This window comes from Vipera berus (assembly GCF_964194415.1).
Source record: "Vipera berus genome assembly, chromosome: 2".
In the NCBI taxonomy this organism is placed as follows: Eukaryota; Metazoa; Chordata; class Lepidosauria; order Squamata; family Viperidae; genus Vipera; species Vipera berus.
In genome coordinates, this window is record NC_138203.1 from 53,727,723 (window position 1) to 53,799,811 (window position 72,089).

The following is a 72,089-nucleotide window of genomic DNA, read 5'->3' on the forward strand; positions in this document are numbered from 1 at the left end:
CACACTCAAACTAAGGTCAAAGTACATGGCACAGGAAGTACAAAGCCTCAAACAGGAACAGGAAACAACCTCAAGAGCCGCAGAAGGTATAAAAGCCCACCACTCTGCTCCATGTGGTCAGTTTTTCCAAAGCCATCTTTCTGTCTGGCTCTCCTCTTCAATAAACTACAACCTTCTTTCTAAAGCACTCTCCATGTTGTCTATCCCCCAGCTTGGGCTGGACCCTGATGAACACTTTTCTTTCAACAGTATACTAACTTTAAAATTAACAGAGTCAGTTACTATGTAGCCTTTCCTTTATCCAGTAGCAACAGGGATCCCTGCAAAATCTGATGCTTTTGTCAAATGACATAAGCAGTATCATGACAGTGCATTGCAAACTCCATTCCTTTTACACATGTGTGAAAAATCATAATGCACATACAAAGGGTTGTCACTTGTGACATGATTGCTTGGGTAATTTACCCCCTCCCTTTCCCCCTCCCTAGAGATGCCTCGGATGCACAATGTGCATACAAGAAGTGTGGAGTTGATGATCCATGCCTTGTTCTGCATTTGCCTGATCAATTCTGCTCAAACAAGTAGAAGAAGCATGCTTTTCATTGTTAAATCCATGAAACAATTCTTTTAAAGAAGTGGAACATTGAGGGTTTGGCCTTCACGGTGAATGGCCTTATATTGGCAGTTATTTCTGATGTAGAATGAGTGGAGAACTCTTATGAAAAACTTGGAAACACCTTGAAGAAGACTTTTCATGACCTTAGCTTGGCAGCGTTTCACAATTTATATATCCTGGCAATATTGAAATGTATAAATTACTTACAGATTATGATAAAAGATCTTTTGCAATATCCTGCAAAAAGTGGATTGAAACCAAGATTTAAAGAAGTACTAAGGTAATGGTCTTTAAAGCCCTACATGGCATGGGTCCGGCGTACCTTAGGGATCACCTGCTGCCAGGATCAACTTCCCTTCGCCCTGTGCGCTCCCACAGAGAGGGCCTCCTCAGGGTGCCACCGGTCAGAGAATGTCATCTGGTGGTCCCCAGGGGGAGGTCCTTCTCTGTGGGCACGCCGGATTTGTGGAACCGTTTGCCGGTTGAGCTCCGGATGGCGCCCGACCTTCGCTCCTTCCGACGCGATCTGAAGACTTACTTGTTCGAACAAGCCGGCCTGGCCTGATGGGTGATGGGCTTGGATTTTAACATTGTTTTTAGTGTATTTTAACTTATTGTTGTTAGTCTTGGGCACCTTGTTTAATCTTCTTTAATATTTGTATTAATATTTGTATTCTCCCTTCGGGAGAAGGGCGGTATACAAATAAAATTATTATTATTATTATTATTATTATTATTATTATTATTATTATTATTATTATTATTATTATTATTATTATTATTATTATTATTATTATTATTTTCATGGAAATTAGTTCTGAAAATACTGCATCACATTGTCCCTCCCACTGTTTCCCAAACACTCGATACTGATAAGGATTATCTCACTTCTATCCTTTCTAATTGGACATAATATTTTGCTCTGATAATGTATGAATTTATTTAACAAAAGTTATGTTTTGGATTCAGCTCTTTACCACTAGAATAGAAAAGTGAACACCTTCCCTGTTTTGATTAGAAATCAAATTGATAATTAATAACCACAACTTTCTTCCCTCCCTCCCTCCTTCCTTCCCTGGTCTTGTCTTTTGAAAGCTCCTATTATTGCTGTGTACAATAATTTGGTTCGGAGACAAGTCTCTGCTTTCCACTCTGCAAAAAAGTCTCAATCCCCATTTCTGCAAAAAGAACTGTAGGTAGTCTTAGAAATTACATTCTATCCTTCCATTTCATGCACAATGAGACTAAATGACCTCCCGTAGCTCATACAATCATTCAAATAAGCATTTGAAATAGAAAGAAAGGTTTCTTACAGAGGTTGAGACTATCATTGCAATACAAGCTTTAAAAAATTTTTTTTTACTAAGTTGCCAGGGATCCATGCTGAATATCAACAGAAGTAAATAAGTAAATACAATTCCTATATTCATCTAATCTGATAAATATTTTTTGAAGTTGAACAACATATCTTAAAAAATATAGAACTAAAAATTCACCTGCCAAAATTTACAAGGAATAGGTTTTATGTAAAATCCAAATAGTCAATTTAGGGTTGCTAGGATTAAAGTTTTGCTTCCTTTTTAAAACGGTCTTAAATTCATTCCACTTGGTTGAGGAAATTAGTTGTGAATATGTTAATTTGCATTTACAAAATTAAAAACAAAGCAGAACAGTACAAGACAAAACCAGCAGATGTTCTTGCCTAGCATTAGGTGCTAAAGATAAGAAGTCTGTCAGTGAAAAAAAAGAAGTGGCAAACTGGATTATTATTATTTTTTTTAATCCCATTTATATCCCACCCTTCTCCGAAGACTCAGGGCGGCTTACAATCTAAGCACAAATCAATGTGCTTAGCAATAGCCTTCATTCTATGTATATGCCTGCTTATTAGGGCTTTCGCCCCCCCAAGCATAACCATGGTTAAATGCATAGCTTCAAACCCAGACTTTAATGGGCTTAATATGCATGGATGGATGGATCTATCAATATTGATTTTCCTACTTCAAACCCATTTTGAAGTTCAAATTCTTTTCATTTCTTTTATGAATAAATGTGCAATTTAAATAAGTTCTTATGAAATGATTATTTTCATCCACTGTGGAGCTTCTTTGTGTAGATATCTATCCAAGAGAGCAACTGCTTATTTGTCAAAGAAGGCTAAATCGATGTTATGTTGATTTTCTGGTATTAGCTTTTTTATCACTTTTCAAAAGTGCAATATTTTTGCATTTAAGTATTAGACTTTTAATGCCTGTGGAAAGCCACAGAGAGGAACTTGGAGCAAATATAAAGAAAGAGTTAAAAACCCCAAAGCATGTGTTAAGCCCAGGAAGCAGAAAAAGAGTGAGAAAGAATCTGAGACCTGCATAATAATAATAATAATAATAATAATAATAATAATAATAATAATAATAATAATAATAATAAGAAGAAGAAGAAGAAGAAGAAGAAGAAGAAGAAGAAGAAGAAGTGCTAGTCAATTTGAGTGTTCAGTTGACTGAGTTTCATGTTTTATAATAATAATAATATGTTGGAGTTCCTGTATATCTGGTGAAAAATGGGTTACAGGACTCAGGACTGTTGGCTAAGCAACAAGAGCTCCAACTACTGGAAGAAAAGGTGTTTACCTGTCACAAATACACAGTGATTGAAAACAAAGAAATAATGATCTGTTATTACAGATCAAGTCCAACAAGAAAAGGATATTTAAAACAAATGCACCAGTTCTGGAAAGAAAAAAATCCAGAATCAGAAATAACAGAACAGAGACTAGCAGATCAACGTCGATTTCTAATATGAAATAAAGTATTCACAGAAACAGAACTGGATGAACTGTAAAGGTTTACCCAGGGCAAAGAAATCAAAGCCTTGGAAAAATGCAAGAAAAGGAAGACCAACCTGAATGTGGCATGGATTGACTTCAAAAAGGCATTTGACTCTCTGCCACATGACTGGACAATCAAGTGCCTAGAAATAACAGTAGTCAGTAGAAACATGAGAAAATTTATGCAAAGATTGATGGCACAATGGAAGACACAGTTGCAGGTCAATGGTGAAAGACTGGGAGAGGTTAATATCAAGAGAGAAATATTTCAAGGAGATTCATTATCACCACTACTATTTGTTATTGCACTGTTTCCTCTGTCAACAATACTGAATAACTCAGGACATGGCTATCAAACATCGAAAACATCTACCAGACTATCTCACCTCCTTTACATGGATGATCTAAAGCTGTATGGAAAAACTTCATCTGAAATAGAATCGCTGCTGAACACTGTCCGTATATATAGCCAAGTTATTGCAATGGAGTTTGGCTTGGACAAATGTGCCACACTTACTCTCAAACAAGGAAAAATAGTGAAAACTGAAGGAATCAAGATGCCCCATGAAAATAACATTAAAAGTCTGGATAAGGAAAATTGCTACAAATACTTGGGTATCCTTCAACCTGACAACATCAAGCACACTGAAGTCAAGAAAAAGATTAGAGGTGAATACATCAAGAGAGTGAAGAAGATCTTAAAGTCCAAACTCAATGGAGGAAATACCGTGAAGGTAATCAACACCTGGGCAATTCCAGTCATTAGATACACAGCTGGAATAGTGGACTGGACTCAAGCAGAACTAAAACCAATGGATAGGAAGACCAGAAAAATAATGACAATGAATCATGTCCTTCATCCATGCAGTGACATTGACAGACTCTATCTACCAAGGCAAATAGGTGGATGTGGAATGCTGCAAGTACATCAGGTGGTTGAAGAAGAAAAAATGGCTTTGGAAGAATATCTGAAGGACAATGATGAAGATGCACTGAAATTAGTATATCAGGAAGGCTTACTGACTACTGGAGAGACCAAACTGGCCCACAAGAAAGACCAAATGAAGAACAGAATAGACGCATGGGAAGACAAAGCACTACATGGCCAATACATTAAAAAAATAGCTGGGAAAGCAGATAATAACAAGACCTGGCAATGGCTAAGAGCAGGAAAGTTGAAGAAAGAGACCAAGGGACTAATTCTGGCTGCACAAGACCATGCCTTAAGGACAAATGCATACAAAGTCTTCTTGAGAAGACAGCAACAGACAGTAAGTGCCGCCTATGCAAAGAAGCTGAAGAAACATTGGACCACCTGGTAAGCTGCTGCAAGAAGATCACACAGACTGACTACAAGCAGTGGCATGACAAAGTAGCAACAATGGTGCATTGGAAGATCTGCAAGAAATATCATTTGCCTGTAAGCAAGAACTGGTGAGATCATAAAATAGAGAAAGTCATAGAAAATGATAAAGTTAAACTTCTCTGGGACTTCAGAATTCAAACAGACAAGCACCTGCAACATAACACCCTGGACTTAACAATTGTTGATAAGAAAGACAAAAAAGTCTGGATAGTGGACGTGGCAGTGCCTGGAGACAGCAGAATAGACCAGAAAGAACTGGAGAAGGTAACAAAATACAAAGACCTTCAAATAGAAAAAGAAAGACTGTGGCAAAGGCAAGCAAGAGTAGCACCAATAGTAATAGGCGCCTTGGGTGCAATCCCAAAACAACTGGAGCACCACTTGAATACCATTGGCATTGACAAATTTGCCATTAGTCAATTGCAAAAGGCGGCCCTCCTAGGAACTTCTTACATCTTGCGACGTTATCTATAATGCCATCAAACATCCACAACTGCCTATCCCAGGTCCTTGGTAAGGACTCGATAGGTAGACAAAAATACCAAATCCAGTGTGAAGATCTGGCTGACTGTGCGATGAATAATAATAATAATAATAATAATAATAATAATAATAATAATAATAATAATAATAATAATAATAATAATAATAATAATAATAATAATAATAATAATAAGAAGAAGAAGAAGAAGAAGAAGAAGAAGAAGAAGAAGAAGAAGAAGAAGAAGAAGAAGAAGAAGAAGAAGAAGAAGAAGAAGAAGAAGAAGAAGGAGAAGAAGGAAGGGATCTTGGAGGTCATCTAGTCCAACTCCCTGCTCAGGCAGGAAACCCTATACCATTTCATACAAATGGCTGTCCAGTCTCTTCTTAAAAACTTCCAGTGTTGGAACATTCACTGCTTCTGGAGGCAGGTTGTTCCACTTGTTAATTGTTCTAACTGTCAGGAAGTTTCTCCTTAGTTCTAGGTTGCTTCTCTCCTTGATTAATTTCCATCCATTGCTTCCTGTCCTGCCTTCAGGCGCTTTGGAGAATTTATAGTGATATAACAGGCAGAGAAGGGAAAACACAGTCAATCATTTGAGATTCTGTCCTTACAGCATAACCTGTATAAATAAAATATAATTCCTGTTGTGTTTGTTTTCTTCCATGGTCTACCTCAAAGGACAAAATCAATATTGAAAACCTGATTTTTCAGTCCTCAGTCTTTGAATTGACTTTGCATAAACAAGGAGAAAATAATAATTTTATGTGCTCTAGGTTTAATTTGCTGTTAAACATAAAAAACACTAAGGATATATTATTAGTATTATATAACTTTTATTCATTAAACATGAAACTCAGTCAACTGAACACTCAAATTGACTGGCACTAATGGTTGACATAGGTTGCTGCCAGCGTCCTAGGTAGCAACCAGGTATCTCCTTAAAATGTAAGATGTTCTGAGTAGCACAATTTTTTGTAGCTTTGCTGGAGCTATTGCAGGAAGCTGCAATTTCTTGATGTATTTTGCAAAGTTTTTGGACATAGTTCCCAGTGCCCTGATGACAATGGGTATCGCTGTTACATGTTTCATCCATAATCACACAGTTTTGATGGCCAGGTTGTGGTATTTCATAATTTGTTCCAGTTCTTTTTCTTCAACTCTGGCATCACCTGGTACAGCGATATTAATCAACTGTATGCTTCAGTTCTCTATGACTGCGATATCTGGCGTGCTGTGTTCCAAATAGCGATCTGTCTGTATTCAGAAGTCCACAAGATCTTCACCCTCTCATTCTTGGCAACTTTTTCCACCCTGTTCCCACATGTTTTCGGACACAGGCAAGTCGTATTTTTTACACAATGCCTAGTGGATTAGTTTAGCAACTCGGTTGTATCTAGCTTTGTAATCAGTTTGCGCGATTTTGCTGCACTCACATATTAAAGTGAAACAGTTTCAACTTTGTTGTTCCAAAGTTGGCAATTTGGATTGTCAGTAGATTTTTGTATCTTCGCTTTCATGGCATTAGTTTGTAGTGCTTGTTCTTGAGCAGCCAGTATTAAGCCTTCTGTTTCTTTCTTGATGGTTCCCATCTTAAGCCATGCCCATGTCAAGTTGTTATCACATTTTCCTTCAATGTTTTTCAAATGCTGTCCATGCAAAGCTTTGGTTTTCCATCTATTTAATCTGTCATCCAGCTGTTTTTCCTTATATTCTACCTTTGTTTCTGTTATTTTTATAATGCTCTGGTTGACCCGAGATGCATATCGGCATCTCGGGTCAACCAGACTATTCCATCTCTAACGATGGGGGGTGAGGTGTTACCCCCCGTTGATAGGGCTCGCAACTTGGGCGTCCTCCTGGATTCACAACTCAATTTTGAAGACCATATAGGAGCCGTGACCAGGGGGGCTTTTGCCCAGGTTTGCCTGGTACGCCAGTTGCGACCCTATCTGGACCGAGATGCCCTACGCACAGTCACTCATGCGCTCGTGACCTCCTGTTTGGACTACTGCAACGCTCTCTACATGGGGCTGCCCTTGAGGACCACTCGGAGGCTTCAACTGGTGCAGAATGCGGCCGCGCGAGTTGTGATGGGGGTCTCCCGATACTCCCATGTAATACCTCTACTCCGCGAGCTGCATTGGCTTCCGGTTGCCCTCCAGGTGAAATTCAAGGTGCTGGTGATGACCTATAAAGCCCTACATGGCTTGGGTCCGGGATATCTGAGGGAACACCTGCTGCCGGCATCAAGTTCCCTTCGTCCAGTGCGCTCCCACAGGGAGGGTCTTCTCAGGGTGCCACCGGTAAGAGATTGCCGGCGGGTAACACCCAGGGATAGGGCCTTCTCAGTGGGGGCGCCTGCCCTTTGGAACCAGCTGCCAGTGGAGCTGAGGACTGCCCCCGACCTCCGTTCATTCTGCCGTGGCCTGAAGACCTGGCTCTTCGAGCTCTCTGGCCCAGGCTGAGGATTAATTTATTTTAATTGGGGTTTTATTTATACAGGGATAAATTTAATCTTTTTTAAACTTGGTTTTTAACTTTTGTATTTTTGGTTTTTAATTACCCTGTAAACCGCCCTGAGTCCTCCGGGAAAGGGCGGTATATAAATGTAATAAAATAAATAAATAAATAAATAATGCTCTCTGTTTTCACAGCCTGAAACAATTTTTCTGTACTTTGATTTACATAGTCATTCAAACTTCATTTTTCTTCTTCTACAGTTTGGTGGATTTGCAGTAGCCCTCTGCCCCCTATTAGTCTTGGCAGGTACAACCTGTCGACATCACTTCGTGGATGTAGAGCCTGGTCCGTATTCAAAAGTTTACATGTTTTCAGGTCTAGGTGTTCCAATTCAGCCAAAGTCCAGTTGATAATTCCAGCTGGGTAGCGTATCACTGGGACTGCCCAGTGATACGCTTTAATTAATGGCTTTAATTATATTTCCAGCATTCAGCTTTGATTTTAGTATTTTCCGGACTCTCCTGATATATTCCTTTTGTGTTGACTCTTTGACTTTTACATTCAAGATGTTATCTGCTTCCAATATGCCTAGGTATTTGTAACCATCATCCTTTGTTAGTGCTTTCATAATACTTCCATTTCCCAGTTCTATTCCTTCTATTTTTCCCATTTTTCCTCGCTGCATGCATAATATAGCACATTTTCCAAGTCCAAAGTCTATTCTGATGTCGCTGCTGAACAGTTGAACTGCATTGAGTATTGATTCAAGTTCAGTGTGGCTTTTTGCATACAAGTCATCCATGTATAGTAGATGGTTTATCTTACCATGCTGGCTTGAGATGTGGTATCCCAGTTTTGTGTTTCGTAATATTATTGTCAATGGAATTAATGTGATGTTGAATAGTAGTGGTGAATGTGAGTCCCCTTGGAAGATTCCTTGTCTGATGTTGATTTCACCAAAGTTCTCCCCATTTGCTGTTAGAACTGTTTTCCATTTTTGCATATTTGCTTTCAAAAATGTGCAGATGTTTTTGCTGATTCCAAAGTTTTCCAAACATTAATCCAACTGTGGGGTAATGAGTCAAATGCTTTCTTGTAATCAATCCACGCCATATTTAAATTTGTTTTTCGTTGTTTTGCATTTTTAAGTACCTTTTTGTCAATGAGCAACTGATCTTTTGTTTCTCTTGATTTTTTATAATTTCCTTTTTGTTCCACGGGATACAAATTGTTTTCCATCAGATGATTAAATACTAAATTTGACAGTATTCTTGTAAAAAGTTTGAATGTTGTTGGCAGACATGTTGCTTGGTTCTGTGCTCTTTTCAGGGTCTTTCATTATCAAGTATGTTCGACCAGCTGTTAACCATTCTTCACTTGTGGCATTTTGAAGCATTTCATCAAACTGAGTGGCCATGTGGTGATGGAGGCTGGTGAAGTGTTTCAACCAGTATCCATGCAGCTCATCCAGGCCAGGTGCACTCCAGTTCTTGACCTTCTTTACTTGTTTTGCAACCATATCGGTGGTTATTACAATATTCTCCATTTTGTTTTGTGTTGCTTGTTTTTGGATATCTTTGATCCAGGAGGCAGTTTTATTATGTTCCACTGAGTTTTCCCACAGTTCTTTCCAAAAGTTTAAGGTTTTTTCTTTACATGGTAGAACAGTAGTTTGGACTTTATTTTCATCAAGTGACCGATAGAAGAGGTGCTGGTTTCTTCTGAACTGGATGTTTTCACGATATTGTTTTATTCGTCCTTCATATCTTTCAATTTTATTTATCATTGCTATTTCACGCTGTTTTAGGTTTTCCATGATTTTCATTATTGTTTTTTCCTCCAGGTTATATTTTTTGTATAAACTATTTTTCAGCTTTTTGTTCTTTAGTTTTCCTACTTTCAAGTATTTCAGTTTGCTGACATCTCCTTGTAGTTTTTTTGTTTTATTTTCAAGTCAAATTTTCCACGTTGGTGTTCCAGTGGGTTTCTTTTTTGGCATTTTATAACCCAATTCTGCAGTTATAATGGCGACTGTTCTGTACATTAGTTGATTTGTTTCATACAGTGTGCTGGATGGGATGGAAGTTAAAATGTTGTTCACAGCATTTAGTAAATCCTTCACTCATTTGCTATGCACTTCACGGATGGCAGGCAGTCTTTTTCTTTCTGTGGTTGATGTGGTTTTCAATCTTTTCTTTCCGCATTTTCGCTAGATTACTTAGCTCTACACTTTCGAGTTGTTGCACAGGGGAGTCTTCATCCTGTTTGGCGGCTTCTTCTGCTGGTTGGTCAGTTTGTTGGTCAGTTTGTTCAGGTATTAGAACAATTTCTTCAGCCTGTTCATCATTGCTTGTTGTTTTCTTTTTAGCCAATGTTCCTAGATGTTGAATTTCCACATCTGTAAAAACTTTATGATGATGAAATGTCTTCGATCCATTAATCGTTGTTCGGTTACGTCACTTTCTGGGTGCTTTTTCTTCCACAGTTGCATCATTCTTCTTTGAAATCCCCTGGCTGTTGGTTCTGCCTGGTAATAGCATTGGATGATTTCTCAATTTTCTTCAGTTGTCCAGGTTTTGTGCTTTTGTTCCAGTTGCTTTAGAGTTGTACGCTCTGGCTCCCCAGCAGTAACAACTGAGCCCTGTGGCCCATTTTTCAACAGATGTCCAGGAGCCATAGCATCTGACACAGTCCTTGTTGACCCGAGCGACGACCGATCCGGTATGGAATTTTTTTTATTTCTTTGCATCATTGATGATGGGAGGTGCCTGGGTTGGTTCACGGTGGCTAAACCACTACCAATCTGAAGACCGGTAATCCCATAACCATAGGCACTGCACCCAATAGCTGTCCAGGCCCAGCCATGGGTCAATCAGCTGTATTATTATTATTATTATTATTATTATTATTATTATTATTATTATTATTATTATTATTATTATATTATTATTATTATTATTATTATTATTATTATTGCTGTTCTTCTTCTTCTTCTTCTTATTATTATTATTATTATTATTATTATTATTATTATTATTATTATTATTATTATTATTTTGATATCATGGAAAAGTAACCCATTTAAATGTATTGTCCCATACCCTAGCTTCAAGATCCAGAGTGTATGCACAGGTGGTGAATAAACGATATGAGATATGCAAGTGGCTGTGATATAAGCGCTTCCATGAACAGTTGTAGACCATGAATAGTTGTATTTGTTGAATTCTGGGGACTGTGACAAAATAAATATGGGCCATCTAGAAAGTTTAGCCCCATCTCTTGCAGAACGGCAGTGATTTCTGTGATAGACTAAGCTGAAATACATTGTAAGGGCTTATGACAGGAAGCTACAGGTGAAAAGAAAGCAGTGGAAAAATACAGGTTGTCCTCAAATTACGATCACAACTGAGTCCAAAATTTCTGTTGTTAAGTGAGACATTTGTTAAGTGAGTTTTGCTCTGTTTTATGACATTTTTTTCCCTCAACTGTTAAGTGAATCACTGAAGTTGTTAAGTTAGTAATCTGATTGTAAAGTGTATCTGGCTTTCCCGTTGACTTTGCTTGTGAGAAGATCACAAACAGTGATCACATGATCCTGGGACACAGCAATGATCATAAATACGAACCATTTGCTAAGCATCTGAATTTTGATCACATGACCATGGGAATGCTGCAAAGGTTGTAACTGAAAAATGGTCATAAGCCACTTTATTCAGTGCCATTGTAACTTTGAAAGGTCACTAAATGAACTGTTCTAACTTGACGACTACCTGTACTTCCACATATCTGCCATGGAAAACAACTAAAAAAATGTCAGTTGGTGGAAAGATAAGAGCCCAAGATTTTAAAATTATTATTTTGCTACTGAGAAAGAGCACAGATCTTTGGAAAATAAGTTTAAGCAGTCTGACATGACTGGATAAATGCCTTCAGGAATTTTATTTGCTGACTAGCCAAAAATACAAGCTCAGAGCTTGTTGAAAGCATTTAGAGTGAGAACATGAAACATCCACAGTCTGAGCTAAGGAAAACTGGATATTGTTAAAATGGAAATGACCAGGGCTTTTTTTCTCATAGAATGCTCAGAACGGAGTTCCGGCACCTTTTTGGGATGGAACCTTGTAGGCGAGTTGTATGATATGTGTGAATTCCGGCACCTTTTTCTTTTACAAAAAAAAACCACTGGAAATGACACAGCCTTGTACAGAGGTTTTATGAGTGAATGAACTAAAATGGATAGAAATGGGACATTTTCAGTAAAACAAGTTCAAAATTTTCTATTCTGTAAATGAAACTCACAGGAAAAATGCAATAGTAATTATCAACCCAACACACATTGTTGTGTGTGTTGTGGGGTATAACCCAGTCAATTTCCCTCAGGATTCAAGGATAGCCATTTAATTTCATGATTATACCGGTGGATGTACAAACAAAACTGAAGAAGTAATTGATGAATTTGGAAGAACACAGCAAGTACCAGATCAAATACCAAAGAAGCCTATTCTAATAATTATTGATGCCTTTAATGCAAAAGTTAGAGGAAAACCTGTACTGAAAATTGTTGAAAAATTTAGACTAGGACCTTGCAAAAATGCAGGACAATGATAGATTTCTGTATGGAAAATGAGCTGTATGTTGCTAGCACATTATTTCAGTATCAGAAAAGATGTGTCTCCATTTGGATGTCTCCAAATGGATTATATTGCAATGAAATAGATTACATTTTTTTGTAGCCACAGAGGAAAAAGCCCTGTGCTGAATTGTAAAACATTGCTATGTGCTGATTGTGGATCAATCCATCAGTGTTGATTTTGAATGGGTATAAAATAGCACATAAAGCTAGATAATTTCCACTACCTCCCAACACTAAAAAGAATATCTGAGTAAATGAACAACAAAAATCAGAAAAGAAAAAAATGCATTTTAATAGTTAGGGGGGGGGGGAAGCTGGCCTCTTTAGAAAAAATCTTCCTAAGAATACTAGAGACACTAATTCAGGCAGTTGCCAGAAAGCAAAACTGGCTTTAAGATGTGCATGCACATGTGTGCACGCACATGCACACACACAGAGAGAGAGAGAGAGAGAGAGAGAGAGAGAAAGAGAGAGAAAGAGAAAACCAAGGGTGCTTGAGGAGATAGTCATATGGGCTATAAAACAACTGACAAATAGGAAAGCCTTATGAGAGAATGAAATCTGCATAGAACTCTTAAAGGAAGTTACCACAGAATTTATAACAATCATGACAGTCCTCTGCCACAAATATAGGGAAAAGCAATATGATACAAAGACTGGCCAATCCAAAACATGGGAAGTAATGTTCTATATACAAGACAGTACCAATAGGAATAGTGTTTAGGCTTATATAATGCCTCCTAGTGCTTTACACCACTCTCTGGGTGGTTTAGAATGTTCAGTATTATTTGCTTATTGCCCTCAACAATCTAGGTTCTCAGTTTACTGACCTTGGAAAGATGGAAGGCCGATTCAATCTTGAGCTTCATGAGGTTCAAACGCCGGGCCGTGGACAGAGTTTGCATTACTGCACTTAACCACTGCACTGCCAATAGCCCTAATACCACATGCTAAGACAATGTTGAAAATTCCAAAGAACAGGTTCGAGCTCTATATTGACATAGAGATGGCAACTGAACAAGCAAGGTTAAGGAAAAACAAAGGAAAATACTATTTTGTGGGTTGGAAACATCATAAAAGAGCCTTGGTGGAGCAGTGGGCTAATGCCTCCTTAAGTAACACCAGCTGCCTGCAATTAGTGCAGGTTCGAGTCCCACCAGGCTCAAGGTTGACTCAGCCTTCCATCCTTCCGAGGTAGATAAAATGAGGACCCAGATTGTTGGGGGCAATAAGCTGACTTTGTAATAATGCCACTTGGGGCCCCCCAAAAGCCCTAATAAGCAGGCATATACATAGAATGAAGGCTATTGCTAAGCACATTGATTTGTGCTTTAGATTGTAAGCCGCCCTGAGTTTTCGGAGAAGGGCGGGATATAAATGGGATTAAAAAAATGTAAAAAGAGCTCTACTTTTATTTATAAACTACTCCAAAGCTTTTGATTATTTAAGGCTTTGCAAGTCTCTCAAAACTATGAGCATATCCCAGCATCTGATTTATTTGATAAGGCGTCTTATCATAATCAAGAAGCCACAGTAGGAACAGAATATGTTGATGTGAACAGTTTACCATCAGAAAAGGAATCAGGCAGGGCTGCATTCTATTACCATATATGTTCAATCTAGACAATGTATACATCATATGGGCTCTAGATCTGGGAAAATCTAAAGGTTAATGTCATAAAGAATGTCAACAAGCTGAGTCATGCAGGCAAAACTCCCTTAGGTACAGAAAACGGAAGCCTAAAAACAATCATTGTGAAAGGCAAGGCTTTCCTTGACTGTCCAGAAATCTATAATTGGGTCAATTTAAAATAAACAATGAGATGAAAGACAAAGTTGACAGTTAAAATTTTCCAGACTCTTAGAATTGATAAAAATGGTAGTTGTGCAAAAGAGAATCAGAGAAAAGTAACAATGAGTACAAAAGGCACTTAGGGGCCTAGACAGATTCACAAAAGACTGAGGTTGAAGTATTCAATCAAGACAAAAGCTAGAATGTTCAACTCAGTGTAACTGATGCAAAGGACAATCTGTGACAATCAGGAAAAGCTTAATTCCTTTGAGCTAGGGTACTTAAAGGATAGCCAAGAGCACCAATTCTTCAGCAGCAGAGGAAATCAAGCTAGAAGGCCCCCATGGAAGCAAGGATCATGAAGCAGAAACTACAGTACTTTAACACATCACGCGAGCTGAAGCATATTTAGAAAATATTATAATACTGGGCTTAGTGAAAAGAAGGAGAAGAGGTCAATACTGCATATAGCTGGGAGACAGAATACTCAAAGCAACAAAAGTGTACCTGCAAGAATTGAATAATGCAATGAGAGACAGGATATGATGAATAGTTTTATCCACAGAGTCAATAGCAGTTACAACTCAACAAGGCATAACAATCATTGGCATATTTATAATTAATATTAATTTTACTTCTTCCTCCCTTTGTAGATTGTATTGTTAGATTTTTCCCCCAGTAGATAGAATTCTTAAATAGTTTAAAATAAAATTTATAATTTTTGTTCCTAAGTGCTATTATTGAATTAACTCATATACAAGTACACACAAAAAGATTACTAAATAAGATAAAATATTGTCTTGATCCACTGACAATGAAGATCAAACAGGAACACTCCTAATGATACCTACTCCTTACTTAATCAAAGGCACATCACCATGTGATGATCTTCACATTTACTATACATATAAATATTTAGCATTGGGTTTGATCAACAAGGATAAACATGTAAATAAAAAAATGAAGTAAAATAGCTGCAAAATAATATGTAATAAAAGGAGTGCTGTGTTCAGCATGGTGCATTTCTGACCTATTTTTAGATGTGTGTTTTTATTTTTTAAGTGCTTCAGCATGTTCATGACCTAACTCTTTTAAAAGTGTGTGCATATTTAAAAATCCATTAAAGCCCACAATTTTCACTTTCATAAATGTTCGAACTTTGACTTATTATGTCCTCTGAAGTTTGTGCGACATATGGTGCACTTGATTCATGTAAAGTCTTTGTGAATGGCAAAACCATTTCCCACCCACAAAAAAGGAATATTTTTCCAAGTGATCCTTTTTGAAATGCAATCCTTTTCATTAGGCAATACATAAAACAAATAGATATAAAACAGCATTTTTGAATCCTTGTTTTTGATGAAGCCATTTCTTTCAATATGTTTTTTGAGTTTTTGAATAAATGATTGTACTATTCTTAGCTTCTAAAGACTCATCACATCCACCTAAATTACAGCATGAGCATCCTCCAAAAACTGTTTCTTTAATGTCATGTCCATATCACATTGTTGAGGCTGCTTAAATTCGCTTCTAGTGTTTCAGTCTGCAATAATGTTTTCCATCTTCTTCTACCAAAGATTTGGCCATGCATATGATCTAGCATACTTAATCAACAAAGTATTGTGTCAACTTTAAAAATGAGAATGGCTGAAACAATCTTCTCTATTCATTTTCAGTTGACACATAGAAAGGAGGGAGGGAAGATTGCCAGGTGCTTTGCTAGTCTAAATAAACTTTTATCCCATGGGAACCAGGGTCATCAGGTGCTCCTGAGACTGCAGGCTGGGCATTGCGTAAAAAGCCCACCAAGATGTATTGGGGAACATAGTTGCTTGCATAGCCTTAGGGGTGGGATTTCTTAACTTTATATTGGGGAATTGTTACGTGTGTCTTCAGACTTAGTTTCACTTTTGAGGTGTCGATAATTTGTAACTAATAAACATGTTCTTTGAGGAATTTGCAAGCCTCAGAGTTCTGCTTTATCTGTCTCTGTCTCTCGGAACCTAGACATATTGTTAATACAATCAAGAATAGGATCTGTCCAATACCTGCTATTTAGACCATTCTAGACTACTAAAGACATACTAAAGACCTCCAATAGTATTTTAGCTTAAGTTATAAAACTTTTAGCTCTCAGGGAAAGTCCAGGTCACTACAGAAGACTAAAAACTACATTTATTTGATTTTGTTATAGACTGATTATGATGCCCCTCTTCCCTCTTTTATATTCATGTGCATTAGTGGATGTTGGTCAGAAATGATTTTGTATTCTTCCTCCATCATTTAGACTCAAACTATATTTTTTTGTTGTTGCTTTGGTAAAGGATTTTCTCTGTCTCCATCAAGGTCATCCTTTTTAATCTTTACAAAAAGTGTCCAAATGCCTAGTTTTCATTGAAGCATCTGCCTAACTAATGCTTAACCACCATTTTTTGATGATGATTTGTCATGTCTTGCACTTTATGGTCATGGTTCAGCATTCTTTTGAAAGTGTGTAGTCCTGTATTAAAAATAGGACTAGAATTAAGCTGCACACACAGTCATTTTAAAGCAGGAAACAGAGCTACTGTATATCCTTGGAACATTAGTTGATGCCACAGTTCACTCATTATCTCAGAGGTATCCTAGATCCTTGATTAGAAATAGACCAAGTGGAACTGAGTTGTTAGTGCAACAACTTTACTCATGGCCAAAATGCCATTGCATCCACTTGTTTATAATTAACAATCCCTGACACACCCTACATTAGGGACAGTGAGTGGTAGTTATTTTCCTAGCAGGGAATACTTAATAAGGAGACAAACATATCTGAGTGGATTCACCAATCATTTTAATTTGTCCTCCATTAAGTTAGGATAGGGCCAGTTGCTGGTCTCCTCATTGTAGCAGAATAGATGTAGCAATAGGAGAGCAATTTTTCTCTGCCTCAAGGACTGATGCATAGTACTCTAAAGTAGCTATACCCTAACTGATAATTAAGGCAATGGCCAGTGATGCATTGCAATAGTTATGGTTTGAATCCCCAGAGGAGGGATAAAGAGAAATTATCTCAGAGCTCCTTCTGTAAAGTAATCAACAAACAATGCAGCAGCAATTACTAGTTTAAGATTATTTAATCCAATCAAATCAACAGAACCTCTTACTTACTAATTCCAATTCTAAGCATTAAATGTCTAAAATGCCAATATGTCTAATAGTTAGCGAATGTCTAATTTCTGTTTTCTAAAATAAGTGGGAAAAGTATATTTATAACACAATAACATTAGTAATATTGGTAAATGTGAATATCAACTATACAGATTTCTATAATGTTCCAGCAGGTTTATGTTCTAAAATAAATGGGTACAGAATTGCAATATAAATAATTTTAATTCATAATAAAATCAGCGTGCATTTTACACTTGTGGTACCAATTGTACTGGTTGGAACTGGTTAAAGTTTTGTTGAATTTTGGCTCTCTTTGGAAGTTTGTAGGGATAAGGAGGCTTGGTGGAGCAGTGGGCTAATGCCTCCTTAAGTAACACCAGCTGCCTGCAATTAGTGCAGGTTCGCATCCCACCAGGCTCAAGGTTGACTCAGCCTTCCATCCTTCCGAGGTAGGTAAAATGAGGACCCAGATTGTTGGGGGCAATTAAGCTGACTTTGTAATAATGCCGCTTGGGGTGGTGGTGTGAAAGCCCTAATAAGCAGGCATATACATAGAATGAAGGCTACTGCTAAGCTTGTAAGCCGCCCTGAGTCTTCGGAGAAGGGCGGGATATAAATGGAATTAAAATAAAAAAATAAATAAATTATAATTAGGTATTATGTCTATCCCAATCCCTATTTGAAAAGGAATTATATACAAAGCTATATTTTAGCCCCCATCTGATTTAAACTTCATAATAGCAATAGCACTTAGATTTATATACCATTTCACAATGCCCTCTTTACATCCCTCTATAAGCGTTTACAGAGTCAGCATATTACCTCCAACAATCTGGGTCTTCATTTTACTGACCTCGGAAGGATGGGAAGCTGAGTCAACCTTGAGCCAGTGAGATTCAAACTGTCAAACTGCTGGCTGCTGGCAGTCAGCAGAAGAAGCCTGCAGTACTGCATCCTAACCACTGTGCCACCATAGTAGCACATTATTTGATCTCTTCACCCTACACTAAAGATTGCAGGGGTCAACATTCCATTTCTATATGCTAACGATTTGGCTATTCTTTCATTAACAGGCAAGCTGTCAAAGATTTTACTCATTTAAGAGACCTTCTAGTTTTCATTGCAGAGAAAACCAATATATGGGTTTTTTTCAGAAAATCCCAAGGATTTAAATGGATGAGGGTAGTGCCTGAAAGGTGCCATAGGTGCCTGAAAGATACACATTGATCATAAACACAGTAGTCATCACAAAGTTTACTCTGATAAAGGGTAGGGACAATACTTTATAGTACTCATTATGTATCACTTAAGATGTTCAAACACTCTTCTAAGTGCCTAGACATGTATTTAATGTCATCTTAGAATGGAACTAGGACACAAAAAGGGAAGGAGAGCATGATTATTAATAATGACCTATTGGTTTCAATTCCACATTGGTTTGTGCTTAAATTGTAAGCCGCCCTGAGTCTTCGGAGGGCGGGATATAAATGGGATTAAAATAAAATAAATAAAAGGTTAAAAAAATCAAGAAACACCACTAACATGGTAATTTTGGTTGTATATTTACATGCTATTAACATTCTCATGTCTGTAACCTTTAAAGAGGCAAAATGGTACATAAAAGGTTAGCATGTTTTTAACCAAGGTAGCTCAAATGGGTGACATTGCAGAATTCTGGGAATTTCGACTCCTAAGGGAATAAAATTTGGGAAAGTTGTAGCTATTTCACTGCTGCCACAGTCAGCTGCAGTCAGGTGATCCTCATGTTCAACATTCTCTGGCAGCTTCCCTCAAGTCTGTGGGAGCACAAGGGAGGGAAGGCGGGAAGAAAGAGGAAATGAGGAAGAGGAAGGGAGGGAGGGAAGGAGAGAGGGAGGAAGGGAAGAAGGAAGAACTTCCAGTGCTCACTACCAGCTTTCTACAATTCAGTATGGAAGCCAACAGGAAGTTGGAAATTAATCCCAATCCCACTGATTTTTTTTGCTTGCCCATGTTCATTCTATTTCTCTGTTTATCTCTGAAATATTTTAGAAACAATGACCCAAACTTCACAAATAGTCTATATAACATAAAATTACAAATATTCTCTATATCATCTTTGAGAATACGGTAGTTTTAGTAACGAAACGTCTGCAAGAAAACAACCAAGCTCAGACAGAGTACCAAAGACCTGTCAAATGAATGTTAAAAGTTGAATAAAATTGTTGTATATGAAACAAAAAGTACCATTTATGCTTTTAAGAACTCATTTGAAAGAACTCCAGAATTAAATATTCTAGAGTTCTATCATCTATAAAAATTCTATCACTTTCATCTTAGGCAATGTCGAATTTTATTAGATGAAAAAGAGAAAGAAATAGGGTAGAGAGAAAAAAAAGAATTTCTTTTCCATCTCTGAAAAACATTTCTTTCTGCTTTTGTTAGTAATTCCATATGCAAAGGATTTCTTATGTAGTTTATTTCTATTGTAGTTTATTTTCATGGACTGGATATGTTTTTTTTTCTCCTTTAAAGTAAATTTCTGGCATCTGGCGAGACTACTATTGAATTTTATTACTTTAAGCTAACCAATAAATTGGCTATGGTTCAAGATGGAACAGCTAAAATGTTAGATATATAGAAAGATACACTAAAAGAACCAGACATGTTTAGTCTAAAAAAGCTATTACTTACCACAAAAAAGGTAGACATAAAAACAGGAAAGAGAGTCTATGTGTTTCATTTACATAAAGAGTGAAACAGATTGGAAATCTACTTCATTCTATTGCTCATTTTGTCAGAGTGAATTCTAAGTCTAGATATTTTTTTTGAGGATTAAAAATAAATAAATATTCAAGCAAGATAGGATAGACAGAGATTGCATTTACTATTAAAATGCATGAGGATTTTCCCCCCTGCTTGTTTGTATTTTTAAAAGCTTGGGGTGTTTATTGTATTTCTGGACATTTTGCACAAAAAGAAACACTTCATGGTATTTCTGGAAAGAACTATAGAATCACAGAATGGCATTTCATCACATAGTGAGCCCAGGAAGTGCTGGATAAGAAGGATTTTCTCTGAAAGCATCTGGCACTATTGAATATGTCCAAGCTTTCAAAAGTTTAAACAAGCTGTAAGGTTTTTAAAAGGCTATATTTTAGCATTAAACATATGCTTTTAAAAGATATCTATAATCCCCAACTTAGTTGTTGAGGGAAGGGTGAATGTTAACTGGATTTCACCTTGCCTCCATCTTTCCATGCTGAAGATAAATCAAATCACTTCAAATGTACTGTTTGAGAAATTTATTGCAAAATTTATTTGTTATTTCCAGGATGCCATCCATGCATTGCATGGGACAGCTTGGCAAAACAATAAAATGGTGGCTGTCACAAAATAGCTAAAACAATTTATTAAATATTAAAGGTAAAGGTAAAGGTTCCCCCGCACATGCGTGCTAGTCGTTTCCGACTCTAGGGGCCGGTGCTCATCTCCGTTTCAAAGCCGAAGAGCCAGCGCTTCTCCGAGGACGTCTCCGTGGTCATGTGGCCGGCATGACTAGATGCCAGAGGCGCACGGAACGCTGTTACCTTCCCACCGGAGTGGTCCCTATTTTTCTACTTGCATTTTTACGTGCTTTCGAACTGCTAGGTTGGCAGAAGCTGGGACGAGTAACAGGCGCTCACTCTGTTACGCGGCCCTCGGGATTCGACCCGCCAAACTGCCGACCTTCTGATCGACAAGCTCAGCGTCCTAACCCACTGAGCCACCGCGTCCCTTTGCAGTGTCTAAAATACATCACTAAATATTAAGCATATGTGTGTATGATTTGTATTCATCTGTTACTTTAAGAAAGATATATGCTACCCACTACCAATAACCTTTGGTGACTTCTGAAGTAATTATGAACTGGAATAAAATTCAACCCATCAATTTAAACTTCAGAATTCAACAGCATAAGAAAGGTATTAAAGTAGCAAGAAATTGGAAGAATCGGCACTAAAATATATAGCTTCCAGATGTTGCATTTACATTGTGGACAAAAGAAAACAACCCTTTCTATTTATTTATTACACTATATTACACAAATATAGCTGCCCCTCTCACCCAAAGTGACTCTTTGCAAAAGCAGTGCACACATCAAATTTATATTCCATCTTTTGCAACAGGAAGTGTAATTACCCCTTGTATTATGGCATTCATTATATAAATAATATTTTTCATTTATAAAACCTAGTGGGAGGATTTTATTAATTAAATGTATCTCTACGCCCAAATATCTAGAAAAAAAATACCATATTGTGTGAGCTCCCTTCAGCACATATTGATCACTCTGGCCAGATGCCCAAAGGCTCATATAATCCAAGCTGTAATAAAGAAACATTTTCCTCCCCCAGTGATAGCAAATAAACCAGTATTTGTTTGTTTTGCATGGATGATTCTGTCACCTATTCTTTGACATACATTGGTCAGAGTTCACAAATGTTAGATGCTTATTATAGGGAAGAAAAATTAGAAATTATTTATAGTAAATTGTAGTAAATGGTGATACAACAAAAGTACTTGTTTTCACAAAATGAAGGGCTGATATCTTCCTAAATGGAAAATCAACAGCAATCAGACTGAGCAAATTTAAAGGTCTTAATACTTAGGAATTGTTTTTCAGCCCTTTAATAGGGGAAAAAAGAAAAGAAAACTATTGTCATGGTTCCTAAAGTGGCTGGACAGACCACTCAAGACAGCTGGTAACCTTAACACGTTTATTAGAACAGAGCAACAGGTAATAGGAGCACTTGGCTATTTATAGTCTGGTGCCGGTCGTTCGGTCCAATCACTGGCCGGTCTTTTTCCCGCTTCTCTTCTCCTCCAATCAGCTTTGCGGTACGTTTGACAGTTCGGTTCCTCGTGCGGCGGCTTGTGTTGCTTTGACAGCCGAGAGCTGTCAACTAATGCGCCTGCGTGGGTCGGGAGTTTTGACAGCTGTCAAAACTCCCTCGTGTTCCGCTGTCAACGTTTTACCTCATGTTCGGCTGTCAAATGCTTAACCTTACGAACCAATAATGTTAACACATTAACTGCACTATATAACTGAACTATATACATATAATACACCCCTTACCCTTCCCCAGGTTCGTTTCCACCCCCGTGTGTTTGTTTGTTACTTCCTTCCCACTCGTAGTCCCGTAGGTATGCTGGTGCTTTCCGCAAACGGCTGGATCGTCGCGGGGAAGTCTCATTTCCGGGTTCTGGTTCCTCTTGTGGTTGTAGTGGCTGTGCCTCTTCGGCAGGTGGGATACTTGGTATGAAGGAAGGTAAAAGGGGTTGTTGAGGTGGTGGGGGTGTAATTTGTGGTTTGCGGATACGTAGTTGATCGACGTGTCGGCGTAATTGGCCCTGCGAGTCCGAATGAATTAAGTATGAGACGGGACTGGTTTGTTTTATTATGACCCCCTGAATCCACTTTTGGTTGCTGGTGTAATTCCGTGCCCAGATGGTTTGGCCTGGAGAGAAGGTTCGTGGTAATGGTGTTGAGGGTTCTTGGTGGTTTGATGTTCTATCAGGGTGCAGACGGTCTAATCTCGTTATTAGTCTCCTGCCCCATCGCAGCTCAGCTGGCGTTTTTCCGGTGGTGGTGCCCGGTGTGGTGTGTTGGGCTAGGAGAAATTGACTAAGCCGCTGGTGCCAGTTCCCTTTTATGAACTTATTAAGTGCTTCTTTAGTGGACCTTACCATAATTTCTGCCATCCCATTTGTCGATGGGTGGAACGGCGCTGACGTCACCAGTCTAATACAGTTCCTCGAAGCGAACATCTGAAATTCACGAGAAGTGAATTGTGGGCCATTATCAGAAACTATGACGTCTGGAAGGCCATGTGTTGCGAAAACTTTTCTAAGTGCTTGTATAGTGGAGTATGATGTAACTTTATTTAGGGGAATCACTTCGAGCCATTTAGAAAAACTGTCAACTATTATTAAGAAATTCTGCCCTCGTATCGGTCCCGCAAAATCTAGGTGGATGCGGGACCAAGGATTTTTTGTCGATTCCCATCTATGAACTGGGGCGTGGGGTGGCTCGCTTCTCGTTAGTTGGCAAGTATAACATCCCCCTACGTATTGTTCTATGTCCTTGTCAATCCCAGGCCACCATACATAGCTTCTTGCAAGAAGCTTCATTTTGACCATCCCTGGGTGTCCCTCGTGAAGGGTTTTTAATGTTTGTTGTATGTTTGTGTGTGGTATCACCACCCTGTTTCCCCATAATAGGCAGCCTAAGTGTGAGGTTAGTTCTAATTGTTTGGAAAAAAATGGACGGAACCTTTCCTCTGGGCATTTGTGTGGCCATCCCGTTGTGACCCATCGCAGGACCCTGCTGAGAGTGTTATCCTTAACGGAGTTGTCAGCAATGATTTTTGCTGTGAGGGGGCATTCTGGTAATTCATTGATAGCCAGTATGTCACCGGCGGGGGCTGGGTCTGGGTCGTAGCGCTGTATTGGAAGCCTGCTTAAACAGTCTGCATGTCCTAGTTCCCTGCCTGGCTTGTATATCAATCTGTAAGAATATGCTGATAAAAAGGTTGACCAGCGCAGGATTCTAGGGGATAATATTTGGGGGGTTGTTTTATTCCAGGTAAAGATGCCTAATAGGGGTTTGTGGTCTGTGAAGATAGTGAAGGGTCTGCCGTACAAATAGTCATGAAATTTTTTAACCCCGGCAACGATGGCCAGAGCCTCCCTATCAATTTGAGCGTAATTCCTTTCTGTTTTAGTTAGTGTCCGGGAATAGAATGCGATGGGTCTTTGAGTGTCGTCCTGGTCTAGGTGGCTCAAGACGGCTCCTATTCCATATGGAGATGCATCGCACGCGATGCAGACAGGGGTGTCCTCTTTGAATAAGGTGACAGTGGAGCTTTTGCAAATGATGTTTTTAAGTGACTGGAAACTATTCTCGTGTACTTTTGTCCAGGTCCAGGGATTGCCCTTGTCTAATAATCTATGAAGCGGTTCAGCAATTGTAGCCTTGTGGGGCAGAAAGGCGTGATAAAAATTTAATAGTCCTAAAAACGCCTGAAGTTCTTGTTTGTTTTTGGGGCTGGGGGCTGCTTGAATAGCTTTTAGTTTGTCATTGGTAGGGTGGATGCCTTGGGCATCGATTTTGTACCCGAGGAATTCCGTAGACGGAACTCCTATAGAGCACTTTTCTCTCTTTAGTTTAAATCCGGCAGTTCTGAACCGGTCTAGTACAGCTGACAGCCTGTCAGATAAAATGGCTTCTGTTTCTCCGGCGATGAGTACATCGTCAAAATAAGGAGAAACCCCGGGGATTCCTTTTAAAGTTTTTTCCATGATACTTTGAAATATGCCTGGGGCTGTCGAAATGCCAAATTGCAGTCTTGTCACTTTAAATGCTCCGCGGTGTGTGACAATTGTCTGGGCGACCGCAGTGTCGTCTGTCACAGGCAATTGCAAATACGCCTGCGTGAGGTCTAATTTCGCAAAAATGGCGCCTGAGCGAATCGAAGCTAGGACATCCCTTACTGCTGGAATGGGGTAAGAATGGGCATTGAGCGCTAAGTTCAGGGTCCCTTTATAGTCAGCGCATATTCTAATTTGTCCATTTGGTTTTACTGGTGTTACTATGGGGGTTTCCCAGCTGCCCCCGTCAGTAGGTACTAAAACCCCCAGCTTGACGAGGCGTTCCAATTCATCCTAAATTTTTTGTTTGAGGGCGAAGGGGACCCTCCTGGCCCTGATTTTGACAGGTTGTATGGCGGGGTTCAAGTTAAGGGTGATGGGCGGACCTGTATATTTGCCTAAAGAACCGTCAAAAACGTCTGCATATTTTCTGCAGACAGCCTCGAGGTTTGACGTTTGTACCGTGTTGACGCCAGTAATGGCGATTCCTAAGGGGTTAAACCAATTTAACCCTATTAGATTAGTGCGATTTCCGCGGGTGACTATTACTTCTAGGGGTCCTTTGAACTTTTTGTACTCCACCCAGACCTTTGCTTTACCCTTAAGCTGAATCGGTGTTTTCTGGTAGTCTGCTAACTGAACCTGAGGAGGTTCTAACGGTATTGTTTTTTTACTATGCCGGCAGACTTCCCTAAACGTCTTAAATGAAATTAGTGTTACAGCTGAGCCTGAATCCACCTCCATGTCGCAAATGACTCCCTGCAGCTTAGTTTTAATTTTTACCTTAGGGCTCAAATTGTGCACCCTGTCAACTGCCTCTATTAACACTTCTGGGGTTTTTTCCTTACTGGCTCGGTAGGTGATCGTACCTGGGGGGGTAGCCTCCACTTCATGCAGATTGTCACGGGGACGGCTCCGGCAGACGGGTTTGATGTGGCCAGTCTTGCCACAGTTGTGGCATTTAGCGCTCCTAAACCGGCAATTGGCCCGGGCATGGTTGCCCCCACAACTGGCACAGACGTTGCGTTGTTCACTTTGAACTGGCGTGAAGTTTCTTGGTTTGGAATGGTCGTGGGTGTCACTTCGTCTGTTTTGCCTTCTCTCCATACGGCGTTGTATGGCGTCAGTGTCGGTCAAGTCTACGGACTCTTCGTCGCTGAAAGATGCTTCGTCCTGATGGACGCTGCCCTGGGGTTCCATTGCTGTTCGGGTGAGGGACTTCTTGTGGTTGTCCTCATATGCCAAGATCTCCCGTGAGACCTGGGCAAGCGTCATCTCGGGTTTTGACGTGAGTTTCTTCCTGAGGCGTTCGTCTCTCAGGCCGATGACCACCTGGTCCCGGATCCGCTCTTCTAAATCAGGAAAGTTGCAGCTCCGCGCAGCATGCCGGACTCCTGCGATGAAGTCGTTCGCAGCTTCATCCGGCCGCTGTCTTCGCTGGGCGAACTGTACTCGCCAGTACAGTTCTGAGCGGGCCGGCATGTAGTGCTTGCTAAGCCGGTCGATGAGCTCGGCATATGGGACCTCGGTGATCGGCACGGGGCTGAATAGCCCGACAGCAGCGTCGTAGACGGGTGGCCCGCTGATGTATAGAAGGGCTGCTGCTTTGGCTCTGTCATCCGTGATTTTGCTGACGAGGAGGAACCCCTCGACCTGCCCCAGGTGCGACTCCCATCGCTCGGGGTGGTGAGTGTCGAATTCCCTCACTCGTCCGAAATTTGCCATGCTGTCAGGGTTCGGTGGTCCGCTTCACTGTGGAAGTTAAAACTTCCAGTGACTTAGCTCGGTTGGCCGGAACTGCCTTCCTGGCCGTGACTTCAGCTCGGGAAGCGGATCCCACCTTCGTCGCCAGTAAAGTGGCTGGACAGACCACTCAAGACAGCTGGTAACCTTAACACGTTTATTAGAACAGAGCAACAGGTAATAGGAGCACTTGGCTATTTATAGTCTGGTGCCGGTCGTTCGGTCCAATCACTGGCCGGTCTTTTTCCCGCTTCTCTTCTCCTCCAATCAGCTTTGCGGTACGTTTGACAGTTCGGTTCCTCGTGCGGCGGCTTGTGTTGCTTTGACAGCCGAGAGCTGTCAACTAATGCGCCTGCGTGGGTCGGGAGTTTTGACAGCTGTCAAAACTCCCTCGTGTTCCGCTGTCAACGTTTTACCTCATGTTCGGCTGTCAAATGCTTAACCTTACGAACCAATAATGTTAACACATTAACTGCACTATATAACTGAACTATATACATATAATACAGTTCCGATTAATGAGACAGTTCAAACAACATTCAGGCATTGTTTTTCTAAAAGTCTATAATAATGAGAATGAAACATCAGCACTCATGGATGGATGCCAGAATCTGAAATCTCCTCCCCTAAGCATATCATATCATGCACAATTCCCTCCCTTAATTACACGTCATAAATCACATTATCCAATTAGATTAACATATGAAGTTTCACTTCCGTTCTGCAGCATGCTATTTCTTACCTTATCAAAACATCCGGTTGACATTTCCCCCCACTTCAGTGATTCAAAGCGAAGCAGTTTAAAGCAAAAGGCTGCCTCTTATATCGTCAGAGCAAAAACATCCAATGTTTGCAGCATTGACAATTATTTCATCTCATGTGCAAAATATTTCTCACACAATAATTATGTTTTCTAACCACCATGGAGACAATTATGTTCACATTACAGCCATCTTTTCAGAGCCAAAGTGTTGAAGCTAATACTATGCTTCAAAAACATTTTGAAGAATTCAGTCCATGTTTTTATGAGGACTGCTTTGTTTCTCTCACTGCACTTCAAATGCAAGCTTAAGGCTGAAGGGAGGTTGCAGATCTACAGAATCTGCCTGAAGATTTCCCAGTTAACATAGTGGTAAAAAATAATTTTGGGGGAGAGATCTTTGTCCCATTTAATCTTTGTCAAAAAGCATAACTTCAGGCTTGGCCTATTGTGGATTCTCTGTTCAAACACTGATAGCACCAGGATCTGAAATGGACCTCACAAGAGATCAAACAGGATAGTTTGGAATTAAACTTAGAAGAGAACACAAGGATAATTTCTCACCACTGTAACATTGACTTTGGGAGTAAGCCTTTTAAAACTCCTAATTCTACCACATTCTTTATGTCCCTCAGGGAAGAAGTTTTATTCTTACCCGAGGACTATGAATTGGAGATATTCCTTCCAGGTCTATAGAAAATGTCATTGAATCAATATTATGTATTTTTCTATCTGTCATACCACACAGGTTGCTCTGAGTTAATATCACCCCAACTTGTAAATGGCTTCAATTGCACCATGGAAGAAAATACAAATTTTCCACTAGCAAATAAATCCTTGGAAATCTCAAACAAGGTACTAAAATGCTGTTCAGTCATAACTAATATGAGGAACATTTGAATTTAGAGCTTAATTAAGCTCTAATTAGATTGACAATGTTATATGACAAATATTTTCTGCTTTAACAGTTTAGTTTGTTAATGTTTGTAATTTGGTTTGCATAGGTTGATCACTGATATTTGATATGTTATCACAATGATAACTTTTATAATTATAAAATGTTAATTTATTTGATCCAAAAATGTTTAATTTCATAGGCAAAGCAAATAATAATTTTTATTACTATAAAACAAAGAAATGATAAAAAATAGTACCTACAGCTACAGAGACATAGTGATCTAGAAAGACTTGCTGTGTTTTTCTCTTTTTCTATCTTTCACACACAGCAAGAAACTTCATTTTAATGGAGTAATTGTGAGTAGGGAGTGTTGGTCTAGTAAAGTGAAAAGTATATCATCAGAGTAGTATAAATGGCACAAATGACACCAATAATATTATTTGTGTAATAACAATATTAAGAATAGCAATAATATCAACTAATGCAGATGGCGTGGTGTTCCAATTTGTATAGTAGTGTCCATAATGATACTATTGTACAAATAATAAAATGGCATAATTTCTATAATTTGCATAATTATATCATTACATAAATGATTTACAGATCAACAGAATCTGGGCTGTTCCTCAACGTTTCACTATAAGTGCATCTATCTTACACACATTAAATTTTATATTGACACCATTCAGCTTAACCAATTAAAAATCTATTATGCTTTTGAAAAAAAAAGAATCCTGGAAAGCCAGTATTTTATTAGTAAAAAGACTAAATCTTTAAGCATTTGGCCCATAAAACTTTGTGCTTTTATTAGGCATCTTTAGCCTTGGATACCAGCCATGTGACAAAGGTATGAATGAGACACTATTCCCCTGACACCTCCATGAATGTCCACCACATCTAACCCTGAAGTCTCCAACCTTGCACTGGCCAAAGTGAAAAAATTATCCTGGACAATGTACAATTTGCATCAATATGAAGAGTTTCTCTGCTGGAAATATTTGCATAGTACTCTTAATAGAGACATGAGTCTCTATGTATTTTACTCTACCATTTTTCTGTTTATGGGATTATTAGTCTTTGGGTCTTTCTTCTGTCTTTGTTTCCAAGCATACCTGTGCAAAGTCTTGTTTTTTGACTTTTTTTCCAGATAGGTAAATGCACTGAAAATATGAAAGCAAAACCAAAAAGAACATAGTCTATTCCTAATACAGAAAATAAATGCAGAGGTGCTTCATTTAACTCAGTTGAACATTCTTTTTTGCCTTCTTAGGTCTTGGGAATAAATGATGTGGAAAATAACATGAAAAATGTATTTCCTGTTCTACATACAAGAGCAGGAGAAGTAGGTAATGTGGTTAGGATATTGATGCTTACGGCTGGCTAGAGGCCCAGTGCATATACTTTACATTTATTTATAGTATATAATCATTGGGTTTCTCAATCAATTTAATATGGTAACTGAATATTAATTAATTAACAAAAATCTAAAATACAAGAATATGGGGAAAAATATGAAAAAATACAGAAAAAATAAAAAAATTATGAAAGATGACTACTGTATATGCATAAATGGATCAAAGGTATAATTATACAAACATGATAATGAAAATATTCAGATAAGAATATACTGAAATAATGATTAAAATTAAATTTACTTAATTGTTCAAAACTAAATTAAAACATAATAAAACATTAATGTGCTTAGGAAACAATTACAAATTAAGAACCTTCCAATAGATTTTAAGAAAAGCAACTGAACTCCCATAGAATCAATGAAATTTGACTGGTGAAAAAAAAGAAATAAGTTGTAAATAAATTAAGAAAATAGACCTCAGCTTGAAAAAGTATATACAGTATATAGGTGTGTCAACAATTAAAAGAAAGGAACCTTCAGTGTGTTTTCCCCATATCCATCACTTTCAAAATTTTAATTGCCACAATGCACAACTGGCAATGTTACACATACCCTGTTTCCACGAAAATAAGACCTAACTGGAAAATAAGCCCTAGCATGAATTTTCAGGGTACTCGTAATATAAGACCTGGTCTTATTTGGGAGGAAATGTGGTAGTCTTGTCTGAGAAAAGAAAATCAACAGATATACAAGTCAGGAAAGAGATATTAAGGGTTTGTTGATGCCCTGGTAGTAAAAGCTCTGCAAATGAATGTGTGTGATAAGGCCTGTGGCAATTTTGCTAAATGGACACGTGCTTTTTTCTTACTAAGTAATTCTGAGTAATTCTCACACTAGGAACTCAGAAGGATAAAACACTGAGCAAAAAGCTCTTTGCTGGCAGGAAAGTTCAGGTTAGTTAAATATCCTATTGGTTCCCATCTAGAGTAACTTATGTGAATTGTACTACAAGCTGCAATATGGTTAACCTTATTCTGAAGATCAGTATCTAGGACAGTTTTGCTACCATTCTTTTTGCTTGTGTATATTCCAAAAGGAACAGTCGCTCAAGTGTCAAAAGATAATGGGTAAGGTTCCCCAAAACTGCTTGTTACCATAAAGATTGAAATTGGCCTGCCAAGATTAATGACTTCAGTTTCAGTGAGGAAAAGTAGAATTGAAACCAATAGGTCATTATTAATAATCATGCTCTCCTTCCCTTTTTGTGTCCTAGTTCCATTCTAAGATGACATTAAATACATGTCTAGGCACTTAGAAGAGTGTTTGAACATCTTAAGTGATACATAATGAGTACTATAAAGTATTGTCCCTACCCTTTATCAGAGTAAACTTTGTGATGACTACTGTGTTTATGAACAATGTGTATCTTTCAGGCACCTATGGCACCTTTCAGGCACTACCCTCATCCATTTAAATCCTTGGGATTTTCTGAAAAAAACCCCCACATATTGGTTTTCTCTGCAATGAAAACTAGAAGGTCTCTTAAATGAGTAAAATCTTTGACAGCTTGCCTGTTAATGAAAGAATAGCCAAATCGTTAGCATATAGAAATGGAATGTTGACCCCTGCAATCTTTAGTGTAGGGTGAAGAGATCAAATAATGTGCTACTATGGTGGCACAGTGGTTAGGATGCAGTACTGCAGGCTTCTTCTGCTGACTGCCAGCAGCCAGCAGTTTGACAGTTTGAATCTCACTGGCTCAAGGTTGACTCAGCTTCCCATCCTTCCGAGGTCAGTAAAATGAGGACCCAGATTGTTGGAGGTAATATGCTGACTTTGTAAACGCTTATAGAGGGATGTAAAGAGGGCATTGTGAAGTGGTATATAAATCTAAGTGCTATTGCTATTATGAAGTTTAAATCAGATGGGGGCTAAAATATAGCTTTGTGTATAATTCCTTTTCAAATAGGGATTGGGATAGACATAATACCTAATTATAATTTATTTATTTTTTTATTTTAATTCCATTTATATCCCGCCCTTCTCCGAAGACTCAGGGCGGCTTACAAGCTTAGCAGTAGCCTTCATTCTATGTATATGCCTGCTTATTAGGGCTTTCACACCACCCCCCAAGCGGCATTATTACAAAGTCAGCTTAATTGCCCCCAACAATCTGGGTCCTCATTTTACCTACCTCGGAAGGATGGAAGGCTGAGTCAACCTTGAGCCTGGTGGGATGTGAACCTGCACTAATTGCAGGCAGCTGGTGTTACTTAAGGAGGCATTATTTCAAAATTGTTGAAGTCAAAATAGGAAACAACTATTCACATTACATTATTCTATTTTGCATTAGGTTTCATGGTTTCTAACTGAGAAATACCAAGATCTGCAATTAGTATAGTATAGTATAGTATAGTATAGTATAGTATAGTATAGTATAGTATAGTATAGTATAGTATAGTATAGTATAGTATAGTACAGTACAGTACAGTACAGTACAGTACAGTACAGTACAGTACAGTACAGTACAGTACAGTACAGTATATTTTTGAAGTGTTGGATTAAAATGAAAACCTAAGAATGCAGGTGTAACTCTTCTGGGTTGGACCAATGATTCAACTAGTTAATATTTTGAGTTTCACAGTGTCAGATAGGCACCTTCAAAACTGAAATGACAAAGGATGAAATTCCCAGGGAACCTGGGCTAATTATAAGCTCCAATTTCTCCTGTACAGATAAAATGGAAAGGTGCAATCATGCATATATGAATGTCACATTCAATATTTTAAATGAAAACTGGTACACACACACACACACACACACACACACACACACGTATATACCATTTTTCAGTTCATCCATAATTATAAAGACTATGCAAGGCTCGAACGGAATGTTTCACTTCAGTGATATTTCAAGCACAGCACTGTTCAAACAGCAACACTCCCCCCACTTCATCCCCTATTTCTAAAATTAAAGCAACCTTTTTACTCCACTTCACCTCACTACTAAGGCCTCTTCATAGGGTTCACAGGTAGAAGAGGCTCCCACATTCGCTCTGCATATGTAGAAGGGCCTCTTCTGACTTTTCCAATCAGGGCCTTCTTGAGGCAAATTATGTTGGCTATTTGCCTTGATGAGGAGCACTGTAGGCCTCCATACTGCCATTATCAATGCAAATGCAAGTTTCCTCCCACAGTACAGTCATGAAGTCTTTGTATTTTTACTGTTATTACCTGGGTAGTTTGGCTCAAGAATTGTCTTCCAGAAAAAAATAAGAATGCTAAAGAGCTGTTTCTAAATAACTGAGCACCATCATCACCACAAGAATCTTCACTAACAAAATACCAGTTGTATTTTTATGTGCTAATTTTCTGTGATCAGTTGGGGAGTAAAGGTTGTCACTGTTCAGCCTATTATGGAACAGATAAACATAACCATTTCTATTCTTATTCATTCTTTTTCTTTTTCTATTCATATAACTAATCATTTTTGACAGTGTCCCTGTATATATAACAACCTCTACCATGCAATTTTGAAAGTGCTTCTTCTGTTAAATAAGGCGATGCAAATGTCTATTCAAAATACAGTTATCCCACATTTAATTAACATTTCATAAACTGCTAAAGAGAAGAGGATTTCAGTTTTGGTTATTTCTATGTATGTATTTACTAGATTTTAAATTATTGTTGTAGTTTTTGTATATTTCTTATATGCATATTTTTTTACCTATTAATGTTATTTTGGATTATTGGATAATACTGCAAGGCAATGAGAGTTGTTCAACTGTGGTGAGTAATTAATTAACATAATACAAACTATCAGTTACTGTATACTCCTCTTATGCATTAAAATAAAGTTTATTATTTTCCATTATCATGATAATTTAAGTTAATTATATTCCACTTTAGAAGTATATTCTTTATTTTATTGACTACAGATGATAATTTTTTCTGATATGTCACATTTGCACACATACACATCTGAGTTTTTATATGCATATAAATAGAAAATATTCATTAATTTCTTTTCAAATGTAAGAATAATTGTAGGGATGTCAACTTTCTTATCCAATTTGCAACAGTCAATTAGCTACATCTATATGGTTATTTATAAAATATACACCTAATTTATTCCAAGTTCTTGAACCAATTAATATACAATGATCTTAGGCAAACATTTTTCTAAGTAGTTCTTAATGATCCCAAAAGAAAAGGATGACTTCTTGGATACTTTCAGGCTTTAACTGAAAAAAACAAAAAACAAAACTAATAACCAAAAATGTGCAGACAAATATGTCAACTGATTAAACGAGGGAGGCTTCTGAAACTAAATAGGTAATAACAGAAACAAAGGGTTTCATTATAAATTCTTCTGGTGTTCACTTTGGCTGTTTGTTTGTTTCATAGCATTTTTACTTTATAGACATTAAAAACCCTCCCTTATCCCTCCACCCAGCTTTATCCCAGATGCTGAGTTTTCAATATAATTGCTTTTCTTTTGTACATGTCACTTCTCCTAATTTGGAGAATGGTAACGTTGATGCGACAGACAAAAGTGATGTGAGGAAAGGAGTCAGTGCTCAAAAATATGAGGGCAATATCACTAAACTTAGGAGAGCTTGCATATTAAAAAAAATGAAAAATTTAAAAATTGGCTTCCAGTTTGCACACGAGGTGCTGGTGGACGTTTCAGGAGAAGCTCTCCCCCCGCCATCCGGTATTTCTCCCTCAGAGGACCCTGCAAAGGGTTAAAAGTTGCCCTGGAGGGGCAACCACCGTGAGGAGGCTCTCTCTGCAATCACGGAAGGGTGGCAGCCCTCCATTTGATCTGGAGTTACTCCTCTGGCCCGAAGAAGAAGAGATCGTCTGTTCCCTGCCAAAAGCCAAAATCACTACCAAACACAACAAAGCAATCTGGAGGATTTGGGTGAGACCTTATCCTTCTTACTTCCCTAATTACTTTCCTGTGGAACTTTCTTGAAAATCTTTTTTCCCCCTTCTTGGAAGATCGACGACTGCATACTTGGGGATTTACAACCTTAAAGCCTCAAAAGAAATCAAATGGCTAAGCGAAATAACTAAGCAACCTTATTTGTACCTCTGAAATTTTTGGGCCACTAAAAAGTTTTTATTGCTTATTTTAATGGGGACCTACTACCCTATTTTTATTTACTTATTTTTTTTTATTTTAATCCCATTTATATCCCGCCCTTCTCCGAAGACTCAGGGCGGCTTACAATCTAAGCACAAATTAAATGTGCTTAGCAATAGCCTTCATTCTATGTATATGCCTGTTTATTAGGGCTTTCACCCCCCCCCCCAAGCAGCATTATTACAAAGTCAGCTTATTGCCCTCAACAATCTGGGTCCTCATTTTACCTACCTCGGAAGGATGGAAGGCTGAGTCAACCTTGAGCCTGGTGGGATGCGAACCTGCAATAATTGCAGGCAGCTGGTGTTACTTAAGAAGGCATTAGCCCACTGCTCCACCATTTACTACTAAAAATGAATTAATTGGATAAAAGACTTATATTAGTCTGTAAAAGGATTGTAGATGCTATTAATGACATCTTGTGGTGAAACCTGGTATAGCAAGTAAACCTTTTTTACTCTGAGATTTGTCTCTAACAGATTTGTCCTTGATATTATCTTTAAAGATAAAAATTGGAAACACCTGGCACTGAAAACAACTTTTAGGAATAGTGGAGGTGGACATTTATTGACTTTTATTAAAATAGCCTCCACTAAAGGCCTATCTGTAAAATACTAAAGAAATGGAAGTATTTATACTTGATACAATTTTGGCAATGACTGCAGAAATAAAAGCCAGACTTAAAGACAAAACTGACAGCACAAACTCACCAAATGAGACTCTTACTTCAATTGATGAACTGACAATCCAAAAATGAACAGAGGATGAGGAATTTAACAACAAAACAGGGGATTTTAAAGTACAACAAGTGCTATCTACTGAGAGCCTTGATGCCCAAACATTGATTTCAACTATAAAACCTACAATGCAACAAGCAACAGAAGCTGAATAAAGCAATACTAATATGGAGGATGCCAAAGGCCTTCAAATACAGTACACCAAGACTTCAACCAACCAAACAATAACTACAACACCAGACATGACCTTTTATCTAAGCCAGATGGATTTGAAAGAAGAAGAAGACCAGATTGAATTATTGACAGCTGCACTACGCCAAACATGAAGATTGGATTTACTGGAACAAAAATTTAACGACTACAAAGGGGTCACTCTCTATGAAAAATTGATAACTGGATGGTCTCCCTGGATTCAATCAACATGTGTAGGAAGAAAGGGAGACAAATTTGAGAAGCTAAAGGCAATGATATGGAAGCCTGCCTGGCACAAGAAGAAAGCTAGAATTAGATTTAGGGGAAAAAAATGAACCTTTCTTCTTTTTCTGTTCTAAGTGTTGGGATTTGCAATAATAAAGCTTAATTTTTTCTCTCAACGGGCCAAACAGAACTGTTAAAAGATATAAACTGAGTCTATATTTAGGATCTAGATTTTTAAGGGAATGAAAATTAGCTACAAACAATAAAACATACTTTATTAACTATAGATGAATGGTAAAGATGACAAATAGAATATGCATGTATTTCAGACTATATAATGAAATAGATTAGCTATCAAAACATAACTTTGAATTATATTATAGAATTTGAAATGATATAATAAAATATATTATTTTAAAAATTGATGAACTACTAAGATGATAAAGAGAATATATTTGTTGTAATGATAGAGCTAAAAATCTTTAAAAGATACATATTGATTTTATACTTAACATTTAGACCTTTAAAGGAAAGGAAAGTTAGCTGTTAGAATTGACTTATATTACAGAATTTGGAAGGAGACAACAAAAGATATTTTCTCAATAATTGGCGAACTATTAAGATGTTAAATAGAATAAATTTGTGTAACATAAGAATGCACTGAAATGAACAATATATGTATTTTAGACAGGATAACTACTATATAATGAAATGGGTGTTCTCCCATTTTATTATGATCTATTATTATTAACTCATGTGGGCTACCCGAAAATTAAGTACTCTTTTATATATTATAGGCTAGTTTGAAATATCTTATTTCAATTAGGTAAAACTTAAAAACAGGACATGGATATGTATAAGTGAAAATATATTGAAAATTGTTCTAACTGATTGTGTTACAATTAGAAATGTATTAATTTGATTAATTTGACTATGCTATCATAACTAAGGGAATTGGAGAGGGAATTCTTGTTGATGTAACTTGAAGAAGAAGAAGAAGAAGAAGAAGAAGAAGAAGAAGAAGAAGAAGAAGAAGAAGAAGAAGAAGAAGAAGAAGAAGAAGAAGAAGAAGAAGAAGAAGAAGAAGAAGAAGAAGAAGAAGTTGGAAGGGACCTTGGAGGTCATCTAGTCCAATCCCCTTCTCAGGCAGGAAACCCTATACCATTTCAGGCAAATGGCTGTCCAATCTCCTCTTAAAAACTTCCAGTGTTGGAGCATTCACCACTTCTGGAGGCAGGTTGTTCCACTGGTTAATTCTAACTGTCAGGAAGTTTCTCCTTAGTTCTAGGTTGCTTCTCTCCTTGATTAGTTTCCATCCGTTGCTTCTTGTCCTGCTTTCAGATGCTTTGGAGAATAGCTTGACTCCCTCTTCTTTGTGGCAGCCCCTGAAATATTGGAACACTGCTATAATGTCACCCCTCACCCTTCTCTTCATTAAACTACACATACCCAATTCCAGCAACCGTTCCCTATATGTTTTAGTCTCCAGTCCCCTAATCATCTTTGTTGCTCTTCTCTGTACTCTTTCCAGAGTCTCAACATCTTTTTTACATCGTGGTGACCAAAACTGGATGCAGTATTCCAGGTGTGGCCTTACCAAGGCATTGTAAAGTGGTATTATTACTTCACGTGATCTTGATTCTATCCCTCTGTTAATGCAGCCTAGCACTGTGTTGGCTTTTTTGGCAGCTGCAGCACACTGCTGGCTCATATTGAAGTGATTGTCTACTAGGACTCCGAGATCTCTCTCACAGTTACTACTATCGAGCAAGGTACCACCTATACTATACCTGTGCATTTGATTTTTCCTACCTAAGTGTAGAACCTTACTTTTTTTTACCATTGAATTTCATTTTGTTAGATAGCACCCAGTGTTCGAGTCTGTCCAGATCTTCCTGTATTTTAAGCCTATCTTCTGGAGTATTGGCTATTCCTGCCAGCTTGGTGTCGTCTGCAAATTTGATGAGTTTCCCATCTATCCCCTCATCCAAATCGTTGATGAAGATGTTGAAGAGCACTGGGCCCAGAACAGAGCCCTGAGTATGGTCTGTCAGCCAGCTATGAATCCATCTGGTGGTGATGCTATCTAACCCACATTTTTCTATCTTATCAAGTAGTAGGTTGTGATCTACTTTACCAAATGCCTTACTGAAGTCCAAGTAAATTATATCTACAGCATTCCTCTGGTCCACTAATTTTGTCACTTGGTCAAAGAACGCAATAAGATTTGTCTGGCATGATCTCTTTTTGACAAACCATGTTGACTTTTCATGATGACTTTGTTTGCATCAAGGTGTTCACTGATTTGCTGTTTGATTATCTTGTCCAGAATCTTCCCAGGTATTGAGGTCAGGCTGATAGGTCTGTAGTTTCCTGGATCTATTTTTCCCCCCTTTTTTGAAGATGGAAACTACATCAGCTCTCCTCCAGTCCTATGGTAGTTCCCCAGTGCTCCAGGATCTTTGAAAAATATAGTTCAGTAGGTTCTGAGATCACATCTGCCAGTTCCTTGAGAACTTTGGGGTGTAATCCATCTGGTCCTGGTGATTTGAACTCATCTAGGCTGGACAGGAGTTCACTTACCATTTTCTTGCCTATCTTAACTTGTGTTTCTATTCTGTTTTTTATGGCACTGGTTTTGGTAGGTTGGACTGTTTTTTCCCTTTGTGTAAAGACAGATTCAAAAAATGAGTTAAATAGTTCTGCTTTCTCCTTGCTGCTTGTCACCTTCTTACCATTTTCCCCCACTAATGGATCAATCATTTCCTTAACTTTTTTCTTGTTTTTTATATGTTGAAAGAAGCTTTTTTTTGTTATTTTTGACTTTGGTCGCAAGCCTTAGTTCATTCTGAGCCTTAGCTTCCCTCACTTCATCTTTGCAGGCATGGGCTATTTGCTGATATTCTGCCTTAGTTATGTGCCCCTCTTTCCAATTCTTATACTTGTCCTTTTTATCTTTCAATTTATCAGAGAGTTCTTTATGCAGCCATGCCTGTTTCTTTTGAGAGCTGTTATTTTTCTTCTTTGTTGGTATTGTGCTAGACTGGGCCTTTATTATCTCACTTTTCAAAATTTCCCAAGCTTCTTGAGTTGCTTTCCCTTTTAGGATTCTCATCCATGGAATTCTTCCCAAGGTCTCTCTAAGTTTATTGAAATTAGCTCTTTTAAAGTCCAAGACTCTAGTTTGGCTGTGTTCTATTGCTTGTGCTTCCAGAATGTTGAATTCCAATATTGCATGATCACTTCCCCCCAAGGTTCCTGTGGCTTCAACACTTTCTATCATTTCATCTCTGTTAGTGAGAATTAAATCCAATATGGCTAATCCCCTAGTTCCCTTCTCTACTTTTTGGGAGAGAAAGTTGTCTGCTAGGTTTGTAAGGAATCTGTTTGATCTTCCACTTGGTGCAGAGTTTGTCTCCCAGTTGATATCAAGGTAATTAAAGTCGTCCATTACTATTGTGATGTGCTTCCTACATATCTTAGTTAGCTGATTAGCAAAAAGTTCATCTATTTCCTCTGCTTGGTTGAGCGGCCTATAGTATACACAGTCATACAAATGACTTTACAAATGACTTTACAAATGACTTTGTTATTTACTACTGTTTACTTTTAACTACCCAACCACCGCATTGTTTCCTAAATACCTGGATGTAAAACTAAAAAATCAATAAAACTTCTATTAAAAAAGAGAAAAATTAAAAATCAATCTGAATACCAAAGGTGGATTAGCAGCCATGAAAAAGAACAAGATTAGCAGCCATGAAAAAGAATAATGAGTTTTCTATCAGTTAGTTGGAGAAGAAAACAACACAATCATCAGAGATAAAGTGTATGGTGTAGATGGTACAAGACTGTGGTGTCTTGAAAATATTCTTAATGAGTTGGCAGACCAGAAGATAAAACAAGGCAACAAGGAAAGGAAGAAACACAGGGGAGTAAAATTGAAGACAGTATAAGATGGGTATTATATAAACTTTTTCAGGAACAGAATGAGAAAGGTAAGTTAGCCTTGAGCTCAGAAGATTTGGGGCTACGCACAGAAAATCCCTTAATTATAATTGGATTAACACTAACAGATTTTAATTTTGCAGAAATGCTATGAAGCCTGCCTCGTATAGGTTCAGCTTGAATATTTGTAAATGAAAAATATTATGCAGCACATCTCCCAAAATGTTATCTACAAAAGGAAAAGCAATTCAGATAATAAATTTCTTCCCATGTGAGGAAATTGGCACCACTGATTTTGAGAGTAATTCACTTGATAACTGGTAGCAGATTTGTAAAGTGATTGTCCCACAGAATGATTTCAATATTATTAAAGATATGATAGTAGTAATAATTTTATTATGATATATTATTATTAACTCATTAGAAAAGATACTAATAACAACAGGAGTTCAAACACCAAAAGGGTGTTACATAATGGCACATCATAGGACAATTTGCCCACAGAATCAAACAAAACATTAAGTAAATCCAGCAATATTAAATAAATGTACTAAGATAAATTTCAGAAATTTCAGAAATTGGTGACACCATTTTTCTCATTCTAAGGCTGGAAGCACAATTGAACGGTAGCACAAGTCCTGTAAGAAACCTAAAAGAATTTACCAAACTAAGGTAAACTTTAGTAATCCCAGTCTCAGTGACGCACGTAACTCACCATGTCCTTCTGCTCAAAAGAGGTTCCTCACAGCCACTTTTATGTAAAAGTTTTATGCTGGAAAAACTCACCCTTTCACTGAAATGAAGCCCTATGGGGATAGTTAATGTTGCACACTAACAACAGAATTATAACAGTTCATAGGGTACAACAAAATGCTACATAAGCATTATGTAAAATTGTATACTGCCTCCCAGAAGCTAGGCTATCTTTATTTGCAGGTCATTTTGAAGACCTTTACAGTCAAGTGGAAATGAATGAGGGACAGGGATCAAATATTTTTGTATCTTAATATAGGAAGTAAAAAAAGGCTGAACCTGTAATGACTCTAGAAATCACTGGATCCATCTATTTCAGTTTTTCCTGGAAATTTAAAAATATGTGGACCTCAGCTCCTAGAATTCCCCAATTCCCAGATTCCATTTATTTCAGTTTTTCCTGGCAATTTAAAAAATATGTGGACCTCAACTCCTAGAATTCCCCAACCAGCCAGACAGGTTTTCTGTAGGCACCACAAATCATCAGCCTTTGCCCATTTAGCTGTGAACCTTGCTGTGTTATCAATTCCACAACGATTTGCAAGCCAGTTACATTTTTATATGGAAGCAATTTTAAACATACTTGTTATTGTAATAGTTTATGTGAGAAGATCTTATGATTTTATATTGTCCAGGAAGAATTTCAGGTTTGTTATGTTATTACATTTAGTTCAAATGGATAATCATTTAGAAAACAGTTATGGAAGAATGATTTTATGCCTGGTAACTGCGGCAATATTATTATATGCACAATAATGGAGAAATAGTGACAAACCCAAAATGGAAGAATGGAAATGTGAATATGGCAGAATTTGCAGAAATGGAAAAATTGACCTGTTGCATCAGAGGTAAAATAATATGTACTTTTATAAAGAACTGAAAATCTTTTTTCCCCTGAAATGTAAAAATAATGAAACAATAATTTCTGAGTTTGCTGACTGAAAACAGTTGAATATGGGATAGAGGGCAATGATGTAATATAATCTTAAGGAGGAGGACTAATAAGTTTGTTAGTAACGGTTGTAAAAAAGATTGGATGTTGTTTTTTTATTTATGTTTTTCTTTTTTTTCTTTTCATTATCTGTATTGACTCCCATACTTTTTCTTGCTTTTTTTCTTTTTCCTAACTTTCCTTTAATGTATATATGTTTTCACGTTTACCTTTTAATCATGTGAACATTTTGATATAAAAATTATATTAAAAAAATATTTAGGTCAAATATATCCAGTCATGGATGCTTCTAATTTACCACCTATATGAAAACTGCCAGGGATTAAATGGAGTTGTCTACAATAACTTGTATTTTATATATTATAATACATGTTACTTCTCTAACATGCTATTGCTTAGACTAAGTCACTGCTAGGTTATGTTAATATCTAGGACAGGGGTCTTCAAACCTGGCCCTTTTATGACTTGTGGACTTTATGACTTGTGGACTTGCGATGCTGGCTGAGGAATTCTGGAAGTTGAAGTCCACAAGTCATAAAAGGGCCAAATTTGAAGACCCCTGACCTAGGATGTTAGCATTGTTTGACATATCTGAGCAATAAACAGATGAGTGCCAGATGTTTAGCAACACATTACTATATGTCTGTGATGGAGGAGGTTATAGCTTTCTGTCTTACTTGAGAAAGCTGTCTTTTTTCAGAGGTTTCTTCACATTAGAGAAAAATGCCTTAGGGTTAATGCTTAATGTAGAGTTTATTCATTTTACCCTCAAAATGGATGGAGGAAGGGAAGAGGGGAAAAAAACCTGTTAATATTGATAAAATGTTAAATGTGTTGCAAAACTAGCAATTTGTTTAGAAAAATTATATTTCATTCTTTTCACTTCAACTTTATAAACAGAATGTATTTTTAGGATTCAGTTAAAATTCTTTTCTTTGATTTGTTTCCACCTATGTTCATATATGCTGTCTGACTGTGTTTGTTTTCATTGTTAAACATTATTTTACGGGAACATGAGTAGAAAACATGACAAATGATCTGTCAGCATTTGTTTAGACCAGGGATTCCCAGACTGTATGATCTAATTTCCTTGGGGAGATGCAGACAGACTCCAATGAAGATGTGAATATATTTTTTAATAACTTTATTAAAAGCAGAGTTTGGGTACATTAAGGTTACACTAAAGAAGGTGTGATGACAAAAAGTTTAGGGAATTCTGCTATAGACCTTTTATTTAATTTTTATAAATCATCACTTTTGGCAAGCTACATTTTATAGATAAGGTTTTTTCTTCCTTTCCAGTATTATCTTATGTTTAATGAAAATAAATAAATATAAATCTTTCCAAAACTTAATTCATGGTGTTTATTGATATTATATCAACTTACTGTTCATTTAGCAATCATTCAAAGTTATGACACTGCTGAAAAAATGACTTAAGCCTGGTCCTTGCTCTAACATCCTCACAGCAACCCTGTGGTCACATGATCAAAATTCGGGCACTTGGCCTCTGGCATGTATTTATGACAGTGGCAACTTCCCAGGATTGCAGAATTGCCATCTCTGATCTCCAAATGGTTTCCCATAAGCAAAGTCAAAGGGGGAGGGAGGGAGCCAAATTCACTTAATATGATTCACTTAATGACTAAATGTTGTAAAGTTGGGCATGACTCACTTAACAACCCCTTCACTTAGTGATGATGTTCCAGTCCCAATTGGGGCTATAAGTCAAGGTCTACCTGTATCTTTTCTGATTTAACTGTTGACCAGGCAGAACTTTTTACGTTTTTTTGAAAAGCAGTGCTAAAATGAAGGGAACGTTTGGAGATTAATGCATTCATTAAATTCTACCTTCTGAGACTTAAGAAAAATGCATATTGTTGAATCTTAGTGACAATTTATATATACTAATGCCCTTGAGATTTTCTCAGTGAAATGAATGTGGGATTAAAATGATGCAAGGCATACCAGCACTAAATGACAGCAAGGCAGGTGATAATGAGGAGACATAAAAAGGCAGCAAATTATTATTTTTTAATTTATTATTGTTGTTTTTGTAGTATGCAGAAAAAACATGTTTTTTTTTTTAATTTTCCGCATTAACATTCTAAAACAACTTGAGTAGCATTGGGTACAGTGAAGTTTGACTAAAGAGAGACAGTATGTTTTTTTAAAATTATTGTTAATTATGGCTTTCTTTCTGGCAATCCAAAACTCTTTTAATTGCTTTACCTTGATGAAGAGTAGCATTAAAATTGACTTTTAATGTCAGTTCCTATACACACAATTTCAAGAAGATAAATTTTGTCGGTGGCCTATCCAATCTATTATCTCATATTTTTCATCACACTTTTAGAACACAATCTGAGTACGACAACTAAAGAGCTGATGTTCCTTTTCATTAGAGGGATGAGATGGAGAAAAATAATAGTCATCCATCCACTCTCCATTCTGCCTGGTGCAATATGGTAGAGCTTCATATTTCACAATTAAAAATAATAAAAAATACACTGCCCTTAAGGCTCTAAGTACTGACAAAGTCTACCCTTACTACCCCCACACTTTAAAATCAATTAACTAAAGAAGGATAATTTCAGACAAAGCTATTAAAAAAGAAGTAGCTAAAAAACCCAGAATGTACCTAGAAATGTACTCTTTTCGCTTTCAATAAATATGTTAAAATAGTCTTGCATTTACAAATGGAAAACTTAAAACATGATGAGTCCCATATGGTTGCATTAACTCAGATGTGCCAGAAAACATCAGATTAATAATTGTTACCCTGCCAACAAAGGCAAAATAAAAAATGAGGAAAAATTGCACAAAACACTTTAGGAGTTTCAAAGATATTAAAGTTGATTATACATACTGGTACTTCTGAAATTAATTTGTAGCAAAAGTTCTAGGGTCCGTTATCTTGCTAATCTAAAAACTGAAAATATCTACCCTATTATATGGCTTTTGTAAAATTTAAGTAATAGATACTTTCCAGCTTTCTGCTTTGTAATATATGTTTCCAATTATTTTTCACTTCTCACTTTTGCTTTTTCATACAAGTTGTGTTTATTTTTTTTACTGAGTAAATGTACCAGAATCCAATAGCTTTTATCCCAATTACTTCCATATGTACTGTAGTACAACTTTTCATTAGAGGATCAAATACACATCATCAGTATTGTCAACAAGCACAAAGAAGTGAACAATCAGTTCTATTCTGTGCTATTCCACTCTTGTAGTACTAATGAAAAACTGTTCTATGTGGTCCAGTTCAATCTTATGCAATACCAAAAATATGAACAAATAAATTTATATGTAAGTCAGCAATAAAACTAGCTTTATAATATGAAGTCTGTTATTAATGTTTGATTCCTCTTTTCAGTGAATTATCTATAAGTCTTATACTACTTCTAATGAATAAAAACACCACTCAACCCATTTTCCAAAGCTTTTTGAAGATATTCTCAAAAGAAATCTGATCTCAGAGTGAAAACCACAATTTAAACAAACTTCATTTGCAAGAACATTGATCTTACTACAATTAGTCTGCAATTATTTTAGACCAAGAAAGAAATCACGTTATAAGGGAGCAGACACAATGAAAGAATCAAATGAGTGTGCAGAAAAGCACAAAACTGTTGGGTTTCATTTTTTTCTTTCTTTCTCTCTATGTCTCTAGAACAGGGGTGTCAAACTCAATTTCATTGAGGGCTGCATCAGCATTGTGGTTGCCCTTGGGGGGGCTGGGGGTGTGTGGCCAGGGTGAGTGCAGCCTACTGGGTGGGCATGGTTGGAGTGCTTGTGGGCTACTGGGTGGTCATGGCCAGCTCTACATCATTCACATCAAGGATACCTATGGGGGCATGAGCAGGAGTGGGACAGATCTGAGGGTCTCTGGCAGAAGGAGATGGGACTGGGGCAAGTGCCAAGGCATGGTCCACTGGAGGAGCCTCACTGTTCCTCTCAGGCCATGCAGGGGGGGTCTGGATGGTGGCACGGAGGTCAAATGCCCAGCCTAGCCCTCAACCACCTGCGGCACTAAGCCCAGCCCCACTTCCCCAAAGGGCGCCCAGCTGCACTTACCTCCTCAAGACTGCTGCTGTTATGCTTGCTCTCCTTAGCCAGGTTCCTCATGATAGGTATGAGGGCAAAGTCAAGAGGGAGGCACACTCCCTCTCCATGTGAGGAGACCTGGCTTTGTATCCAAAGCTTCCTTAGCAATAGGATGAGATACCCTCCAGGATAGGCCAGGAGGAGGGGGCAAGGGGATGGTGAAAGTGCAGCATGGAAGGACTAAGGCAGGACTTCCCTCAGACCCTCCCTCTCCTTCCTTCCTTCCTTCCTTCCTTCCTTCCTTCCTTCCTTCCTTCCTTCCTTCCTTCCTTCCTTCCTGAGTGGTGGTAAAATATTTGAGATGACGGAGGGAGAAAAACAAGCAAGAAACGCAGCTGGGAAAGTGTCATCCTTTGTGAGGAATGAAGAAATGCACCATTGCCTGGAAGTGGCCAGCACATGGCCCTCGCCTACTTCACATATCTGGCTTGGTGGGCTCTGGGGCAGGGGATGCCATGAGCAGCATGAGAGTTGATGTTACCTGCACAATGCTGCCCAGCCCCCAGCCTGCCCAGTTTTGGCAGGCAGTGTGGTGCTCTCCTCAAAGTGCTGAGAGGCTGATATGAATCTGAAGAGAAGTACAATGCTGCCCAGCCCCTAGCTTGTACGAAGTAGGCAGGGCCATGTGCTGGCCACTTCCAGGCAATGGTGTATTTCTTCATTCCTCACAAAGGGTGATACCTCCCCAGCACGTGCTCAGGGGGCGGGGCTGATGTGGCAGGGGCTGGTCCCTCACTGTTTCCAGATGGCCTTGTGGAGCTAAGACTGAATGCGTTTCAGCATAGATGGCCACCATGAAATTGTACATTGGCTCCTGGCCAGCCTGGACCAGGGCTGAGGCAGTGGGGGCCGTTCCCTCACTATTTCCAGGGTGGGTTCACGGGCCACATGAAACCACTTCACAGGCCAGATCCGGCCCATGGACCTTGTGTTTGACATGTTTGTTCTACAAGATCGTGGTGAAAGGAATATCACTGAAGATGGAGGAAGAACATATATTTCTAACAAAAACACCATTGTTGATTATGATACCCACATAGAGACAACTTTATTGATGATGATACCTAACTAGAAATAGCTTATGTACTCTGATTTCAGAAAAAAAAACATTATTTTGCACGCAGGGTTGTAGTTAATTGTCATAGAAGGATTTATTGCTTTTACTGCATTTCAGTTTTTTATAGCAATTAGGCCAAAAGAAGAAAGGTTATCTGAAGATCTATTTATTTGCTTTCACTGCATAGCAGCTATACAGTTATAAAGCTATAAAAGTCAAATTCTAAAAGAAACCAAATTTTACTACCTTGCAAAATTATGAGTAAAGAAAAAAATAACTAATTTGTAATGTGGATTTGTTGCCTTATGTTTTTTCCTGTCCAATCCTCCCATACACATATACATGACAATACTCTTTGGATTAACACTGTTATTGGCATTACAATGAAAATCACCCTTCCACATAAAATCAATTGTGTGAAACAGTTATAGTTTTTCCACTTCTCTTGTCTGAGCTTCAAATGGAAATTACTGCTTGAAGTGCTATTTGCCTGCACTAATGCTAAAGCATGGCTGTGAAAGTTGGACCATAAGAAAGGCTGAGCGCCAAAGAATTGAAGCCTTTGAACTATGGTGCTGGAGAAGACTCCTGCGAGTCCCTTGGACTGCAAGGCGATCAAACCGGTCAGTCCTAGAAGAGATCAACCATGACCACTCTTTAGAAGGACAGATCCTGAAGTTGAAACTCAAATACTTTGGCCACCTAATGAGAAGGAAGGACCCACTGGAGAAGAGCCTCATGCTGGGAAAAATTGAGGGCAATAGAAGAAGGGGACGACAGAGAATGAGGTGGCTAGATGGAGTCACTGAAGCAGTAGTTGTGAGCTTAAATGGACTCCAGAAGATGGTAGAGGACAGGAAGGCCTGGAGGAATGTTGTCCATGGGGTTGTGATGGGTCGGACATGACTTCGCAGCTAACAACAACAACAATGCTAAAGTGACAAATATGTCTGAACAGTAATATAAATTACAAAAAAGCTATAAGTTAAAAATTCTAATTTTTATAGCAAAATTTCCTTCCTTCCTTCCTTCCTTCCTTCCTTCCTTCCTTCCTTCCTTCCTTCCTTCCTTCCTTCCTTCCTTCCTTCCTTCCTTCCTTCCTTCCTTCCTATATTTTTATTTCTCACATGCTGATTCTACAGCTTTTCATCCTCTTCTGGGGAAAAAAAAACCCTACCTTTTATTGCCACGACATCAATCATCTTAAGAATTATCATTTAATTTATTGCATGATGTGTTTCAAAAATTTCAGAGTGCTAAATATCATAACTGTTAGTAAAATATTGCCAACAGTCTGTAAAATGAATAAATTAACTGATGCCATAAAGCACTACATATGCCTTCTTTAGGAAATTATATGAATGTACTAAACTAAAGCTTCAGGCTAGGTAGAGTATAGGATCATACTTGCTCAACCTATCCATTTCTTTTCTCAGCTTCCCTGCGTATAGTTCCAAGTGTGAAGCCGAGATGTTCTTGCATCTATGTTCTGAACTCTACTTGATTTAGCTCCTAATTTTGAGCCATGTCTGAGTTCCAGCATCTCTCTCTCTCTCTCTCATCTTTGTATACTTCATGTCTCAGCAAAATTCTCTAAATTTTAATTTTCTAGAGCTTTAACTGAGCATGGAAATCAGAGTTATTATTTTCTTTATTTTCTTTTAAATTGTACATTCTATTATAAATCATAGCCTCTACAAAAACATGGGATGTAAAGGTTGCATCTCTCATACATTTAATTATCTTCTCCCCAGCTCTTCCTAGAATGAACGTCTGTGATGAATGGGGGCTGAAACTGTCAATTAAAAGACAGTAAATCAGGGCATTAAGAGAGAACCAGTGGCAGGAATTTGAATGGTGCAAATAGAAGGTGTGGTCTGAAGGAAGTGTGGAGTCCAGGCCTATGTTTATTTGCTAAGATCAGTTCCTGCTACCAGAGAGAAAGAATTACAGACATTTTTAGTGCTAAGGTAAATTTGTGTTAAAGCTTTATAAAACACTTTAAACTTGTTTAAAACATTTTAGTTATTTAATAAAACTTCATTTTTTGCTAATTGAATGTCTATCCTATCATATCAATTTCCCTCATTAATGAATCTCTAACACCCCCCTAAAGATATAGTGATGATAACAGAACAAAAAAATATATAAAGGGTAAGATAGCAATGATGGTACATAAATTATGTTTAAAATTATCTATCTCTCACAAAACATTAACAATTGCATATAAGCACATCAACTATTGTATAATGAAACAGAATCTTTATTCTTTCTTTTTTAAACCCAGCTGTGTCTCAGTTCTATTCTTTATATTTTTTCCGTCCTGATCTTGCATTAGAAATACTGGTTGTTTGCCCAGCTCCAGTCCATTTGGCATTTTTTTTTAATTAAAAAGTTTTATCATACATTTTATCTTTAACAAACCCCCCTACCCCTCCCCTATCCCTCCCTCCTTACCCCTCCCCCCCTCCCCCCCCCCGACTTCCCAGAGCTAAGTACAAGGTATAAAAAACAAAAAAAAGAATCATAAACAACCACATGCTAACAACCGTAAACTCTAAAATCTATCACTCTCTAGCTCATATAGAATAACTACAAACACTATTAATATAAAATCTTCATTTCAAAAAAAAGGATTTAGGCAGTCTAGCATGACTTGGGACGCGCTTAGAAGCTCCAGCCTTGTCCATCTGTACATCCAAAACACCATTCCAATCCCCCATAAAAATAACAGATTTATAATCCAACTGGGTAAGCTTTGTATAAAGTAAACTAAAAAAGTCAGCTTGTTGTTGATTATGAGCATATAATCCAACTAAAAGCGTCTTTTTGCCTTCTAGCAGCAGCTCTATCATAACGTATCTTCCATGCTTATCTGCTTCAATTAAGTCTGCTGTTAAAGCACTTTTAACATAAACAACCACTCCATTTTCCTTATTCATTACAGAAGCAACAAATCGCGTACCCAACCTTGAGTTCAGTAAATACTTTTGATCCACAACCCTAATATACCTTTCTTGCAAACATATAACATCTATCTTGAATTATTTTAAATATTGAAAAACTTTCTTCCTCTTCTGTGGTGAATTTAGTCCATTAACGTTCCAAGTTGAAAATTTAGTTGTCATGCATATCATCCCAAAGCTCTTGAAGCGCTGCTTTGATAGGACTATCTTTTTTAGGCCATGCTCCTCCCACTGCTTGGCTATAAGTACGTTGTGGAAATTCCATAGACTTCTGCTGATCTTTTTCTTTAATTTTTTTTTAATCGTTTTAAAGCAGCACGCGTCACCCTCTTCTCTCTAGGATCATCCAAAGAAGTTGTAGCTTGATCTCCTCCAGCACCGTTCTCCTCTGTCTGTCCATCTTCAGCCTCTTGGTGTTCTCCTTCTCCAAATCTCTTTGCAGCTTCCAAAAGTAATAATGGGGTTGCTTTTAAAACGTTATTGTAAAAATCACGCGCCTGCATCACAGTAGCCAGACGGTACCTTTTACCTTCATGCATCACCATCAACCCAACTGGGATCTCCCATCTGAATCTTATATCTCGTTGTTGAGCTCTTGCACAAGAAATGTAAAATCCTTCCTTCTCCTTAAAATCTTTGGAGGAATTTCTTTTAGAACCAAAACTTCTTGATCAGCAATCACAACTTTAGAATCATAGGCAGCTTGTATAACTTCATCTCTAATTTCCCTCTTTACAAAATAAACCACCACATCTCTAGGCAGCTTTCTCTGTCTAGCAATCCATGAATTCACACGAAACACTTTATCCATGCCTCCCTTTATTTCAGATGCTGGCTGATTCAATACCACTTCCAGAGCCTCCGAAATCAGCTGCTTTAGATCTTCCTTAATATTCTCTTTTAAGCCTCTGATTCTAACAGCAAACTGCATCTGATAATATTGAGCAAGACTCAATTCTCTGTCCATTTTATCTCTTAAATCTTCATTCTCCAATACTTTTGCTTCTAATATGGCATTCTTTTGAGTCAAATCTTCCACTTTTTCCTCCAGATCTTCCACACATTCAGCCACTTTATACACTGAAGACAAAATGTCTACCTTCATCACACTAAACTTCTGTTCCATCCTCTCTTCCATTCTCTCCTCCAATTTCTCCAATTTCTCCTCCATCCGTGCAAATTTATCTCCCATTGATTCCAGAATTACCTGGGCATGTTTTTCAAGAGCATCTTGTAGATCCTTCGGTGTCAATACATCAGGAGGATGCAACGCCTGCAATGATGATTGTTGCGTCGGAGAAGTTCCAGCACTCCGAAGAGTTTTTGAGGGAGGTTTAGCCGCCATCTTTTAGTTTCACTTGTGACGCACTTTCACTTTAAGTTTAAAAAAGTCCATCAAGCTCGAGAGTAAAATATAATAATCCTCTTCATCTTTTCCTCTTGTACCGCTCTGCCTGCTCCTTTTATTCCATAGTCCTTCCTTCAGGCAGGGGTGGTCGCAAACGCCTAGCTCTGCTCCAAGAAATCCGGAGCAGAGACGCTGACCAGCTGGGAGCAACCCAGGCTACGGGGGAGTTCGATCCTTCAGCCGCCCAAGCTACAAGCTCAGGCGGCCCCGGAGAACTCAACCCCTACCTGGGGCCTCACCCCCTCCTCTTCTCCCGAGGAGGGGGCTTCAAATTCACCCGAACAGCTGATCGACGCTGTTTCGGGTGAAAATTACTCAGCTGAGCCGCGGGCAGCCCGGGAAGGCTGTCTCTGGCGCCGCGCAGCCACCGGAAGTCCCCCCATTTGGCATTTTAAAGAGATTGTTTCTGTATCTCTGCCCAATTACCTTTTTATAATTCACATTGAATCAGTGAGTTTTGAATAGAAGGTTGCTACTGTGAACTCATAGGGACACGGTGGCTCAGTGGGTTAGGCCGCTGAGCTTGTCGATCTGAAGGTCAGCAGTTTGGCGGGTCGAATCCCGAGTGCCGCGTAACAGAGTGAGCGCCTGTTACTTGTCCCAGCTTCTGCCAACCTAGCAGTTCGAAAGCACGTAAAAATGCAAGTAGAAAAATAGGGACCACTGCGGTGGGAAGGTAACAGCGTTCCATGCGCCTTTGGCGTCTAGTCATGCTGGCCACATGACCACGGAGTCGTCCTTGGACAAGCGCTGGCTCTTCGGCTTTGAAACGGAGATGAGCACCGGCCCCTAGAGTCGGAAACGAGTAGCATGTATGTGCGGGGGAACCTTTACCTTTACCTTACTGTGAACTCAGTGAAACTTATATTTCGCTTTTGCTCAGGTTCGCCTGGTGCGTCAGTTGTGGCCCTATCTGGACCGGGATGCCCTGTGTACGGTCACTCATGCGCTCGTGACCTCTTGTCTGGACTACTGCAATGCTCTTTACATGGGGCTTCCCTTGAAGACCACTCGGAGGCTCCAACTGGTACAGAATGCGGCCGCGAGAGTTGTCTTGGGAGTTTCCCAGTACTCCCATGTTACACCTTTGCTCCGCAAGCTGCATTACCAGTTGTCTTCCGGGTGAGGTTCAAGGTCTTGGTGATGGTTTTTAAGTCCTTACATGGCATTGGTCCGGAATACCTCGGGGACCACCTGCTGCCGGCGTCGACTTCCCTCCACCCTGTGCGTTCCCACAGAGAGGGCCTCCTCAGGGTGCCTCCAGTCAGAGAATGCCGGCTGGTGGCCCCCAGGGGAGGGCCTTCTCTGTGGGCGCCCCGGCTTTATGGAACCAACTGCCGGTTGAGCTCCGGACGGCACCGGATCTTCTCTCCTTCCGGCACGGGCTAAAGACCCATTTATTTGAACAAGCTGGCCTGGCCTGATGGGGGAACGTTAAGGTTTTAATGGGTTTTATATTGTGATTGTTTTAATTGGGCAATTATTTAATCCTTTTTTAACTTTTGTATTTCTATTTATATGCCCTGTTCACCGCCCTGAGTCCTCCGGGAGAAGGGCGGTATATAAATTTAATAAATAATAATAATAATAATAATAAATAATAATAAAAATGTATATGTTTTTCCATATACAGTATGCATGTTTATGGGTGTACACATATACATGCACATAGATCATAGATAGTGAGGAGGAAGAATGTTTTTAAAAAATATTGCAGGATTGGGAAGAAATGTTTGAAATGTAGCAGCAAGTATCTTGGACAGGATTAGTATGGTAGCAATTTGACTAATATGTGCTTTTCAGTGCATAATCTAATGCACGACTGATTTCATAGTCCATAGTATTAATTTCAAATTCCCCAAGAAACAGTGTAATGCAATAGCTTGCCACACTTCTTTCCTGCAGCTTTCATTTTGTTTCCAGGCTTAGTAAATGAGCATAGGCAGAAAGAATAGATTTGTCACCTTCAGTAATGACATAGTGGAAACCAAAGAAAGAGAGGGAGAGAGAGAGAGAGAGAGAGAGAGAGAGAGAGAGAGAGAGAGAGAGAGAGAGAGAGAGAGAGAGAGAGAGGGTGGGGGGGAGAGAAACATGAGAGATGATAAAGAGCCACCTACACAGAATAATTGGAAGTAAATGACTAAAATACAAGAGACAAATTTGAAAATTAATTAGCACCCAATTTTTATAATATATAAACATTTTGGTTAAATTTGAGGACTAAGTTTATAACTCTTCTCTAAGGTGATTTGACACATTGACCTTTGCTGCTGTCCTATGGTCTATTCTCTAAAAGTGCATGGGCCCCCCAAAAAACCCACTATTTGGTTAAATTTAATTAAAACTAAACAACATTGATTAAGTACAATTAACATGATTAGTCTCTTAAGTTGATAAAATTCTTCCTTCGGTGCCAGCTTTGAGAATTGCATCAAAGATTTGGGGACAGCTCTTGGGCAGTATATTATGTTCTCTTGCTCATCTTGAATGCACCACTTGCAGGATTGTTATCTGAATAAGGCAACAAACAATTCTGTTGCAGCTCCTTCTATTCTTCCAGCTTGGTTGGCAAGCTGAATTTTAATTCTGGACTAGATTTGTTCCAGAGCTGCAGCAGTGAACCATGATTACTTTGGACAGTGCATAAAAAGACGATAGACTGTTTTAATATTGATACAGGAAAATAAAAGCTGGAGAAAAAATAAAGGCAGTGTCATGAGGACAAGGGGGTGGAGGAAAAAAGATTGCCAGGGCACTTTTTAAGATGATTGCAAGGGACCTGCTAGATCAGGTTCAAATCTTGGCATATGCAGGAAATTTTCTGGAGACCCTTTTGCACTTGCTTCCATAGCAGGACAGTAATGGGGATAAAATGGGACCAACCTAAGCTATGTGAAAGTTGCAGTTAGCATTTTGGAGGAAGAAAGAAAGATTTAATAATGAAATTTAATAAAGATGCACTATTGCCTGTTACAGGATATCATGATCCCACTGCTGAAACAGAGGTTGCTGGGTTTCTGTCTCTTTCTTGAAGAAAAAAAAACCCCAAAACAAATGGTTCACAAAAACCCAGTTGAACAAGCTAGATAATGCCTACAAAGTTTGCCACAGTTCTGCTTGATTCACACATCACTCATTTGTTTAGTTTTAACTCAATACATTTTAGGAACACTACCACTGTAGTTGGTAAAAGATGGTTTCTGAATTAGCAATACCTAAAAAATCAATTGTAATGTTACAACATAGTATGGTAGAACATGCTAAGATGTAATGAAGTTTTGTTTATTTTGCTTGTGTTCTATTTTGCTTGCGTGGCCGTTACTGTAGTTTATAGCCTCTTTGTCCTGCCATAATTTTTGGTATGAGTTCAATCAGTTGTGGCTTATTCAATACATCTTGACTGAGAAAAGTATAGCTTACCATGTTACATGAAAGCAATCCATATAGCAGCATCTGCATTTTGTCATGATCTAGCATTGTGGTTTAGCTTTCTCTCCATTTGATGGGAATTAGTGACTAAAATTACTTTATTTCAAATATAAATAAAGCTATAAATGCATCAGTCACAATGCCTGCTCAACATGTTTTATTTTGAGTATTCTTTTATTTGCATTATTTTTTATTTTATTTTGATTAATAAACCATTAATATAGACCACAGCCCACAAAAATCTGGCAATGCTTATATAGTTTTGACATTAGATTAATATGACTATGATAAGTTTACTCAGTGATATCTTTAATTTGTAACTGTGGAAACAAATTGACTGTTAAGTAGCGGGTTCTTTGGCGCAGGAATGAAGACGAGGTAACTGAGTACAGGATAACTCATAGTTTATTTTGTGCAGAATCTGTAGTGGCAAAATGGCTGCAACTAGCCGCGATATATAGTCTAGCCCTGTTCTGAACCAGCCCTCTTCTCGCACCCCTAATCAAAAGAAGAGTCTGGAAAGCGTCCAAGGCTAAAAGGCTTCTGCCAAGATTTAATTACGCAGTTAACAAAAACACAAGAGCTTGTCTTCTCAAGCGGAAAAGGTTGCTTTCAGCAACCAGCCCCTCCCCAAACACTTCTTTTATAGAGAGCTCAGGGCGTGGTCTCCCTGTGCCTCCTCCCGAGGAGTCCCATAGTCTTTCTTTGTTTGTCCCTGCTCGTCTGCCTCCTGCGTCGGGCGTCCTTGAACAGGGCCAGCTGTGGGTCATCATCCTCCGCACTCTCGGGCTCACACAGCTGAGAAGAGGTCCCCGGCTGAGGACTCTGCAAAGCCTCTAAATCATCATCAGCCGGTTCGTTTCCCTCCTCCCCCACATCTGAGTCCTCCGATACATCGGACCCGGCTGTCGGACCCACAGGCTGGCCCTGAGTCACAACAAGCCCCTAGGCGGCAGCCAATAGGTTTGAAGCAACCATTGCCGCCTAGGGATAGCCAATTATAGCGCTGGAGACTTGTAGTCTGGGTTGCTGGAGAGCTGTTAGCTGCTCCAGCAACCCACGTGGTATTACTAATGAGCCCAGTACATAACATTGACAATGATTGATAAACAATGAATTTTCCTTGGCTGCTTGTTCTTTCATTTGTTCTATGACATAATCTTTCAGTGCCTGTCATTAAGGGAAAGTAACTTATTTATTTAACATTATTAACATTATTATGTTCAATATGATATTTTACCATCATCTTGAGAGCCTATTTTAAAAGGAGATTTGTAGATATTATAAGATAAAGTAGAAACAAATGTCAGAATTCTAATAAGACAGGATAACAGCAACTGGCAATTGACTAATGAGTAGACATTGAACCAGACTTATGGGCTTAAGTCATGGTGGCTGTTAAGAGGCTGACCATGTGTCATGCCCCATTTTATGATCTTTTTATGATAGTTTGTTAAGCAAATGCTGCAGTCATTAAGCAAATACTGTAGTCATTAAGTGAATGTAGCAGTCATTGAACAAATCCATTTCCCCCAATGGGTATTTTTTGAGAGAAATGAGAAATTCCAGACACAAGCAAAAAAAATGGCAAAAATTGCAGTGACACAACAGCAAGATGCTACAAACATCCTATAGTTGCCTTATATGAGAGATGGGAAGCATAAAAACTTAGTAAATAATAATAAATAATGAATGTGAACTGTTTGCCAACAACCGAAAATGGATGGATGTGACCACAGTGGAGGAAAGTTCAGCCTTCAGAAATTTGAAAATAAGTCAGAAGTAGCTCTTCACAATAACTATGAACAGTCATTAAGCAAGTGATCATTAACTGAAGACTATCTGTATAGACTATCTGTGAGGCAAATTTTTATATACTAAAAAAATGAATTCCTAGAAAAAGAATGAAAGTAACTGGTTTGATTTCTTGGTCTTTTAAGCTGATTAAGTGCTGGAAGAACATTTGTTGATAAAGTTCATGGTCTTTGTTCTTTGTGAAATAATGCTCAGCATATGGGGGAAACTAATTGTCTTAACAGATTATAAATATGAATTAATAAGTATTATGTCGTGGGCTCTGATGAGCAGGAACGAGAACACGCAGAGGAGTACAGACGAACACATACTTTATTTAAGCAGAAACTGTACTGAGAGATTGGATTCACCCTGCCTCAATATATATAGCCAGGCCCTATGGTATTAACCAACCGGATTGAAGCTACAGTATACTAGCTGCCCAAAGTTGACCAATAGCAGGACTGGCGCTGTCCTGTCTGAGATGCTGGAGAACCGTTGGTTCTCCAGCAGAGCACGTGGTGATATTCCAAAAGCCCAGTACATAACACCCCTCCCTCCTAAGATCAGACTATAATACCCTTGACAATTGTCAAGGCCCCAACTGAATAATATTAAACAATACTAAATGAGATGATTTGTAAGCTAAGGTAATTAGAAGTCCTTACGCGACCTTCTCAGACGTGTCTTGTAGAGTGGACTACAAAGATATTATTATTATTATTATTATTATTATTATTATTATTATTATTATTATTATTATTATTATTATTATTATTATTATTATTTTAATTTGTATACCGCCCTTCTCCCGAAGGACTCAGGGCGGTGAACAGGGCAATAAATACTAAAATACAGAGATACAAAAATTAAGAAGAGATTAAAGAACGATATGACAATGCAATATACTACAAAGAGATAAAACAACATCTCAATAAGCATGCCATACAGCAGTTAAATGTGCCCCCAATTTCTGTAGATAGTAGCAGATTGTCATACAGTTACACATCACTTTATTTTACAACATAGTCTTTAAGATATGCTGGGGGTTTATGTGGTCTGGATGAGCGCCTAGGGGTTCCAGTCACTTTGTGGTCTACCAGCTTACCCAGTGGGCTGGGTAGACCCATGTCCCCCTGAGCTCCTGTGTCTAGGGGAGTTGCATTGCTCTGGCTGGCTTCTTCCGGTGGGCCCACCCCAGAGTCTGACTGTTTAGCAGAGTGTGCACAACAGTCGCTGAAATTCAGTTGGTTTGCCTGGTCAGGGGTTCCATGTTGCACTTCTGAGCTGCCATGCTCCTCTTCTGGATCAAGTTCCACTAAAGAAGGAAAACCCTGGTGGTACTGGTGTGAGCTGGCCTGGATGCCAACTTGAGGACCTCGGGAGGGACTTGTACCATAATCCTCACTTAGTGACTGCTCTGGGAATCTATTTCTAAGTTGGTCAATATGCCTTCTGACCAGTCACCCTCCCTCCAACCCAACTTTGTAAGATAGGGGTCCGGATTCTTTGACCACCTGACCAGGAACCCACAAGTTTCCAGGCCCATAGTTCCTGGCCCAAACCCAATCACCTGTTTGCAGCCCCCTCGGGGGTTTAGGTTTAGAGGCTTCGTATGCCACTCTGTCTGGATGCAACCTGTCCAGTTTAGTAATCAATCGCCGTCCCCATCGAATCTCAGCAGGACTTTTTCCTGTAGCTGTGCAGGGTGTAGTGTGTTGACAGAGCAAGAAATCTGCCAGTTTATGATGCCAGTCACCTGTGATGATGCGCTTGAGCGCCTCCTTCGTTGTCCTCACCATGTGTTTGGCTTGTCCATTCGTAGAGGGGTGAAATGGTGCAGACATAGAATGTCTGATGAGGTTAGCTTTGAGAAAAGCCTGAAACTCAGCAGCAGTGAATTGAGCCCCATTATCAGAAACCAAAACATCAGGCAACCCATGTGTTGCAAAGAGTTTTCTCAGCACCTGATGGTCCTAGCAGTAGTCATATTAGGGACTGGAACTACTTCCAGCCATTTTGAGTGGCTATCCACTACTACCATAAAAAGCTGTCCTTGAAAAGGCCCAGCGTAGCCAATATGAACCCTGGACCAGGTGGTATGTGTTTCCTCTGACAGGTATAACAACCATGAACTTGATCCTCTGCAGCCTTATCCAGGCCAGGCCACCACAGGTAGCTTCTAGCCAACGCTTTCATCCATACAATGCCTGGATGGCCTTCATGTAAGGAATGTAAGACTCTGTCCCTCAAAGTTGTGGGAATAATAACTCTGTTGCCCCATAAAAATGCAACCCTTATGTGCAGACATTCATGTCTCCTGACAAAATAACTTTGGAACTAAGGGCCTGGACTTTTTTCCGACCAGCCCGTGTGTACCCATGACAATACTCTGCTCAGAAGCTTATCTGTAGCAGTCTCAGCAGCAATATCCACAGCATGGAAGGGAAACTCAGGTAAATCCTGAATAGACAATATTTTAGCAGCGGGGGCTGGATAAGGATCCATTAGAGGCAGTGGTAATCTACTGAGGCCATCTGCATGGCCCATTTCCTTTCCAGGTTTGTGAACTAACTTAAATCTGTAAGCAGCCAAAAATATAGACCATCTCAGCATACTTGGAGACAGTATGTGGAGAGTTTGGTTATCAGTGGTGAATAAGCCCAAAAGGGGTTTGTGATCAGTGAAGACAGTGAAATCCCTGCCAAATAAATAATCGTGAAATTTTTTGACTCCAGCCACTATGGCTAAGGCTTCTTTATCGATCTGTGCATAATTACGGTCAGCAGCAGATATGGTTCTAGAATAGAATGCAATAGGAACTTTTTCCCCATTCTTCTCAATGTGGCTTAAGACTGCCACCACCCTGTAGGGAGATGCATCCCATGCAAGGCAAACAGGTTTAGACTCAATGTAATGAGTGACAGTGGACTTATGTGAAAGGAGGGCCTTTAAATCCTGGAAACTTTTTTCATGTAATTCAGTCCACTTCCAAGGGGCTTTTTTATCAAGTAACCTGTGGAGGGGCTCAGCTATTGCAGCCTTATGAGGTAGAAATGTGTGCTAAAAATTCAGGAGGCCCAAAAATGCTTGCAGTTCTGCCTTTGATTGTGGCCTAGGAGCCATTTTGATGGCCTTAACTTTTGACTCAGCAGGGTGAATTCCACTAGCATCAATACGGAAACCTAAGAATTCTGTTGAAGAAACCCCAATACTACATTTGTTTTTCTTTAACTTGAGGCCCGCATCGCGTAGCCTTTGTAACACAGCCCTGAGCCTGTTGGCCAATACTTCCGGGGATTCCCCGGCAATGAGAACATCATCAAAATAAGGACAGACACCCTGAATTCCTTTAAGTGTACACTCCATAATTCCTTGGAAGATGCCTGGTGCAACGCTAACCCCAAACTGCAAGCATTTGACTTTGAATGCTCCTCTATGAGTCACTATCGTTTGAGCCTTGGCTGTGGCTTCATCTACTGACAGCTGCTGATACGCCTGCGCTAAATCGAGTTTAGCAGAAATGGTGCCCCCTTGGAAAGAGGCTAGAATATGGCTGACTATCAGGACCAGGTATGCATGTTGCTTTAAAGCTTTATTTATCATGCATTTGTAGTCTGCGCAAATGCGAATCTCTCCATTGGGCTTTAGTGGGGTGGCAATAGGAGTTTCCCACTCCCCCCATCAACAGGCTGCAATACACCTTGATCTACTAACTTATCGATTTCAGTATCAATTTTATGTTTTAAGGTGAAAGGAACTCTGCGAGGTTTGACTCTTATCGGAACAACGTTAGGATCTAACTTAAAAGATATGGGTGGCCCAGTATAAGTTCCTAGTTTTGACTCGAACACATCCGCAAATTCCTCACAAACAGCCTTGAGATCTGCTGTCTGTGTCCGGTTAATGCCCATTATTTGAATGCCCAAAGCCTCAAACCAATCAAGTCCTATAAGACTTGTTCTATGGCCCTCTACTACTATGACATCCAGGTGCCCCCAAAACCCTTTAAATTTCACCAATACCATGGCTTCACCCTTAACTTTAACCTGAGCATTCTGAAAATCTGTTAAAATAATGTCTGACAGTCTTAATGTAGCCCACTGGTTGCTGCGACTGCAAACAAGGTGGAATGTGTCCTGTGAAATAATTGAGACCGCCGAGCCGAAGTCCAATTCCATTTTGCATGGAATTCCTTGTAGCTCTACTGAGAGCTTAAGTTTAGGCTTAAGGGGACAACGAGCCCTGGTGCGACAAATGCTTCTCCGGCTCCTGAAGAACCCCACACTGACTGGACCCAGGGCCCCAGTACCTTTCCTAGTCGGTTCCTCCGACTGGTGCTTGGGTGGCCTGTCTCTCTAGCGAGCCCTGCATACCACCGCGATGTGCCCGGTCCTCCCGCAAGCCCTGCACGTGGCCGAACGGAATCTGCAGTCTGCAGGGAGTGGTTGCCTCCACACCCCTTACATCTCGGTAAGAGAACTGCCTTCTAATTATTCTCTCTTTGTTGATTTCGGTGGTTTTGCTCTCTTGGCTGTCTCTAGAGTTTGTTGATTTCAGGTTCCTCTTCTGCAGATGATTCTCCGGTGCCAATGGCGACCTCGTGGTTCTGTCTTTGGGGTTTTGGTGGGCTCTACAGTTTGTACTGCACCTCCGGCTGCTTTGTCAGCCATGATCTCATCTTGTGCTTCAGCGAACATGAGGTTTGGTCTGGCAAATAGTCTCTGCTGCAAAGTTCTGTCTCTTAGTCCACAGACGAGTTGGTCTCTCAAACACCCCTCCAAATTCAAAAATTTGCAGAGACGTGCGGCCTGTCTTAGGCCCGTGATAAACTTTGGATGCTGTCTCACCAGGAAGCTGCACTCGTTGGTCAAATTTAAACCGCCAGGCCATCTCCGACATTTTTGGCTGGAAATGCCCAGTCAGCGTCTTCTTCAGGTCAGCAAAAGATACTGCTTCGATGGGTGTTAGCGCGAAGAGGTTCTCAGCTAAATCGAATGCCGCTGGCCCACATACACACAGCAATGTCACAGCTTTTAGCTTTCCTCTGCTATCTGGTTAGCTCGTAGGTAATTTTCTACCTGTGAGAGGTAAGACGGCCAATCTTCTGGAGGTTTGATGTCAATTTCTCTGAGTTTGCCAACTTTTGGCATTTTTCCTTAATTCCTGCTCTGCTGTTGGATCCTGCTTCAAGTCTCAGGGAACGCTTCCTCTGAGCACAAAACTGCTAGCGTAGTTTATTAGCTGGCTAGAGGGGGGAGGAAGTTGCCTCTTTCCTCCAGCGAGTAATGCCGTTCCCTTGTGACTTCAGCCCTCAGGCGGAGAAGATTGGGACATTTCCTGCTTCCCTTGCTCACGACTCTGCCGAGGCCCTAGTAGAAGCCTGGGAGAGGGCGGCTGCTGAGGCCTTGGATTGAGATGTGCCTTTGCGGCCTCTGACCCGGCGCAGATCCCGGGTGGCCCCCTGGTTTACCGAGGAACTCCGGGAGATGAAGCACCAGAAAAGACACCTAGAGAGCTATTGGAGGTCCAGCGGATCTGAATCTGATCGAACACAGCTAAGAACGTAAGTCTTACCTAGTGGCGAAGGAAGCGGCAAAGCATGTCTACTTTTCCGCTCTCATTGCATCTGCAGATAACCACCCAGCCGCCCAGTTTAGAGTGACCCACTCCCTGTTTAATCAGGGACTGAGGGATGACCCCTTGCAGGGTAGGGCTGAGGAATTTGTACAGTATCTGCAGGCAAAATTGCTCAGATCCGGACTGGCTTGGACTCCGACTGGGCGGAATCCAGCGGAGTGGAGAGGGCAGGTCTTTATCATACCATTTGGGGTGAGTTTGACCCTGTGACTCTGGATGATGTGGACAGGATCATGCGTAGACTGAGCACTACAACTTGTTTACTGGACCCATGTCCCTCCTGGCTGGTTTTGGCCACCTGGGAGGTGACGGGGCTGGCTCCAGGCAGTTGTCAATGCTTCTTTCATGGAGGGTGTCTTCCCCTCTGCCTTAAAAGAGGCGGTGGTGAGGCCCCTCCTCAAGAAGACTGCCCTGGACCTGGCCTCATTGAATAACTACCGTCCTGTCTCCAACCTTCGCTTTGTAGCGAAGGTTGTTGAGAGTGTTGTTGCGCGTCAGCTCCCGCAATTCCTGGATAAAGCGGTCTATCTGGACCCATACCAGTCTGGTTTCAGACCCAGCTACAGCATGGAAACGGCATTGGTCGCACTGGTGGATGATCTCTGGTGGGCCCGGGACAGGGGTTGTTCCTCTGTCCTGGTCCTACTTGACCTCTCAGCGGCTTTTAATACCATCGACCATGGTATCCTGCTGCGATGGCTCGAGGGGTTGGGAGTGGGAGGCACTGTTTTACGGTGGTTCCCCTCCTACCTCTTGCAGTTTGTATTGGCAAGGGGACAGAGATCTACCCAGAGGCCCCTCACTTGTGGGGTGCCTCAGGGGTTGGTTCTCTCCCCCCTCCTGTTTAACACCTATATGAAGCTGCTGGGTGAGATCATTTGTGGCTTTGGGGTGAGGTATCACCAATATGCGGATGATACCCAGTTGTTCATCTCCACCCCGAGCCAACCCAGTGATGCCCTTGACATGATGTCCCAGTGCCTGGAGGCAGTGCGGGTCTGGATGGGAAGGAACAGGCTCAGGCTTCACCCCTCCAAGACCGAGTGGCTGCGGATACTGGCATCTCGTATTGTCCAACAAGTTCCATCTCTTTTGATGGGGGGAGGTATTGCCCCCCTCAGAAAGGGCTCACAACTTGGGTGTCCTCCTGGATTCATGGCTTAATTTGGAAGATCATCTAACGGCCGCGACCAGGGGGGCCTTCGCCTAGTGCGTCAGTTGTGCCCCTTTTTGGACCGAGATGCCCTATGCATGGTTACCCACGCCCTCATCACTTCTCCCCTGGATTACTGCAATGCTCTTTACATGAGTCTGCCCTTGAAGAGCACCCGGAGGCTTCAACTGGTGCAAAATGCAGCCATGCGGGTGCTTATGGGAGTATCTCAGTACTCCCATGTTACACCACTCCTGCGCAAGCTGCATTGGCTTCCGGTTACCCTCCGAGTGTGATTCAAGGTGCTGGTAATAACCTTTAAAGTCTTACATGGCTTAGGCCTGGGGTACTTGCGAGACCACCTGCTGCCATTGTCAACCTCCCATCGCCCGGTTCGCTCCCACAGAGTCAGCCTCCTCAGGGTGCCGTCGGCCAGGCAATGCCGTCTGGCGACCCCCAGGGGGAGAGCCTTGTCTGTGGGCGTGCCGACCCTCTGGAATGAACTGCCCCTGGAGCTGCGGATGGTCCCTGACCTTCGGTCCTTCCGCCGTGACCTGAAGACCTGTTGTTCCAACAAGTGGGCCTGGACTGACTACGTTTTTTAATTAGGCTTTTTACTGGGTTAAATTGTCTCGTAATTTTGCATTTATTGTTTAATTCGCTTTTAAATTTTTTACTCTATGTTTTTTAATTTTTACTGTTGTGAGCTGCCCTGAGTCCTCAGGGAGAAGGGTGGCATATAAATTTAATCAAATCAAATCAAATCCTCATCGCCACTATTATGTCGTGGGCTCTGATGAGCAGGAACATGAACACACAGAGGAGTACAGACGAATACATACTTTATTTAAGCAGAAACTGTACTGAGTGATTGGATTCACCCTGCCTCAATATATATAGCCAGGCCCTATGGTATTAACCAATTGGATTGAAGCTATACTTGCTGCCCAAAGTTGACCAATAGCAGGACTGGCGCCATCCTGTCTGAGATGATATTCCAAAAGCCCAGTACATAACAATAAGTATAACGGGAAGATTTTGGAACAGAAACAATAGAAGGGGGAAATGAGATATACTATATGTTAAATATAGCTAGCTACACCTGCTCAAATATCCATATGAATTACCTAGCACCATAGGTAAAGCAAGTGAAGGAACAAATAAAAGCTATCACCTGCACAAGTAAGATGCTTTCATAGCAAACTGTAGATGTTTCAAAAGTCATGAAGTAAGAGTAGTGAAAAACTAAATATTCTTAACATCTGTTGGATGAGAATTCTTCATGAATCTTACTGGAAATTCATATCTTGAATTGCTAACAATATTTTCTCTCAGAGGGGGGAGGAATTCACAAGAGGATTAATTATTTTTGTCCTGATACTAAACAATAAGGAAAATGTAATCAAAGTAATGGAGATACAGTAGCAGTAGCAAAGTGAGCATATAATGCTGGAATTCTTGATTTTAACTAACGATGAATAGATTTAAATGGATATCATAGAACTTAAGGAAATAGCAATATGATTCCCTATCAGGGGAAGAATATGGGAAAAAGGACTAAAGAACAATGGGAATTCATTAAAAAGAATATACAGATAAAGCACAGTTAGGAACAATTACACACACACACACACACACATACACACACACACACACACACACACACAAAGTAGGCTAGTGGAAAAGACCAATGTGGCTGAAAAAAAATGGCGATGAATTGCAAATTAACGATGCATGGGAAAAGAGATAGGACATGAAAAAGAAGTATCTACGTAGATGTAGCATGAAAAATTAAAGGCACTGAGCTCACAAGGAGCTGAGTTTAGCAAAAGATTCTAAGAACAACAAGGGTTTCTTCAGATAAGTTCAAAAAAGAAAAAAAGAGAAAGGGATCAGTATACAAACTGTTCAATGAATATGGCAAAAGGCTAACAGACAAAGAAAAAGTAGAGCTATTCAACAGCTATTTTAGTTCAGTCTTCCCCAAGAGAGTACATATTTTGACAGATAATTGTGAATAGCAGGAAGGATAAAGAGGCAGTAATAGTAGTGAGAGTTAACTTGGCAGGGATATCCAGGGCTTTTTTTCTCATAGAATGCTCAGAACGGAGTTCCGGCACCTTTTTTTGGATAGAACCTTGTAGGGTAGGCAAGGTGGGTTGTATGACATGTGTGAGTTCCGGCACCTTTTTCTTTTACAAAAAAAGCACTGGGGATATCTATTTAATTTTAATTAGTCTGAACCTTTTGGAGCAGATTAATTGCATCCTAGCTTATTGATTGTTTTACCTTTGAGAGATTCTGGTGAATGGATGCCATCTGACTCAAGCAATGCAAATGTTATCTATATTTTCAAAAGAGGAGAAAATGGGGACTCTGATGAACTACAGACTAATGTCAAACTTACATTAATACTCATGAAGATTTTAAAGTGTATTACAAAGCTTGTTCGAGAACATCTTTAAAAATGCAATTATTAACAGATGTCACTATCAGAATTAAGAATAAGCCTTGCTACATATACCTTTCAACATTTTTTGATTAGATAAATTCATTTGGAGATTGTGACCATTAGATATCACAAATTCAGGAAAGACAAGCATCTCATGACATTCTGATCAGCAAACTAATCAAATAGGCTGACCTGAAAATTATATTCAAAATGTTCTCATAAATGAGTTCTCATCAAATTGAATGATTATCAAGTAAGGTCCTGAAAGGTTCACTCCAAAATCCTTCACTCTTCAGTGACCTGAATAATTATGCTAAGGGTGCTTATCAGATATTCATATAACTACTTTAGGGGGCTAATACTTTTGAGGACAAAAATAAAATGTAACATATTGGTAAGGTAGAGAAATGCATTGAAATTAATAAGACAAATTTTCATCGCAGAGTGTTTTATGTGAGAAACAGAAACCAAATGAGCACAATATATAATGGGGGATACTTGGCTATGTTATGGTACTTGTGAAAAAAAATAGGAGTTACTTATATCTAATCTGAATCAACAGAATGATGTTTCAGCAAAAAGGAAAAAAAATGAAATTAAATTTTAGGTAATATCAACAGAATAGTTTCCAAATCACCAGAAATGATAGTTCAATTTTGGTCAGATCCTGTCCTAAGTATTGTACCAATTAATAGGGAATGCCTTTTTAGAGATTTAAACAAACCAGAATATGTTCAGAACAGGGTAATGACTACTGTATGATCATTACCCTATTTATTCCTGAGAAGGGATGACAAAGGAAGATGATAACACCGTTCAAATACTTGAAAGGATGCCATAGAGAAGTCAAGACTTTTTCTCTTTCAGGACAGAGGAAGACAAAATCCAACTAAAAGTCAGCCAATATCATTTTAACAGTGAAACTAGCTACCCAGTGTTTCCATTCATCTGTTCTGGATGTTCTTCCTCTTATTCCTGTCCTAAACAGGAAGTTGAACAAAATGGCCTAAAGATCAATCAACAGGAAATAGAAGATGGACAAAGAAGACAAACTTTTCAATATGTTCCCAAACATCATTTACAGCATATATTATTTTTATTGCATCATTTATATGCTGCCCTATTTCATTTGTTTCTAGACAGTTTACAATTATAAAACAAACTAAAACAATAATTATCATAAATGAAACTTAGAAACACCTGAATACCTCCAAACTATAAAGACTAATATAAAAAAAAATTACAGGTGAAAGCCAATTCTATGGGCTATGGCGATTAGGATTAGTTAGTTATTGCTAAAGGAAAGACCTGCTTGTGAGAATTGATTGTGCATTTTTTTCTAGCCTGTTAGATGGACATTAGGGAAGGAGTCTATTTATTGCTTCAGTGATGCACAATTGCGCTTAAGATTTATTAAACTGTTAATTCTAACCTTTTACCTTGTAAGCTACTCCAATATTTTCTTATAAATTTATTTACAGAGTTCCCAGTGTTCTCCCTAACTTTGTGGACTGATTCCATATAAGAACCTCTGCTTTTACTTCTGCCTCTATTCCTTAAATTGCAAATTTCCCCCTCTTCCTTCCCCCTAAATCTTCATTTTCACAATCTTTTCACACAATATATTCCTAGCTTATAGTGTATTTGTGTCTCTCTTGAAAAAAAAAATACCTTTTATCTCTCTTGCTTGCATCATATGACTACTTCTTTCTCTTGGGCCCACAACAGTGTAGTTGTCCTGACATTACATTACATTCCTGGAGTCAGGTTTTACATCTTGTTAAAAGAAATATATATGTTCTAAGCTCAAGTTAGCCGCTTCTTGTCCAACACAGTTCAGTCCATCCCCCAACCCCACCCCTACTGTTAGCTACTTAGCAAACTTACCCGAGCAATCTTGACTTCCAATCATCTTTTCTGCTTTTTTATCAGTTAGAAGCTGACAATTAGGAAAAAGGCATGGTTTCTCCTGGAACAACTGTAACACTGCTGTATACAGAAGAAAAGGTATAATGAAGAAGGTTGGCTTCCCTTTAAAATACAGGCAGAGGTGCTGAGCTTCTGGGCTAATAGGCCATGATCTCATTCTGATGTTTTGCCAGCAACTGTGGTTGGGATCTTCAGAGGTAAAAGTGCTCTGCTTTATAGCACACTTCTTGGCAACTCACTGAGAAGCTATTTTATTCTGTTAAATAGCAGGCTGTTCCAAACTGTCTTATAAAGCTTTCTATTTAGCATGTACTCTTTTCAAACAATATTCCCATATTTTCTGAAGGAATCGTATGTCTGCCTTGTGCAATATAAGTTAGAGACTTCCTTCACCCACATTTCATTTACCCTCACAATCTTGACTCTACTACTAATTTTTTATTTATTATTCTTAAATCACTATTGCCTGCTCTCTTATCCAGTAATAGACCTGCAAATTGCATAAATTGCTCCTTGTGGTAGGAATATATCACAGATAAGCATTTAAAGGCACACATGGTTTGATTGTCTGAGAAACCGCTGCCTTCTTTTGCTTGCTTGTTCTTCAATTATTGGTTTCAGTAGCAGATTCAGTTTATTTACCTATAACTCATTGATTGCAATTCAGTTTATTATTTCATGGAAAGGCTCTTCTCAAATATTTCTGGATTGCATTCAGTACATTTATTACATTCTGTCTGGCTAGTATTGTTTCATACAATGTCAGTTTAAAAGGTTCCTGGAATGTTACGAGAATCTTTTTGGTGCAGAAAATAAGGACACCACAATTTAACTTTGAACTATTTTTGCTTTTTCATTTGTAATAGGAGAACTTGATTATATGTGAATTGCTCTGATCAAATTCTGCTTTAGCTTTTCACGTTATATACCTGTTATTGGCCAAAAAAAGGGCCTTATCTTCAAATCACAGTGCTGAATGTGTATTGGTTTTATTAATTTATTTTTGCTTGGTTATATGACTAATTTATGTAAAAGCTGCTATGTAGGGTGGGTTGGGTTTGGGGTGTGTGTGATACAGTGCCATAGATGTCATGCGGATTGGGGAGGGTGCATTGGTAATGTGGTAGATTAGGAAAGTGCCCACTATGCACAAAAGATGCTGGTCAAGTAGAGTGTGAGGAGAGGTGGTGGACCATGAAAGGCAAGAGGTGTCGGGGGAGGATTATTACTCCCCTATCAGAGGGCGACGAACCGTGGTTCATTTGATGCATGGTGAACATCAAACAAAGAAATCCGAGGCATATTCTACTGTAGATGAAACTTTACTTGGAAAGCAAAAGAAAAGCTCCTAGCTAACTACATCTCTCATCAGGCAGAATACAAAGTAAAAGGTAAAAGAGTAACTGTGAGAAACTTTTTCTAGACATGCGCACAAAACAGTTTGAAACCATAACATGGCTGGACATGTGAGATTCACTATGGTTACATGATAAGATAGTCACACAGGTGCAGAGAGCAGGGGAAAATGTACAGATAGAAATGCGCTGCTGGCAAAACTAAAAAAACCGGCAGTGACAAGAGGGAATTACATGGGTAAGTAAGAAGTGCTGTGTAGGACAATAGGGTCACATGGAGTGGTGTGGGTCAACAATGCATGGGGATTGCATGGGCACTGGTCAGGGATGATGCATGGGGGGCAGGGTGGGTCAGGAAGTGAGATGTAGGTTGGGGAAAGTGTGTGAATCAAGTGCATGTTAGGGAGGATGCCATGCTGATCAGGGGAATTACCTGGGGGGGCAGTACAAATCAGGAAGAGCGCATGGTGGCTGCACAAGAGGTGCTCCATGTGCTGGTGCAAGCATGTGAGAAGGGTGGTATAGGTCAGGGAAGATGTGCATTGTGGTAACAAGTTGGGGGAATATGCTGTGGACTGGCATGAGCCAGGACCCTTCCTTTCCTTTCCCTTCCCTTCCCTGAGCAGATAATTGACAGCTGCTAGGTGGCGGAGACAGCAAGAGATTGCTAGATTGGATAAGAAACTGTTACAGAACATTCAAAATGAAGATCTTGTACTACAGCAGTGAGTAGCACTGAAGCAACTACAATTTCCTCAAATTTCATTCTTGGGAATGATGGGTTCACGAAAAGGGGCACATTATATAAGTTAGCCCACTTGAGGTAACTTGGTTCAAAAAATATTGTCCTATAATGCACCATTTTGCTCAATTAGAGTTTTAGCAGTATACAGATATGAGCCTGTGGCTCATGTCTGAAAGAAGACAAAAATTAACTGTCCTACCGTTGTCTGTAACATTTCATAGATGTCTTTATGATGTGGCAGGAATCAAGCTGAACAGAAAGCAGACTTTAAATATAATTTACTCTGCAACTATTCTCAGCTAACTTTTATTAACATAATATAGACAGCAGTGTACTTATTTCACAATGGAAAGAGAGAGAGAGAGAGAGAGAGAGAGAGAGAGAGAGAGAGAGAGAGAGAGAGAGAGAGAGAGAGAGAGAGAGAGAGAGAGAGAGAGAGAGAGAGAGAGAGATGAAGGATCTCTGGGAAGGCTAGAGGGACTCTTGTCCATCTCTGCTGTGTATTCCCCTGCTGAAATGAAATCCTGTTTCTTCATTTCTCTGCTTCCAACCAGGTAGCTGACCAGATTGATTACCTGTCTGACAGTGAAAGGGGAGAGGCAACTATGACTCTATAAGCTGTATTTCCCTTCATGGCTGAGCCTGTATACTATTTACAGAAACTATATAAGTGCAGATACACTTGACTGTTTGCTATTGTATAGTCTTTTTCTTTTGAATGGGTTATTCAAAGCCTGTTAGTTGTATGGCAATATAAGATTCTACCCGGAATCATGCTTGGGAACAATAAATTATAAGATTTATGGGAGCAAGAATATCTTACAGTTTTGATGCCATATAATTACATAATGAGTGTTAAGAGAAAATTCATTATATGAGATAATTTTATGGGGAAACAGTGCACTTTATCACTCTCTTACCAGAAATTGTCTAGCAAAGTTCGTAGCTATGCTACAAATACTATAACATCATGAATTATTTCAGTGACACAGCAAAACAGTTTGGCATATTATGTAGCTGTGATTAGTCATGGAGTGCCAGCCTTCTGACAGACCCAGCTGCCTAACTTGGCAAGACACAAGAATGTAGGAATTGCCTTCTGTGAATCACAGCAAAGGCATTCAGACCCCATACTGGCTCAACAGTGACCATCTTAATGCCCTACAGAAAAAAAAAGTTAATTAAACATTAAGCTAACAGAAACCTTAGGTAACATCAGAAACACAGAAACTAGGTAACATCAAGGAACTATAAAGGTAAAGGTAAAGGTTCCCCCGCACATGCGTGCTAGTCGTTTCCGACTCTAGGGGCCGGTGCTCATCTCCGTTTCAAAGCCGAAGAGCCAGCGCTTGTCCGAGGACATCTCCGTGGTCATGTGGCCGGCATGACTAGACGCCAAAGGCGCACGGAACGCTGTTACCTTCCCACCGTAGTGGTCCCTATTTTTCTACTTGCATTTTTACGTGCTTTCGAACTGCTAGGTTGGCAGAAGCTGGGACGAGTAACAGGCGCTCACTCTGTTACGCGGCACTCGGGATTCGACCCGCCAAACTGCCGACCTTCTGATCGACAAGCTCAGTGTCCTAACCCACAGCCACCGCGTCCCTATCAAGGAACTACCAAGGGAAAAACTGTACATACATACATACATACATACATACATACATACATACATACACACACACACACACACTATATTTAGTAGCTAGCCCTGCCAGTGTTAGTGGGGGTATGGTTTTTCCATTGGTAGTTCCTTGATGTTACCTAGTCAGGTAATGTCTGATTGACTCCATAGTACAATCCTGACCTATTCTTTTCTACTGTAATATTGATGTAATCAAGGGACTGTGTTTGATATGTAGGATAGTCATTTTTCAAGCATAGGTTTTTCAGGGCCAAGTGCAAGATAATAAATTCCATTTTATTGAAAGCTATTGATACTGTCAGCTGTTAATATTATTTCAGTTTGGTCCCTTTTAGAACCAGTTGTTAACTGTTTATTAGAAGTATATGTCTTCTTTTCGTGAATGCGAATAACATAGTATATCAAATCATCCATTTATTTTTAGTCAACAACCATTAACCATATATTTCAAGGGCAATGGATATTGTTTTGAAATCACTGTCAGTGTAGTATAATTTTCAATTTCATGCTCAGATCTATTAAATTAAGAAAGAGGAAAAGATAATAAAAACATTTTACTACATGTGGAGTTTTATGATATCATTAACTGTTCATCTGTCTAAATGTCTGATTATGTGCAAGAAGACTATGACAAACTTCCAATAAACATGTGTTTAATTAATTTTAAAATTTACATCTTCAATTCAGTGACTTAATTCTTTTCAAATATTTTTATTGGAACACTAAAGATTGAAAACATTATACTAATGTAAACAACTTTTTACAAGCATAATTAAAATTTAATGTGAAACAGATCTGTAAACAACAGGGGTATTATTAAGCCAGTTCAATATGGTTTGTGAGAACCAGTTATTACATTTCCCATGTATTACAGTAGGTAAGCCAAAAATAGCCTTGCTTTTCCATAAAAATGTGATGGTTGGGCTCTAATTCTATTTAAAATACTGGGACTTCTATTGATTCTTTTTCTTATAGA